This window comes from Pteronotus mesoamericanus, unplaced genomic scaffold, assembly GCF_021234165.1.
Source record: "Pteronotus mesoamericanus isolate MK-2021 breed Mesoamerican mustached bat unplaced genomic scaffold, CSHL_Meso_final contig_173, whole genome shotgun sequence".
NCBI lineage: Eukaryota > Metazoa > Chordata > Mammalia > Chiroptera > Mormoopidae > Pteronotus > Pteronotus mesoamericanus.
In genome coordinates this window covers 7156629-7228717 of record NW_026555072.1, presented here as the reverse complement: position 1 = coordinate 7228717, position 72089 = coordinate 7156629, and the positions used below count along the sequence as shown (strand labels likewise).

At 36.4% G+C, this 72089-nt stretch overlaps 1 pseudogene; it reads left to right on the top strand.

Annotated features, from left to right (window-relative positions):
• Window positions 1-34844: 34844 nt before the first annotated feature.
• LOC129065053 (arylsulfatase K-like) lies at window positions 34845-42849 on the top strand (annotated as a pseudogene).
• Window positions 42850-72089: the final 29240 nt, after the last annotated feature.

Below are 72089 nucleotides of genomic sequence, written 5' to 3'. Positions count from 1 at the left end.
ATCTAAGGCCCAATGTGAATAAGTTTCAGCTCACAAAATCCTAGCATTACTGGCCTTGCTGATCTTTTATTATAAATTTATTTCAAATATTGGGCTTTTGAATTTGTTATTCCTTCTACAAAGAACTCTTAGCTCCATGTTTCTCAAATGGTTGTCCCTTTCTTATTATTCAGGCCTGAAAGTAAAAGCCACTTTCTCAACACACCTTTTTCTTAACACATAATAAATTAGTCAATCCTCATTTCTAGCTTGCTTTAGTCACTGTCACATCACCTTTTTATATTTTTTATCCTTATTAGAATTTATATTTTATTTTCTTGTTTATTGCCTGTTTCTCTCTTCTAGAATGGAATTTCTATGAGTGCAGGAGCTTAATGACGTGCTCAAAATATGCTCAGGGCTTAGAAAGATGCTTTGTACATAGTACTTGTTCACCAATATTCATTGCACAAATGTAAAGGGTTTCTACTCTTAAATGATTACACACCTAATTGATTGGATATCTTCAACCCTACAAGAATACCAGTAAAAAATTTTAATATGTCATTATTTAATGTGCAACTCTTTATTTTTTTAATTTTATTTTTAAATCATGTTTATTTCATTACAGTTGTCTCAGTTTTCTCCCCTTTGCCCTCCTCCACCCATCCCACCCTGCCCCCCTCTCCCACAGTCAATTCCCACTCTGATGTCCATAGTTCACTTGTACATGCGCTTTGTCTAGTCCCTTCTCCTTTCCACCATCGTCCTCCTTCCCCAACTCCTCTGGTCATTTTCAGTCTGCTCCATGGTTCCTTGTCTGTGGCTTATTTTGTTAATTAGTTTATTTTGTGGAATAGAGTCCATTTACAGGTGAGATCATATGGTATTTCTCTTTCACTGAATGGCTTATTTCACTTAGTATAATATTCTCCAATTCCATCCATGTTGTCGCAAAAGGTAGGAGTTTCTTCTTTCTTTCTTTCTTATTTTTAAATGCAGGTTGATTTTATTTATTTAATTTTAAATGTGAAGATCCATTATAAAATATTAAAAAACTTAAATATATTATAGTCTCAGCAATTAAAACAACATGACACCTCCACAGAAATAATCAAGTAGATCAATGAAATAAACTGAGCATTATAGAAACAAATGTATATATCTGTTTAACAATGTAATATATAATTAAATTGGTATTACAAATCAGTGGGGAAGATAAAGCTTATTCAACAAATAAGAAGCATGGACAACTATTACTTGAAATAAAACATAGAGCCCTATTTCACACATTACAGAAAAAATATTCAGGTGAGTTAAAAATCAATATATAGACTCTAAGTAGTTTTAGGAGAAAATACAAAATTTCTTATCCAGAAGTAACATAGTCAAACCCAGAAGCTATAAAGTAAAATATTTACAATATGACTATATTAAATGTTTAAGACTATACAGTTATATATATATATGGTTAAAGGACAAGCAATACAATAGGAAAGTATTTGCAACACATCTACAAAAGGGTTAATGGTTATGTTTTGGTATTTTTTTTTTATGGAAAAAATTCTACAGTTAGTCAAAAAATGGATAAAGAATACCAAAAAGTCATTTAAATTTTTTTTAAATTATAGATATAGGCAAGAAATATACAAAACCAGGTTTAGTTTCAACAAATAATAAAACAACAATTAAAATAGCACATCAATGCTACAACCACGTTAATAAGTGTTAAAACTATTGGTAATATCAAGTATTGGCGATTGTGAAAGGAACTGGGTATTCATAGACTCTTTTCCTTAATCTTCTTAAAGCAGTCCCTTTAGAATATTTTGCCATGCTGGTTTGGTGGAGGTGTATTCCTTTAGCCTTCTTTTGTCTGGGAAACTTCTTATTTTGCCTTCCATTCTAATTGAGAGCCTTGCTGGGTAGAGCAGTCTTGGTTGCAGGTCCTTGTTTTTCATGACTTGGAATATTTCTTGCCATTCCCTTCTGGCTTGCAGTGCTTCTGTTGAGAAGTCAGCTGCTAGCCATATTGGGGCTCCCTTGTATGTTACTCCCTGTTTCTCCCCTGCTGCCTTTAGGATTTTCTGTTTGTCTTTGATATTTGCCATTGTAATTATGGTGTGTCTTGGAGTGGGCATCATTGGGTTCCTCTTCAAGGGGCCCTTCTGCTTCCTTTACTTGTGTGTCTTGTTCTCTCCTCCCATTAGGGAAATTTTCCATCATTACTTTTTCAAACAGGTTCTCTACCCCGTCCTCCTCCTCTTCTCCTTCTGGAATCCCTATTATATGGATATTACTACTTTTCAGGTTGTCCTGCATTTCCCTCAACACCTCTTAATTCTTTTTGAGACTTTATTTTCATTTTCTTGCTCTTTCTCTGAGCTTTTCTCTACCTTATCTTCCAGCTTGCTGATTCAATCCTCTGCTTTATCCTGCCTGCTTATGAATACTTCTACTGTGTTCTTCAATGCAGAAATTGTATTCTTCATTTCCTCTTGTCTCTTATTGATAGTTTCTATGTCCTTTTTCATGTTGATATAGTTTGTAGTAAGTTCCTCATAGTTTCCCTGTAGTTGTTTTTTTTGTTGTTGTTGTTGTTTGTTTGTTTGTTTTTGTAATTCTCTCTGAGCTCACTGAGCTCATTGAGTTTCCTTAGAACCATTGTTTGGAACTATATATCTGATCATTCACTGACCACTATTTTATTTATTTCTCTTTCTGGGGGTTCCCCTTTTCCCTTCGATGGGGCAGGGTGTTCCTCTGTCTTCCCATTATTTGTGAGACTCTTCTTTTTTGCTTCAGGTTCTTAAATTTATCTGTCTTGATTTTCTGACTTTATGGTGTGAACTTACATTATAGGAGACCACTGTTTTTACTTTATGGAACTGCCTCTGATTATGTCAGATGTTGTCCCTGTCTGACCTCAGGTAGTCTTTTTCAAGACTGTCAGTAATCTACTGTCTGTGACTGTCTCCTTTAGCTGTTAATCTAGTCACTCTAACTTGGCAGGCCAGCTTAGAGACACCACAGGGTGGGACAGAGTCCCTCCTGGGGGTGGGGTATTTGGGTCCTCTCATGCTGTTGCAGCTTAGGGGAGTGGTCTGCCTGAGCCAGATAGAGGAGTCAGCCCCAGGATCCCACTGGCTACTCTCTCTGTTCTCTTCCCAAAGCCTCCTTCCCCATTCTCTCCTCTGGCGTCTCTAGCCTACTCTGCCCCCACCTTTGTTGAAGCCCAGGGTGAGTGGCTGCAAATAAAAATGTATGTGTTGGCCCTTTAATTGGCTCTTTGGGTCGCCATCACCTGTCTCTGTCAGAGAGCAACCCTGCCATTTTTTGCAACTGATTGTTATTTGTGTACTTTTTGTGCTCTGGTGCTGTAGGCTTGAGATCTCCACTTTTGGTTTAGATCCTGCTCTTCTCAGGGGGATCCAACTGGCCATTTCAATATCACTCTGGTGCTGCTGCTGCCCGTGGGTGTCCCGCCCACCTTCTTGAGTCTCTACTGCACTCTTTACTAGTTAGGTTGTGCTAAAGCTGATTCTTCTGTCTGTCTGTGGTTAAAAGGCTCCTCTCTCATTATTGTTCAGTTGTTTGTTCCAATTGATTTCTCCACAATTTAGTTGTAATTCCAGGTTGGTCCTGGGAGGTCAGTGTGAACTTCCACTCACTCCTCTGCCTTCTTGATTTTCTTAATGTGCGGTATTTAAATTGTCCCTTAAACTCTTCTTTAGTTTACATTTTAATTTTGGTCTTTTCTAGAATAACATTACTCTATTAATTTTGAGGGATCTGCAAATGATTATACTATCGCAGTAACTTCTAAGGTCTGTTCTATAAAGCAACATTCTTTTTCTTAGTGTTTAAAATCATTTGGATAAAATCATATTTTAGGTGTAAATAACTCTTTTTACAGCTATCATATTTTAGATTTACTTAGCTCTCTTTAGAGAAAAACAAGAACTATTTCTTTGGTTCTTCAACTCTATCTACACACACAGACACTCTGCTAAACTAGCTGTTATTGAAAGTCAGCGTACATTACAAAAAAATTTGTTTCATAGTAATAGCCATTTTTTAGAAAAATGTTTGTTTCTAAAGAATTAACCTTTTTTCTTGCAGGAAAATATGTCAATAACCCTGGAGCATAGAGAAAACTTTAAAATCTTGATTTTTTTCACTGTACTATTTGATGTCATTTGCTGGGGAGACTGCGGTAATGGTTGTTGGAGGTTCACATTTCTAAAAATATTCTACTGAGGCTATCTGGAAAGATTTATAATGGCTAAGAATTGTAAGCTCCTCAGTTAATTGATTTTTTTTTCTATCTGGAAGATAGCCATCCCTTTATTTTCACTGTAGTTGGTATATAATAGACTGATCTCAAGGTGCACAATTGAATTCTCTAGAGTTGTGAGAACATGTGCTTTTAAAAGAAAAGCTTGGATCAATTTAATAAAGGAAATTATATGGGCTGACATTAACCCTTCCCATATTTTCCTGATTGTATGTCATCATCATTCTCATAGCTCAAAGCTGACCCAGAAGACAAATAACAAAGGACAGTAAATAAGTATATTTATAGTGAGCACTACATGACTCTTTTCTCATTATACATAGATGTTTTGTTCTTCATACAATTGGAAAGAAAAGCTCTTTTTGATCATATTTCTAAGGAGTATAGATAATATTTTTCTTTAATACTAATCATAATCATATTTGTCATATACTTTTTATTTCTGTATCTATGAATCTTCATAAAATTTAATATTTAGAGCTCCACTATGAAGCAAGATAAGTTGGTCCCACAAACCAGATATTCTATTTCCTTGTTTCTGGGACAACATACACATTTCCAAAGTTTGAGTTTAAAAAGTTCTTCTACCTTATCTATTGGGTAGTTACTTGGCACTCTGGGGAGATATCATGAAAATTAATAAACATAAACCTCATTTAAAATGGAATCAGGAGGCTAGAGGAGAGAATTCTCACATACATGTCACTCAACATACATTACTGACCCTAAGAAGAGATGTAACTTGCATCTCTGAAAGGAAGTGATACTACTTTATTACCTCAGCAGGAAGAAAAGAATCCTTCTTGCCTAATAACATCTTAGCCAATGGGAGACTGCCATAACTCAGGCAATGAAAAGTCACTATACTTCAAACTTTTAGTTTCCCCCAGTGGACTCTTTTGTTTACAAAAGCCCCTCCCAAGTCCATAGCTAGTACTCCTCCCCTTTGATTTTCTGGACTTGCCTGTGATTTGCAATTAGACCACATGTCCCAAATTTTAGCTCTTTGTTGTTCCCAAATAAACCCATTTTGCTGAAGAAATATCTGGCTGCCTCTTCATTAAGGTCAATATCTTATTTAGTTCTCAGGTATTTCAATTCTACTAGCAGTTTTAAACTAAGATTCCATTGCTACGAGGGTAACATATTAGTTATAATTAATACATTAGTTGTAAATAAAGTAAGTTTGAATGAGCTCTTTCACTTCTGGGACTCTTAGTTCAATTGGATTTCCCAGATCAGATATAACTCGAATGAGAATGTAGAATTTCCAAGTCTCCTGAATCTGAGTATGTTCAGAAGATTAGCATTAATGTTTAGAAGTATATTCATAAAATACAGCAATAATTCTTTCTTGTATCCCTTCAAAATAGTTGTGTAGTTGTTGAAGGAGAAAGAGATCATATGTTCTTCACAAAATGCAAATTGTGAAGGTCATCATTTGAGGTCCTTCAGACTTAAACATGTACAAGTAAATCTCTTCACTGAAATCTTATATTCAATGTGTAACTTTCCTATTTCATTTGTTTGTTTTTTTTTTTTTTGTGGGGTGTGCTGAGAATTTCCTGATCAATGTACTTGAGTGTCATTTATATTTCTTACTACAAATGGGTAAATGGGCACTCAGCTCCACTCAGCTCTTTCTTTCCAATTTTTTCTCTTCTCTCCTTCCCATTATAAAATTAGCTTCTTTCTCCCTCTGGACCCTGATATTGGAAGTATGTGTTCAAAGTATCTGTCCAGCACACTTTCCTTGTCTCTTGACACCATAGATTATCTCCCTTTCCTCTGGGGGCAAGGACTAGGTCACCATCATCTTTACCCTAGAATGAGCCACAACTGTTCCAAGGCTCAGACCTGATCATCTGTACCCACGGAGACTGCCTTCTGCAGAGGGGTCAGGTAGAATGTTAATGTCCCATGGGGTGAAATCTGACCAATGAGACAAGATACAGAAAGAAACGTGCAGATACATTGCTTGCCCTTTCTCTCTTCCAAATATAGCCAGATGGTTAGAGACAACAGAGGTTCCACACATTCTTTCTGAAGATATTCTACATGATCAATCAATGAGCCAGTTTTCCTATACAGCTATGAACACCTTGGTAACATGTCACCTTGTACTAGCTTTTGCTCCTTCCCTGACTGCAATCCCCTTTTCCTTCATTGTTTGTTCACTACAATTGTGCCCTACCTCAAAAGCAAGCATGAAATTGTGCATCATGCCCTCATCATGCTTTTTTTTTTCTTGAAACTCAGGGTAAAACAAAACATAAAAAAACTGTAACTTTTTATGCAATTGTTAATTTCTACTAAGTAAATATGACATTAAGGGACTTGTTTCTTTTGATTTTTCACCAACAAATCAGTAATGGTACTATTTGTTAATGACCCTGATTGGCTGGGGCATGCAATAGTTCATTTTCATTTTGTTGAGGTATAACTCTCAATCTCCCATACTTTGAGACAGATGAGTGGAGTCACCTAGCTAAATAATGAGCAGAATGCCTGCAGCAAAGCCATACTAAGATGGAGACTGTGTACCTGAGAAAGAAGTTGCCTAAGAAGGGTTCTCAGTGGTTAACTGGGCTCAAATTTAAGGAAAAAAAAAATAGAGCTTAGCAGCCATTTCTATACAGGGATCTCTAGACAAATTGCACTTCAGGGAGAAGCCTGCACTCAACTGCCTGCCTGTACTATATGTTCTGTCATCAGAACCAATTAAAGAGTTTCTGGAATCATATTTTAACCAAGAAGACTGAGGCTTTCCCCATCCAATCAGAGCTGTGCAGCTATATTCCCATGAGCATCTTCACAGACAATTCAGAGCAGCTCCATTCTGCCCAATCAGGACAGTGCCTTTTGGACCAAACAAACTGTGCGGATTTGGAGTCCTCATTTGCATGAGGATGAACTAATCAGGGATCAGCGGTGGGGATTTCTGTCTATTTAAGTCATCTCCCTTCTGGTTCTAAAAGTACACTTTCACTTTCTACTGAAGACTAAAGATTGTGTTTCCCCATAAAGATGAAACACTGAAAATGTCTTGCCAGAGCAGAGGAGAGTGGAACAGAGGAGCAGACCAGCACAGGACAGAGCATACCAGACCAGACTGGCACAGAGCAGAGCAAGAGCAGAGCAGTCCAGTGAAGAGTAGAGCAGATCCGTCTAGCTGGAGTAATGAGTGGCGTAGTCCCAGGGCTCCTAACACAGTTGAACCCTTCCACATACACCCTAGCTACTTTCACAGTTGTGCTATATTACAATTGAGATATTTGCACTGAATAAAGTTTCCACATCTGAAACCCGGGATTCCCAGTGGTGTTGAACTGACGCCAATGACCTTTGGTTGATAAGGTCATGAGTAGTGTAGGGAAATTATACTCTGTGTGGAAATCTTTTAGACCTATAAGTCAAAATAAAAAAAAAAATTTTTGCTCATCTACAGTGATGACAAGAACTCTTTTCTGTTTTATTATAATGGACCATAATGATGTATAGATATAAACATGCTTATGCTATTATGTAATTATAAAATCAAAATTAAAAGTTACATTTATCACATTATACCACCAATAAAATTTAAATAAATAACATTAACGTTATACAGCAGGTTTTTCAGTTTAAGCCAAACTACTGCTCATTGTTGATACTATATATACAAATATAATGTGTCATATGAGTCTGTTTTCTTTGTTTAAATGATTTTGAGGCCTTTAGTTTCTTAGACTATCATTTAGTATTTTCATCATGTGAATGGGCTATTCACATATTAATTCTGCCTCTGTATTTTTCTTTTTTTATGTATATTTTATTGATTATGCTATTACAGTTGTCCCACTTATTCTTAACCTCCCCCTGTCTATTTTGTGCCTACCAATTATGTTTCTTTTTTAATTTTTAATTTTTTAAAATTTTTATCTATTTTTAATTTTTTTTATTGTTCAAATACAATTGTCTCCACCTTCTCTCCACCACTTTCCCCTGCCCACCTCCCCCACCTCCCTCCCTCAATCCATTCCCACTTTGGCATTGTCCATGGGTCCTTTATACATATTCCTTGACTTGACCCTTCCCTTCCTTTTCCCTGCTCCTTCCTTCCCTCTCAGTTCTGTTGGTTACTTTTTTCTTTCAAGGTTGCTGGTTATATTTTCCTTGCATCTTTGTATTGTTGGTTAGGTTCCACTTATAGGTGAGATCATATGGTATTCATCTTTCACCCCCTGGCTCATTTCACTTAGCATAATGCTCTCTAGTTCCATCTATGCTGTCATGAAGGGTTGTAGCTCTTTCTTTCTTTCTGCTGCGTAGTATTCCATTGTGTAAATGTACCATAGTTTTTTATCTACTTATTTACTGATGGGCACTTAGGTTGCTTCCAGAATAATTAGCTTTAGTCAAAATAATACTTTCATAGACTAATGTTTTTTTAAAGCAAGAGTCTAGCTCTTTTCCCCCTATAATTGTTTAAGGAAATCAATATTTGCACAATGGTAGGTGTTAGAAAGTTTTTATTTGTGACATTATAAAAGGTGAGCAAGAGCAAAGAATGTGCTTACTAGCATATTAAAACTTCAATGCTGTCAGTTCATGATCCTTTTGTGTAAATTGCTCATCTAAGCACAAGTACAAACATCTGCATTGAAAAAAAAATAATGTTCATTATAAGTTAATCAAGCACATTAATATAGAATATGCTATTATTAATTTCAGATATAATTTTATTTTTTCTTTTTTTTAATTGTGCATTTTATTTTTTTATTTATTTATTTTTTTAAATTAATTTATTTACTTTTTAAATACATTTGTCTCTGCCTTCCCCCCACCTCTTTCCCTTGCCCCCTCCCACTTTCCCTCCCTCAGCTCTTCCCCTTTGGTTTTGTCCATGAGTCATTGCTATATGTTCCTTGACTTTCCCCTTCCCTTCCTTTCCCCCGCCCTCACTTCCTCCTTCCCTCTTGTCTCTGTTGGTTTCTTTTCCTTTCAGTGTTGCTGGTCTTATTTTCCTTGCATCTTTGTATTGTTGGTTACGTTCCACTTATAGGTGAGATCATATGGTATTTGTCTTTCGCCCCCTGGCTTATTTTGCTTAGCATAATGCTCTCCAGTTCCATCCATGCTGTCGCGAAGTTTAGTAGTTCTTTTTTTCTTTCTGCTGTGTAGTATTCCATTGTGTATATGTACCATGACTTTTTGATCCAATCATCTACTGATGGGCATTTAGGTTGCTTCCAACACTTGGCTATTGTCAATTGTGCTGCTATGAACGTTGGGGTGCATAGGTTCTTTTGTATTGGCATTTTGGTGTTCTTAGGGTATAGTCCCAGCAGGGGAACCACTGGATCAAAAGGCAGTTCCATTTTCAGCTTTTTGAGGAAATTCCACACTGCTTTCCACAATGGCTGCACCAGTCTGCATTCCCACCAACAGTGTACTAGGGTTCCCTTTTCTCCACAGCCTCGCCAGCACCTCAGATATAATTTGAACAGAAACTCACACATTTAAAAATCTTGTAATAAACTCATGAACACACAATACACTTTTCATGGATTACTAGAAAGATAAAATCCTTCATTGGAGAGAAATGCTGTGATTTTTAATTTGTTTATTATCTCTTTGTTAATCAAGTAAAAAGCTATTTTTTCATTCATTCTAGAAAAAATTTACACATGTGCACAAGCAATAATTATAGTTTTAGTAAGTTTCTGAATGCTTTGATGCCAATTCAAGGACTAGTATAATTATACTAGTTTATTGAATCCTTCTAATTATATTTGTAAGTAGTAACCTATAGTGAAATCACAGAGTAGCATAATTATTCTCCCTTTTGTAGATTCTTTTTCCCCAAGATTCCCTTAGGATACTTCTTTCTAAATCGTCAAATATCAGTAACTTCAGCAGTAACTTTTCCTAGGAAACAGTCAACCTAATTTAATCATCAGGGTCAAAAATTTTACTTCAAAAACTCTTCTCTTAAATTTTTGATACCCTTTTCCTCATCTTATTTGTTCCCCTTCTCTTTAATTTCTATTTCATGTCCAACATCTTTTTAAAATAATTTTATCTATTTTTTGTAGTTTCATGTTCCGTAATATTTTTTGAAGCCTGACTTCCATGTCACTCACTGTGGTTTCAAGTATTGTGTACTCTAGTTATGGTTGCATCTGATGTGACATTTACTTCTAGAAACATTTTCATTTATTTTTAATATTTGTTTCTCATATTTTTGACAGCTTATTTTCTATCTCCTATTTTAAGGTTTTTAAAAATATATTTTATTTATTATGCTATTATAGTTGTTCTAATTTTTCCCCCTTTACCCCTCCACTGAGAATTCCCATTCCCTCCAGCGAACCCCCCTTAGTTCATGTCAATGGGTCATGCATATAAGTTCTTTAGCTTCTCCATTTCTTATACTATTCTTAACATCTCTCTGTCTATTTTGTACCTACTATTTATGCTTCTTAACCTCTGTACCCTTTCCCCCATTCTCCCCTTCCCCCTGCTAGGGAATAATCCTTCACGTGATCTCCATTTCTGTGTTGTTGTTGTTGTTTTTCTGTTCTGGTTGTTTGCTTAGTTTATTTTTTGGATCCAGTTGATAGTTGTGAATTTGTTGCCATATTAATGTTAATAGTTTTGATCTCCTTTTTCTTAAGTAAGTCTCTTTAACATTTCATGTAATAATGTCTTAGTGATGATGAACTCCTTTAGCTTTACCTTGTCTAGGAAGCACTTTATCTGCCCTTCAATTCTAAATGATAACTTTGCTGGATAAAATAATCTAGGTTGTAGGTCTTTGCTTTTCATCCCTTTGAATACTTCTTGCCAGTCACTTCTTGCCTACAAAATTTCTTTTGAGAAATCAGCTGACAGTCATATGGGAACTGCACTGTAGTAAACTAGCAGCTTTTCTCTTGCTGCTTGTAACATTCTCTATCATTAACCTTTGACATTTTAATTATGATGTGTCTTGACGTGGCCGTCTTTGGGTCCAACTTCTTTGGTACTCTCTGTGCTTCCTGGACTTGTATGTCTCATTCCTTCACCAAAGTAGGGAAGTTTTCTTTCATTATTTTTTAAAATAAGTTTTTAATTTCTTGCTCTTCCACTTTTACTTCTAGCATCCCTATAATTTGGATGTTAGGGTATTTGGCAATGTCCCAGATGTTCCTTAGCCTACCCTCATTTAATTTTTTTTTTCTTCTTGGTGCTCTGATTGAATACTTACTTCTTTCTTATGTTCTAAATCATTGATTTGAACCTTGGCTTCATCCCCTCCACTGTTGGTTCCCTGTAGATTTTTCTTTATTTCCCTTAATGTAACCTTCACTTCTGCCTGTTTTTTTTTTCTTTTTTAATGCTATTGCTATACTCAATGAGTTCTTTGAACATCCTAATAACCAGTGTTTTGAACTCTACATCTGAAAGGTTGGTTATCTCTGTTTCATTTAGTTCTTTTTGAGGGGGTTTGTTCTGTTCTTTCATTTGGGCCATATTTCTTTCTCTCTCCAATTTGGCAGCCTCCCTGTGTTTGTTTCTGTGTATTAGGTAGAGCTGCTTTGACTTTGTCTCAGTAGCATGGCCCATTGTAGAAAAGGCACCTGTAAATTGTATGGGGTGGAGCCTTAGGTAATCACCAGAGAGGGACAACCTACTCCATTTCTTTATAGCTCTATGTGGGGGGAGGACTTGGAGAAGAGAGAATGCCACTGTCTGGCATCTGGAGGTTTTCCCAACACTCACCCAGTTTCCAGTCACTTCACATACTCCCCATATGCTAGTGGTGCCCTTCCAGCTGTTGTCCTGGTGCTGAATCCGAGAAAGGTTGGGTTTGTGTAAATTCTAAGTCTGTGTGGGCCCTTTAAGAGGAGTCTTCTGAAAATCATGCAGTTTCTTCTGGCACCCCAACCCCCACTGATTTTTATAGCCAGAGGTTATGGGAATTTATCTTCCTGGCACTGGAACCCTGGGCTGTGTAGTTTGGCCTAGGGCTAGGATCCCTCATTCCTGAGATACCCCTCCTGATTTTTATCTACTGCACATAAATGTGGAACTGCCAGTTCCACCGCCTCTCTGTAGCACACTGAGTCTTCGAACCTCTCTGCCCATCTCCATGTCTCTGCCCCTCTGACCCCTCTGGATCAATGTGGCTTCTTTAAATCCTTGGTTGTCAGATTTCCATACAGCTCAATTTTCTGACAGTTTTAGTTGATATTTGTTTTGAGGTCTAGCAGAAAATTTTTCTATAGTTATGCAAGGAGGCAAAGTGTGTTTACTTAAGCCTCCATCTTCACCAGAATTTCACCTTAAGGCTTTTTAAAACAAGTATATTGTTTGAAATTGCAGACAAATTTGACTTAAACTCAGTCTTTAAGTCATGCTGTTGTAATACATGTTATTAATTTGCTTTTTGATTGTATAATTCCTATCTTTGTTTTGTGATTTCTACTTATGGGTCATGTTGTGTGACCAGTTATTCATGAGATTAAAGAGCCCACTTACTAGTCCTGGCCTCCATACCTTCAGACATTTTTATGTGAGAGAATAAAACTTTCAGCAGCCTAAACTACTATTTAAATGGGTGTCTCTGATACTCATAATAAAACATAACTTCTAAAGAATACATGCTCAGTGTATAATGGAGATGTAACATCTATGAATATTTAAAACCAAATATTACTTTGTTAAAACACAAACTACAAGAAATGTAAGAAAAACTTAAGAAAATTATATTAGTATTAAATTTGATTTACTTTTCCTAGATAAACTATATAAAATTATAAATGATATGGAAAAACACACTTCATTATGTTAAACACAAATTAATTAAGAAAAAATAGAGGAGAATCAAGATGGTGGAAGAGTGAGTGGAAGTCACACTGACCTCCTCCCAACACCAACCTGAAATTACAACTAAATTACGGAGAAATCACCAGAAACAAACAACTGAACAATAGCGAGAGAGAAGCCTTTTAACCATGGAGACAGAAGAGTCAGCTTTAGCACAACCTAACTGGTAAGGAGTGCGGTATGAACTCAAAAAGGCAGGCGGGGCTCCCACAGATGGCAGTATCAGAAGGATATTGAAACAGCCAATTGGATGCCCCTGAGATGAGCGAGGTCTAAGCCATAAGTAGGAGATCTACAGCCTACAGCACCACAGCTCAAAAAGTACACAGAAAACAGCCATCTGTGAAAAATGATAGGTTGCTCTCTTCCAGAGATGGGCACCTGGAGATGAAAAGAGCCGTTTAAAGGGCCAATGCATTTTTTTTTTGTTTGCAGCCACTTACCATGGTGTTCAGCAGAGGTGGTGGCAGAGTGGGCTGGAGACACCTGAGGAGAGACTGGTGAGGGAGTCTTTGGGGATAAAACTGAGAGAGTAGCTGTCTGGAACCTGGTGCTGACTCATTCCCCATGCAGCAGCAGCCATCTTGCTCAGACAGATAATTCCCCTCAGTGGCAACAGCCTGAGAGGACACAATAGCCCCACCCCAAGGAAGGAGTTGGCCCTGTCCCCGTAGTGCTAAAATCTGATGGCTGAGTACAGACTGGAAGCCACATATAGTAGATCATTGGCTAAAGGGGGTGAAGAGTTGTCTGGAAACACTAGAGGAGAGACTGGAGATGGAGGCTTTGGGGAGAGAACAGAGAGAGTAACTGGCAGGATCCCAGTGCTGACTCATTCCCCATATGGCAGCAGCCATCTTGCTCAGGGAGACCACTTTGTGGGAGCAGCAGCGTGAGAGGACCCAATAGCCCCACTCCCAGGAGGGCTTTAGCCCCACCCTGTGGTGTCTCTAAGCTAGCCTGCTGAGGGCAGAGTGACTAAATTAATAGCTGAAGGAGACAGCCACAGACAGTAGATTCCTGGACGTCTCAAACAGACTGCCTAAGGTCAGACAGGGACGACATCTGACATCATCAGAGGCAGATCCAGAAAGAAAAAACACCAGTCTCCTACCATGGAAGTTCACATCACAAAGACAGGAAATCAAGACAGATCAATTTAAGAGGCAGAAGCAAAAAAGAAGAATCTCACAAATAATGAGAAGACAAAGGAACACCCCACAGTCAAAGGGAAAGGAGGAATCCCCAGAAAGAGAACTAAATGTAACAGAGGCAATTAAACTCTCAGATATTGAGTTCCAAACAACCATTCTAAGGAAGCTCAATGAGCTCAGAGAGCTCAGAGAGAATTACCAAAAACTAAAGGGAAACTAAAAGAAACTTAGTGAAAACTAAATCAGCATGAAAAAGGACATAGAAACTATCAATAAGAGACAAGAGGAAATAAAGAATACAATTTTTGCATTGAAGAACACAGTAGAAGGAATCCAAAGAAAGCTAGGCAAAGCAGAGGATCGAATCAGTGAGCTGGATGATAAGGTAGAATAAAGCTCCCAAAAAGAGCCAGAAAATGACAAAAAGACTCAAAAAGAATAAACAGAATTGAGGGTAATGCAGAACAACCTGAAACATAATAAAATCCATATAATAGGGATACCAGCTGGAGAAGAGGAACAAGGGATAGAGAACCTGTTTGAAAAAATAATGATGGAAAACTTCCCTAATTGGAGGAGATAAAAAGTCACACAAGTCCAGGAAGCCCAAAGGGTCCTAGTCAAGAGGAACCCAATGAGGCCCACTCCAAGACACATGATAATCAAAATGGCAAATATCAAAGACAAACAGAGAATCCTAAAGGCAGCAAGGGAGAAAGAGGGAGTAACATATAAGGAAGTCCCAGTACTGCTAGCACCTGACTTCTGAACAGAAACACTGCAAGCCAGAACGGAATGACAAGAAATATTCCAAGTCATGAAAAGCAAGGGCCTGCATCCAAGACTGTTCTACCCAGCAAGGCAAGGCAATTAAAATGGAAGGCAAAATAAGGAGTTTCCCCAACAAAAGCAGGCTAAAAGAATACACCTCCACCAAATCAGCACTGAAAAAAATGCTAAAAGGACTGCTTTAAGAAGATGAAGGAAAAGGGTCTATGAATACCCAGTTCCTTCCACAATCACCAATACTATATTATCAATATTTTGAATACTTATTAACCTGGCTGTGGCAATGATGTGTTATTTTAATTGTTCATATATTATATTTTGAAACGAAACCTTTTTTTGGTATATTTCTTGACTATTTTTATTATTAAAAAATACTTTAAATGACCTTTTTGTATTCTTTATCTACTTTTTGATTAAATATTTGTAGAATTTTTTCCTCACAAAAACAAAACAACAACCAAAAAATCTATTAATAGATTTTATAGATGTGTTGCAAATATTTTCCTATTCTTCTACTTGTCCTTTAACTTTTTTATATGTGTATTACTGTGTAGTCTTAAATGTTTAAAATAGTCATATTGTCAATATTTTACTTTATAGTTTCTGTGTGTATATATCTTACTTCAGTGTAAGAAAATTATTATTTTGTATTTTTTCCTAAAACTCCTTAGATTTTACACTTTGATTTTTAACTCACCTGAATGTTTCTTGTATACTGTGTGAAATAGGGCTCTATATTTGTTTTATTTCAAATAATAGAGGTCCATGCACCTTATTTGTTAAATAACCCTTATTTTCCCCATTGATTTGAAATATCAATTTATTCATATATTACATTATTAGACAGATATATACATTTGTTTCTAGAATGTTCATTTTATTTCATTTATGTACTTTATTATTTCTGTGCAGCTCTCATGATTGCTAAGACTTAATAGTAGATTTAATTTTTTTAATATTTTATAATGGATCTTGACATTCAAAATAAATAAATAAATAAAATTGCATTAAAAAAAGGAAAGAAAGAAAGAAAGAAAGAAAGACATACTTTCTTTCTTTTTACTTTTTGAGACAACATGGATGGAGCTGGAGAATATTAAGCTAAGTGAAATAAGCCAGTCAGTGAAAGACAAATATCATATGATCTCACCTATAAGTGGAATCAATTCAACAAAATAAACTAACAAACAAAATAAGCCATAGGCATAAAAACATGGAGCAGACTCAAAGTGACCAGAGGGGATGTGGAAAGAGGACAATGGTGGGAAGGAGAAGGGACTAGACAAAGAGTATGTATGAATGACCCATGGACATGGACAACAGAGTGGGAATTGACTGTGGGAGCAGAGGGCAGGGTGGGATGGGTGGAGAAGGGATAAGGGGGAAAAATTGGGACAAGTGTAATAGAATAAATATGATTTTTAAAAAAGTAGAAAATATGCTGACAAGTCTATACAAGAGCCAAATAATGTGATTCACAAATTTGGCTTTTTAGTAACTGAGAAAGGTGAATTAAAATTAATGTAATTCTTTGGAATTTGGCTATGGCTTCATCTTGTTCAGTTACTTTGTTTTATTTATTTGGGCAGTATGTTACTAGACATGTACAAATATAGAACTGTCATATCTTTTTGGTCAATTAACCCTTACATCATAATGAAATGTTTCTTTTATTATAAATGTGTTTTACCTAAAAATTTGCTTTGTCTGATATTAGTCCTGCTACACCAGATTTCTTGTGGTAAGTGGTTGTATTCTTTTTCTAAATTTTACTTTCAAAATTCTTGTATTCTTATATTTAAGGTGTGTATCCTATAAATAGAATGTACTTGTTCTTTTTTATCCAGTTTGATAATTTCTGAAATATATATATAATTTACATTTAATCTAATTACTGATATAGGTACATCTCAGAGACATTGTGAGTTTGTTTCCAAACCACTGTGATAAATCAAATATCACAATAATGCAAGTCACATAATTTTTTTCCTTTTCAAGTGCATATAAAATGCATGTTTATGTTGTACTGTAGTCTAACTGCACAATAGTATTATGTCTATAAAACAATGTGCATACCTTAATTAAAAATACCTTATTGCTAAAAAATGCTATCACCTGAGCCTTCAGTGAGTCATAGTTTTGCTACTGTAAAAAAAAGCAATAACGTGAAGTGCAACAAAATGAGATATGCCTCTATACTTGTATTTAAATCTATCATCATGCTTGTTTTTCTCCATCTTCCATCTATTTTATGTTTTTACTCTCTTTATCTGCTTCCCTTTCATTGGTAAAATATTATCTTTTTATTCAATTCCTCCTCCATTAGCTTATTACCTACACATTCTTTTACTTTTTTTCTAAGCTTACTTTAGAGATTACAAAACGAATCCATTATTCATGTGGTTTTAATATAAATTAGATATTCTCCCGCATTCCAGAAAACATAAAAATTTTAAAATACATTAACTTAATTTATATTTTGTGGCAGATTTTTTTTCAGATTCAGAAATATATTTTCACCTCTGTATTTTTTGTAAAAGATTACATAATCCTGCTCAATATCACATGATTCAAAATGTCTCCATGTGGTAAATTTTCTTGATTCATTGACACACGGTTTGGGTATATTATTTACACTGACCAAAGGAATGTAAGTAGAGGTGATTGTAAGTGATATTCAGGCAGGTACTTTAGAGCCATTGGACAATTCGGCCACTTCTGTTTTTGTTCTGTCATGAGAACAATATGTCCCAAATAGTCGTTACTTCTACTAGCTGGATACTTAAATGAAGACAATATATAGAAAGAAACCAAAGCCAACCTGAGCTATTACAGCTAACATATAATGCGAGAAAAAAAAATCTTGGGTTAATCCACTGAGATTTTGAAGATTGTTACTGCTGCATAACAGATGTATGCTGACCAAAACTTCCCTTACCCTCTTTTCCAGTATTGTTTAAATGTATTTTAATTTTAATGTGTATTTTAACAGCCTTTAACATTATCATTACAATTTTGTGAAGTTTATGTCATTTAAAATTACATGTTCACTTTTTTAAAAGTGAGAATTAAAGTTTTAATAAAAATTAGGTCGAGCAAAGAGGAAGAGGGAAGAAGGAACGATGGCAAAAGGACTGGCCTGTGTTAAAGCCTGAAATCCTGAGAGAGCTGGCAGATTGGCTGAAAATCAGGCAGGAAGTCAGATGAAAGGTGCTGGGATTATTCATATTGGAAAAGGAAAGGCTAAAAGTTGAGTGAAAGTGTTCAGTTATAGTACGTTATTTATAGAGGCAATGACCTCCTGAGGAGGTTCATGAGGAAGGAGGCTGCAAGGGCTCTGTCGGAGGCCAGGCAGCGTGCAAGAGCCCAGGGTCATGACAGTACTGTCACCAGGGAGGGGCAGCTGTGGCCACCCGCACGGGTCTCCCGTGTGGGGATGGGTAGGATGTGGCCCTTGGCGGTCAGGTCACCCTAAGAACTGTGCTTCCTGAGAAGCAAGTGGTTGTTACACTGCCTCTAAGAAGGGTGAGTCACTTACCTGCAGGGCTCTTGTTTGGCCAAGTGGGGTGTGCCTCAGTGCCAGCTGGGACCAGACTTGCTGAGTTTGGGATCACAGGGGAAAGACTGGGCAGCTGCTTTCTCTCTCCAGGTTCCCTCGCCCCTCCCCTAGGGCTCCTAGCCCATTGCTAATATTCCAATATGGCAAGGACAGCACTTTGAGGAGCTCTAAATCGTTAGCGTTCCCAGAGAACTCAGAAGTCTCCATTTGGCTCTGTTCATAAGAAAGGAAAAGGACCTTGACAATTCCTTCTCCATCTCTTTACTTTTCCCTGCCTTCTGACACAGCTCCGATGACTGAATTAAAGCAGAGACAATTAACCATTCACAAAGCCCTCCTGGGCGGGAGGACTGGCGCCCCAGCTGAGAGGGTGGTTCCTGTCCAAACAAGGGCTGGGTTTTTCTTGCGCGATGCTTAGCAGCTGGGGCTCCTGTTCCGCCCCCGCCCCCACTCCTGCTTGATGCCCGAGGGATTGTAGAGGGGGGTGGGGCTGATCAGGCCACTCAAAGAAGAGCTGTAAGGGCCAATGAATGTATGGAAGAGTTCAATCTCTCGGCACTGAAAGGAATAGAGTAATGTAACATTTTAAAGCCTGTCAACCAGTAAAATTGTATATGTACAGATTAAAATGAGGTCAAGTTTTAGTCTCTGATGGTATAAAGCCTTAGTGACAAAAGAAGGGAGGCTAATGGCCAAATGCTCACTTCTTTCTGCCATCCCTGTCCCAAGACAGTATTTCTTCTCATTTGGGATGAATAAACTAGATACTGGGTTTGCAGAGGGGTCGTCACTGGGATGACTGAGTCGAAAATCCAGCAGAAGCCCCACAGCAGCTCAGTCCCCCTGCAGCACCAGCGGGGGTCCTGACTTCAGGAGAACACCACCCACCCCCCCCCGCCCCACCCCAGGATTGTATGAAAGACATTTTTCCTTCTAACCAGGTCTCATTAACCAAGACAGAGCTCTAACTATGCAACATTTTATACCAAAACATACTCTCTGAACCTAAACATAGTCATTATTTGCTCTCCTTTTCAAGGAGAGGCCCTTACAAAGGGTCTCTCTTTTAAAAAAATATAAATAAGGTTTTAATAAAAATTATTTCCATCTGAGCTGTATAAGCAATATCAAGTTATCCAATGTTATCAATTAGAGTTTTTATCTTTTGTTATTTTTCAATTACAGTTGACATTCAATATTATGCAATAGCCAAGCTATGGAAGCAACCTAAGTGGCCATCAATTGACAACTGAATAAAAAAGGAGTGGTACATATATACAAAGGATTATTGCTTACTTTTTTTTATAACTCTATTCCTTCTAATTTCTCTGTTTCTACATGGGATAATTTTCCTTCTGCATGAAGAATTTCCTTTAGTAATTTCCTTATTTGGTTATGCTAGTGATTAATTTTCTTAGTTTTGGTTTTTCTGAAACGTCTTTATTTTTGTTCTCCCTTTGAAGAATATTTTGGTGGGTATAGAATCATTCAGGTTGGAACTAATTTTATTTCAGTGATTTAAAGATTCCATTGCTTTCTGGCTTCCATTATTTCAGGTGCGAAGTCTTTTTTAAAGAAGACTTTATTTATTTTTTGGAGAGAGGGGGAGGAAGGGAGAAGGAGAGGGAAATAAACATCAATATGTGGTTGCCTTTCACGTGATCCTCACTGGGGGCCCAGCCCACAACCCAGGCATGTGACCTGACTAGGAATCAAACTCAGTCAGGCTCACAGGCCAGCATTCAATTCACTGAGCCACACCAGCCAGGACAGGTGAAAAGTTTTTTTGAATTTATAGTATTGCTCCTTTGAAAGTAAATGTATTTTCCCTCTGGTTGTTATCAAGATTTTCTCTTTGTCTTTGATTTTCATTAGTTTTACTGATATGTTTAGACGTTGGTATTTTATATGTATTCTCCTTGTTCCTAGTAGTTCTCAAGTCTGTAATTTGATATGTTTTAACAGTTTTGGAAAATGCTCAGCCCCTATCTCTTTAAATTTGCTTTTGTATCCTCCCCTTTGGAACTCAAATTTCATATGTGTTAGATGTTCACTACATATATATCTTATACTGTGTTTTGTATTTCTATCATTTGCTCTCTTCACAATTCACTTTGGTGTCTTCTATTCTAAACTATATTGCATGTTTTATAATTTTTTCATTAGCTGTAACTAATCTCTTAAATGTATCAATGATGTTCTTAAGTTGTAATTGTATTATTTTCCTGTTATAAAAATTTTATTGAATTATTTTTACTTATAGTTCCTAGTTCTCAATTGGAATCTCTGAATATAGTGACATTTCTTTTAAAGTAGTGTTTGATCATTCCAATATCTGAATCTCCTGAAGGTCTTTTTCCAATGTTTAATTTTCCTCCTTGTCTATTTGTCTGCTTGACTATTTTTTGTTTCATATTGTTCACTGTGTATAAAATAGTTTCGAGGCAATTAGAAGCTCTGGATAATGTTTTCTTTCTCCAGTGAGGGTATGACTTTGTTTCTGTAAAGCTGTTAGAGTAGAGGCATGCCACTCTTACCAAAAAGGTATTGAGTTGAGTTGTCTCAAAACTGGATTTCAGTTATTCAGAGGATTGATCTATTTGTTATTCACCACTACTGTTAAATTGGAGGTCTTTGGGGATTCAAGCATAAAGGCTATAGTGTTTATCAGGATCCCTCCTTCATCACAGGCTCTACACTTTAATTCCTCCCCAAGCCTATGAAACTTCCAGAAGCTCTCCTTAGTCTTTCAGCTTCTCAATAATCACCGCTTGCTTAGCCTTTTTTCTTTTCTGGCACAATATTTTGTTCAGCTTCTCAGTATCTCAGAAAATAGTTTTGAATTTTCAAATGCCTATAACTATGTACTAATTTGCTATGGCTTAAAATAACACACATTTATTACCTCAGAGTTTTATGGTCAGAGTCTGGACCTAGCTTGGGGTTCTCTGCTCAGGGTCTCACAATAATGTAATCAAAATAATTAGCAGGCTACATTTTCACCTGGAGAATCTGCTTCCAGTATTATTTATGTCATTGGTAGAATTAATTTCACTCAGGATATATGATTAAAGGATCCAACTTTTCACTGGCTGAAGGTTGCCCTTAGCTTCTACAGAAAACTGCAGTTTCCTGCCATGTGACTCTCTCAGTAGACAGTTCACAACATGTCAGGTTACTTCTTCAAGGTCAGCATGAAAGTATCTTACTCCAAACAGCTAAGACAGAATTAATGTAACATAATCTAATGATTGGAAGGATATCTCATCACTTTTGCCATATAAAATAACCAAATCAAGTGAGTAAAATCCCATCTTATTTTATTACATATTCTATTTACTAGAAACAAGCTACAGGTCCTTCCCTCACTTACAGCCTTGATGGTGGCACAAATCTCTAAAATGCTTCCAAGAATGTGGTATTGATTCTGGTTTCCTCTTTTTATAGTTAGAGGCAGTTTTAGCGGCTTCTACTTGACCTTTCTTACCATAATAGTTCTCTCTCTATGTGTCAGAGAACCATCGTCGTAATTCTACAAGTTGCTGAATATATCTATTTAAATTACACAATACATTCTGAAAATTGAGAAATAACTCCATGATTGGTTTATGGATACTCACTGGGACATTGTGAGATGGACTTGAGCCAAAACACCATTGATCACCTGACCTTTGACCTGTCTCTACCTGACTTTATAGACAATAGTGACATTTCAGGTCCCCAGAAATTAGTATCATTTCAGAGCCAGTGTTCAGTAATTCTGCCCAAATCTGATCACTTACTATTTCTGAATGCACAGTCACCCTGATAAATGGTAAATGGTTGCAGGATTCTTTAGAGAAGGCTAGGAAGAAGTTTAACAGTATAGATTTTTTAACAGTATAGTATTTAATTTTCTTAAAGGGACCCAGTATCCCCTTCAAAGGATTCTCTGTCTGTGAGCTGGCTTAAATCTGGGAACTGATTGATAGACTATAGGTTTGGGGGATTCAAGTTAGACTTCTGTACTAGGCCTAGATCTAGTCTACTAATTCAGATTAACTGAGAACTTAGTAAATTGTGTATCTATTTCTTTTCTATGGACACCGTGATCAACTAGTCAACACTAACGATCATTGTAAGTCAGAATGTTCTGATTACTGCTTTGATTCTGCTGTCCATTACAGTAACCATCTCATCTTGTCTTTGGTGATCATACTAGTTTCCCAGGGCTAAAGCAACAAAATACCACAAACTGAATGGCTTAAAACAACAACATTTATTCTCTCATAGACTGGAGATTTGAAATATGAAATCAAGGTATTAGAAAGGTTGGATCTTTATGGAGCCTCTGAAGGAGAATCTATTCCATACATCTCTCCTAGTGTCTAATGGTTGCTGACAATTCTTGGCACTTGTTGACTTGCAACTGCATCACTCTAATTTTTGCCTTCATCATGACATGGTATTCCTCCTGTGTCAAAATTTCCCTTTGTATGGATAAGTACCCATCCTAACTAGGAATAACCTTATCTTAACTTGATTACATCTACATAGGCCCTATCTCCAAATAAAGTCATATTCACACACACTAGGAGTTAAGATCGCAATATAGACAAGGTCTGTCCAGAACATATCCAGCAACATAACATGAAAAATAGAGACATTTATTAAAGAATATAAAAGAAACATTGTACATAGGACAATAATGCCTCAGTCCCCTTCAAAATAGGCACATTGGGACCTCACACAGTTTTCCCAGTGCCTCTTCCACTGTTCAAAACACTCCGCAAAATCCTTTGTTGGAATTGTCATCTGCTGCCCCACTGTATCTTCCTGAATTTCATCGATGGTCTGAAATCTCTTCCTTTTCAAAGGTGATTTTAGTTTTGGAAAAAGCCAGAAGTTGCAGGGTGCCAAATCTGGGCTGTAGCAGGGCTGAGTTTTCAGGGTGATTTGATATTTCACCATAAAATTCTGCACAAAATATGATGCATGAGCAGGTGCACTGTCGTGATGAAGCTGCCAATCACCAGTTGCCCAAAGCTGCAGCTGTTTTTGTCACATTGAACCTCAACCAATAAAGAACATTGAGGTAGTACTCCTTATTAATTGTTTGGCCTGGAGGTGCATACTTGTAATGGACAACACCTTCCCAATCAAAAAACACAGTTAACATGATTTTGATCTTGCTACAACTTTGTCACACCTTCTTCAGGTGTGAAGAACCAGGCAACTTCTATTGGGATGACTGGTCCTTCATTTCCAATCATAGCTACAAATCCATGATTCATCTCTGGTTATGACTTCTTGAGGAAATCTGGTTCATTGGTAACAGTTTGAATCAAGTCATTAGCAACTGGAGCATGATGTTGCTTTTGCTCTGGTAGCAGAAGCCATGGAATGAATTTTGCCATGGCACATTTCATGCCAAGTTCCTTTGTCAAAATTTTGGACACAGTAGTTTTTGGAATCTCCAGATCAACTTCTAGTTCTCACACTGTCGTTCATTGGTCTTTGTTGATTGCAGCCCATACACATTCAACATTCTCAGGTGCTCTGCTTGTTGCAGACCTTCTAGAATGTAGGTCACTTTCAACAGATTCTTGACCATCTTTGAAGCATTTGGGCCACTTTTATTTGTGCTGCACTCATTGCATCATCCCCAAAAGCTTTCTGAATCATCTGAATAGTTTCCATTTAGGGATGTTCAAGCTTAATGAAAAATTTCATGGAGTTTTTTCTCTACTTGCTCATTTTGAATGCAATAGTCACACAGTAGACACGTTCACTCTAAAGAGTCTACCACCCTCACTGACTAGTACAGTGAAGTCATCATTATTTATGTATGTGCATTCCAGTCCATTCTCCGTGGCTGCCAGGTAACATTAATGTCATACAAACCATTCTCATTACATTAACAATGGCTGAACTTTGTCCAGACAGACTCATATATATAATATTTTAGGGGACATAATTCAATCCATGATAGTAATTAAATATTGATACTTGTCCCCTGTCATCCCAGGATTTCACCATTCTCATTGCATTTGGGAATTCCAGTTCTATGTAGCAGTGCCCACTGTAATTTATGATCTATACTAAATAGCCAGCACAAAGCTTATCAATAATGCTGGAAATCCCCTTACAGATTTATTTCTCATAACCAGGGTAGAAGGCATGTTCTCAGAACCACCTCAGGATGAGTGAGCAGACATTAGATGATAAAGCCATTTTGACATTTTAATATTCCTAAGTGTTTGGATACCTTTCTCTATAGTACACCAAAGCTGTCATTTCAATTTCATTTATTTTGGGTTCATGTTTCAGACAACCAACCAAGAAAACTGTTTGAACCACTTCAAACCTCTCAAGCTAAAACATAAATACAGAATATTTGCTAAGTGGACCCTGTTGTGGATTGAATTGTGCCCCCTTAAATATACATGTTGAAGCCATAACACCAAATACGACTATATTTGGAGATAGGGCCTTTAAGAAAATGAATAAAGTTAAATGATGTCATAAGGATCAGGTCTTAATCTGATAGTATGGACATCTTTATAAGGAAAAGAAGAGACACTGGAGAGTTCTCCCTCTCTTTTTGCATGTGCATAGACAAAAAAACAACATGAGGACACAGAAAGAAGTTGGATATCTGCAAAACAGGAAGAGATGTCTCACTAGAAATCAGACATGCTGGCACCTGATCTTGGACTTCAGGCTTCTAGAACTGTGAGAAAATAAATTTCTGTGGTTTTGGGCAAATATAATATTTTTGCAGCTGAAAATGACTAATATAAAACAGTATCAATAAATTTGACTCAATTCAACTTTATATTCCTTTCACCTTGACCCCCAATACATATTTAAGATTGATTCACACACATATTTCTAAGGTTTCTGACTATATAAATTGACAAAAAGTCATGTAATTATTTTAGTGTACATAGAAAGTCCTCATGGGGCACACTTTGTACTTCACATTTGGGGCCTGCTTGGACTTGAGTCTAGTTTTAACTCTAGAAGCAAAGAGGAGTGGTGGGTCTAAGTCCTGAAGAGGATCATTTGTGCCTTACAAGGCAACTGCTTCAGCAAATTTTTCAGACAAAAGAGAGCTAAACATCTTAGGTAGGAGTGGAAAGGCTGTTTCTACTGACAGAGAAGGCTTGGCAGAACTTCAAAGTCAAAGGTCCCCAGATTGCTATGTCCCCATTCCAGTTTTTCAGGATCTAATTTTTTTCCAAATCAACACCTTAACTTTATCAGTAGAGATGCCTCAAAGTTGAGAATTCCATTTGGATTATTAAACCACTGGCAGAGACAGATTTTGGGTTTTGTTTTCAGAAATATTGGCCCCATGACTCCAGAAGATAAGTAATTTTTTAGGCCAAATAAGCTAACAGGTCCTTTACATGGACATTGAGCTGAAAATTCAAATCCCTAAGCTCATCCTTTCCCTACTTTCTACAGCACAGTTAGGAGCAACTAGTCAATCCCATTACACTCCTTAGTTTGACTAAATTGCTCTAAGGCATCAAATTTATGGTCATCTAGAACCATGCCTTCTATAAGTATTTGATTTGGAGTATCTAATGATGATATTTTGTGTACACCTATTGTCACATCATGCCATGGACTACTAGTACCTTTTTTTTACCACTGGAAACAGAATTATTAGTGCCTTTAAATCTATTCAGATTATAAAACTATTTTCAGAAGGCTCAAAGGCAATGTGAAGACCTCGTTCTTAAAGATTCAGTTCTTTTGAAATCACTCTTTGTTGCAAAACCTGTATTAGTTAGACTTTAATTGGAGAAGTAGAACCACAGGGATCTATCTATATTTATATTTATATATTTATTTATATTTATATATTTATATTTATATCAGAATTTATCAGTAGTGACATTATTGACATTTTGTGCTGGATAATTCTTTGTTGGGGACTGGGGGGACTGTCCTGTACAATATAGCTTGTTCAGCACTCATGACCTCTACCCACTAGATGCCTGTAGCAAAACTTCCTCAACCCCACCCAGTTATAACCACCAAAAAGGTCTCCAGACATTACCAAATGTCCCTTATGGAGAAAATTGCCCCAAGTGAAGTACTACTGGTATCTCTACCTGTCAACTATTTCTTTATCTATATTTATGTCTATATCCATATCTATTTATCTAAGAGAGATTTGTTACATGGAATTGGCCCTCTGTGACTGTGGGAGCACGTTAAGCAGTCTGTTAGGCTGTTTTCTCCCTATATGATATTACGGCTTCAAGTACACAGGGAAGGCCATCAGAAATGGAAGATCCTAAGTACACTGGAATCAATAAGCTAGAGTTAGAACCCTATAAAGAAGGGCTAAAATTTGTGTCAGTACTTGTTACCACTGACATTGCTGATGAGGCTATCCAGTGGATGTGGGACTCTCACAGAGTTTAACACACACACTTGGCCTAGCAGGATCAGGGGAAGGTGGAGAACTTGCAGTCCCAGTTGCTTCTTTGTACCAATTAGGTAAGTCAGCAAATCTGCACCATGTGTGAGCTACAAAATGGTACTGCTTCCCTTCCAGCCTCCAACTCTCCTAAGAATCTCTTTTGCAGCTGACTTTAACTGGAATATAAAACAAAATAATGAATTCTTGAAAATGTAGCTAAGCATAGGCAAATTGACATATTACAAAACCATCACAAGATAGTTTCCTCAAAGTAAAATTTAAACTAAGCCCACACTCAAATGAAAATATTAACCAAGCTGAGAGAATTTGCAGTTACAAAGACTAGCTACAGAAGAAATTGTGAGCTTAAGTGTATCAAAATCATATTAAATGTCTAGGAAACTTCAAAACTCTATAAATTAATAGCATGTCATGTATGAACATAAATTGTTTATTAATGAGATTGAAAAGAAATTTTTCTGGCACAAATTTATAACTGCTTCTATATTCAAAATAATCAAAGTCAAAGCAAAATGTTTAACAAAAAGATAAATTTAATATTAACAAACACATTTTAAAATTGTCTCAGGAAGATTATAGGTAATTAGATGGAAATATTTTTTCAAATGATTTATGATTATCAGCATATTAATATGCTATAGAGATATTTATCTCAGAATAAAAAAAGCAGCATGAACTCTCATGTCAGAACAAAGTGTTCAGCCTCTGATTGCAGAAGATGCTGAGCATTTACCCCATTTGTCACATGAAAATATCAATTTTTTTCTAAGGTTTCCTAGAACCAACTTGAGGCCTCATGAAATTCATATAGTCATTCAATAAACATTTATGGAGACTCTGTTCTGTGCCAGTCACTTTTCTAGCTGCTCTCTATATGTCAGAGAATAAAACAGACCAAGAATAAGCTCTCCAGTAACACATCTTCCAGCGAGAATGTACACAATGAATCAACAAATATAGGGTCCTGCAGAAGTAACACCTGCTTGAGTGTGGTTGGTAAAGTAATAATATGGCTGTAATAATTTATATTTCTAATTTGAACATTTCACCTAAAATGCCATATAGTGTATGTGAGTGTGATATTGTTATGTTACAGAATTACATGCTTATGATTTTGTAACAAAAAAGGGGTGTTATTTGTGTTGGACCCAGTATATGTGTGTAATTGTGATAAGTACTATGAGGGAAAATATGGCAAGCTAAAAAGATGGAGTGTTATAAGGTAGGGTGCTAGTGCCTTTTAAGATCAGATATTCAGAGAAAATTCACTAAAAAGGTGACCTATAAGCAGAGATCTGGGTCAAGTGGGAGAGTAAATAAATGATTTCTAGAGGAGTGGAATTCTAGGGAGAGGACATCATAATTTTCAATGCTCAGAAGATTAGCGCTGTTGACACCTTGGAGGTCCAGCAGAGGCCAGAATGCCTGAAGTATAATGGGCTCTTTCCCTTGCCCATTATACTTCATTGGGAAGTATATATACATTGAGAGATGAAATCAAGAGACATCTAGGGGCCAGTCTATGAGAGATAAAAGAAGCCACTGGAAGGTTTTAAGCATTGTGACACAATCTGGTTATTGTATTGAAAAAGATTTTTCTTTATGCTTTGTGTGTATGTTTTTGGGGGCGGGGCAGTGGTGAGAACAAGGAGATTGATGAGGAGGCTATTGCAGTAATCCAGGAGAAATGGTGGTTGGTAGTTGTGGAAATAAGAAGTGGTTGGATACTGTGTCTATTTAAAAATAGAGATTATGATACTCTTGAAGAGATTATACAAAAAACAAAAACAAAAAAACAAAACAAAACCAAAACCCACAGACACAGACAACCACAAGGTGATTACAAGAGGGAAAGTAGGATGGGAGGAGAAGAAGGTAAAGAGGGTATGAATGGTGATGAAAATAGAATTGATTTTGGATAGTGAACACACAATACAATAGTAAGAATCAAGTTGATGCAATTATTAGGAAGAACATCATGGTTAATTTGTCTCTCTCTTCCTTTCCTTTAATAATATCATATTTTATTTCCCTCTGAACACTCAGCATCTTAATACTTGCTTTTAGCTGCTTAAAATACTAGGACCCTTAGCCCTACAAATGCAGTATCCAATCCAACTCTATCATTTCTACTCCTGTCTTTTTTCTTTAAAAACCACTTATACCCCATCCCTGCTTGTTTTCTATTCAATCCTCACCCCATTGCACCATTCAAAACCTCCATGCCCTGATACTGCTTCATTTAGGTATTAAGCAGAAAGTATCTGATTCAGGTAGAAATGACTAATAGTATAAATTATGATAATTTTCTTTTCAGTGAGGCTATTTTAAAGAGCTTTGAAATCACTCAAATGAGCCCCCTTTTTTGGTGAATACTTTTTTTAAAATTTATTTTAATTTATTTTTTCAAATGCATTTGTCTCTGCCTACCCCCTACCACTTTCCCTTGCCCCATCCCTCCTTCCCTCCCTCAGCTCTTCCCCTTTGGTTTTGTCCATGAGTCCTTGCTATATGTTTCTTGACTTTCCCCTTCCCTTCCTTTTCCCCTCCCTGACTCGCTCCTTCCCTCTTGTCTCTGTCGGTTTCTTTTCCTTTCAGTGTTGCTGGTCTTATTTTCCTTGCATCTTTGTATTGTTGGTTAGGTTCCACTTATAGGTGAGATCACATCGTATTTGTCTTTCGCCGCCTGGCTTATTTTGCTTAGCATAATGCTCTCCAGTTCCATCCATGCTGTTGCGAAGTTTAGTAGTTCTTTTTTTCTTTCTGCTGTGTAGTATTCCATTGTGTACATGTACCATAGTTTTTTCATCCACTCATCTACCGATGGGCATTTAGGTTGCTTCCAACACTTGGCTATTGTAAATTGTGCTGCTATGAACATTGGGGTGCATAGGTTCTTTTGTATTGGTGTTTGGTGTTCTTGGGGTACAGTCCCAGCAAGGGAATCACTGGATCAAAAGGCAGTTCCATTTTCAGCTTTTTGAGGAAATTCCACACTGCTTTCCACAGTGGCTGCACCAGTCTGCATTCCCACCAACAGTGTACTGGGGTTCCCTTTTCTCCACAGCCTCTCCAGCACCTGTTGTTTGTGGATCTGTTTATGATGGCCATTCTGAGCGGTGTGAGGTGGTACCTCATGGTGGTTTTAATCTGCATTTCTCTGATGGCTAGTGGTGCTGAGCATCCTTTCAAATGTGTCTGAGCCCTCTGTATCTCCTCCTTGGAAAAGCGTCTGCCCAGGTCCTTTGCCCATTTTTTGATTGGATCGTTTGTCTTCTTGAAGTGGAGTTGAGTGAATTTACAGCAAGGCTCTCAATTAAAACAAATGAATACTCTTAAGTAGTGATGGGCTCTGTGATCACCTGAAAATTACACTTAGCTGATGACTACCCTCCACCCACACAGGTCTTATGCTGATTTTGCTCAGAACTCAAGGTTTATGAAAAAAGAAAGCTACGAGGAAATGAATCATTGTTTTTAAAGAGCAACTCCATCACAGCTTGCTTATCATTGTTAATAAATGAAAAAGTTAAAAATATAAACAGAGTTTCTAAGAAAACAGATATCTGTTTCTACTTGGAACTAGTAATTTTTAAGTCCCCTCACAGCAGTCTGTCTTGGTATTGATGTCCAATGAAAGGCTGAGCAGTTAACCTTCTATATCATTTGATTCAGAATGATATTGGGGTCTATCTCCATTTTATCACCTTGAATCATTGATTAATGTGGTTTGCATTTAGTTTTTATTATTCTGTCTTTGCAGAGTAAGTTTATTTGGAGAGGGGGAGAAATTAGACTTTTGTGCCAGTGACTGTGCTATGTATATATATAGGTATATATTTTTTCCTAAGGCAAAAAAATCACAATAACAACTAAAGATCTCATTACTTGCTATCTTTAATTTGCAAAAATATGAACAAGTAGAATCTTAGAGATTTGGTAACTGGATTCAAGTATCCATTGAATAACTAGACATGGAAGGGCTAGAGGCAGTTTTATCCACTTTAATTCTTCCATAGCAATAAAAGCATATAATAGAGGATGGTGCATGGAAAATGAGCTAGCTGTACTGTGTCAGACTCCTGGCTGCTAATGAAATATCCACTCTGCCTTTCTCCCTTAGTTAAAAATACCCAATTTTATTTGGGGAGATAATAGACCGAGTAAAAATATTTATTTCCTATCTTGTTGTGCTGCTAGGTTTGGCCAGATGACTAAGACCTGCCAAGTGAGATACAGGTGAAGATGTTAGGAGGAAATTTTGGAAAAGCTCCTGCAAAGGGAAATAGACAGCAGATGAATGCTCCTTTTGAATTTTCTACCTCTTCTTTCTTTTTTAACCTTGAATTTGATGAAAGTACTAGAGGTGTAGCAGGCATCCTGTATTATAAGGCAACCTTGAGAATATAAGGCATTTGCTAAGTATATCAGTACAAAATAGAGGAGGGCACTATATTCCCAATGATTTTAAATCTTTCATGACAGTGCTTCACTGAATATTTTAGACTTTTTTATGAAAAAGAAAGATAAATCACTATTATTAAGTTACTATTATTTAAAGTCACTGTTTATTTTTTAAGTCACTATTATGAGTAGCCACATGCAATTCCTAGATGATACAAGGATTTAGATTATACTGACTTGTCTTTGGAAACCACTTTTAAGTCACTGTTTCTTTTAAGTCACTATTATTTAAAGTCACTGTTATGAGTAGCTACATGCAATTCCTAGATGATACAAGGATTTAGATTATACTAACTTGTCTTTGGAAGTCAAGAATATTCTGGCAAATCACTATTATTTAAAGTCACTGTTATGAATAGCAACATGAAATTCCTAGATGATACAAGGATTTAGATTGTATTGACTTGTCTTTGGAAGCCAAGAATATTCTGGCAAACAATATTAAGGTAACTACAATATACATTTTTTACTCTCATCCCCCAGCTACTCATGCCATTGCCCACTGCACTCATAAAAAATGTGGCCACAGTGGCAGGAATGGAAATTATGCATAGATTTAACAACATGGAATTCCACCCACCAAGACTGACCTGATCACAGCCACTGCTGAGTTCCCAACTTGTAAGAAGCAGAAACCACCGACTCCCCAATATGACATTATTCCCCGGGGTGATCATCCAGCTATCTGGTAACAGGTTGATTATATGTACCACTTCCACTAGGTAAGAAAATTATTTTCCAATCTGCTTATTACAGTTTAGGGATATGGGTGGCTGGACCTTCTCCCAGCATCTCAGGACACAAGGTGGAAACCCACTCTAGAGAAGATGCCCTTCCATCTCAGGGCATCCTCATGCACACCTACAGTCTCTCAGACAGAGAAAGTTTAGACACATCAGTTCACCTCACCTGTACATCTTTGGGATGTGGGAAGAAACCAGAGTACCCAGAGAAAACCCAGACAGACATGGGAAAAAAGTGCAAACTCCACACAGACAATGGTCCTGGCCATAAATCAATTTTCTTTTCATCAACAGTATAACAAAATGACACTGAATTAGACAATGTTATTTGAGGACCTGCTGTAAATGATGTTGTTTCTCCTTTAGCCAATATTCATGAATCCAAGAATCAACGGGTGGAAATGGAAGTGATTCCTTTCACTATTACCCCTAGTAATGTACTAGCAAAATGTTTGCTCTCCATCTTTGCAACCTAAGGCTCTGTTGGTCTTGAGGACTTAGTTCTAAAGAGAGAAATACTTCTGCCAGGGGACCCAACAATGACTCCTCAAAATTGGAAGCTGAAACTGTTGCCTGTCTGCTCTGTATGTCTCATGCCATTGAATGAACAGGAAGAGAAGGGGGTTATTCTGGCTAGGGAGGTCAATTCTGATCACCAAAGGGAAATTGGCTTGCTACTGCAATACAATGGGGACAAGGATGAGAATGTCTGGAATATAGGAAATCCCCTGCAGGGTTGTACAACCCATGGCCTGCAGGCCTCATGCGGCCCAGGATAGTTATGAATGCAGCCTAACACAAAATCATAAATTTACTTAAAACTTTTTTCTTGCTCATCAGTTTCCATTAGTGTTTGTGTATCTAATGTATGGCCCAGGACAACTCTTCTTCCAGTGTGGCCCAGAGATGCCAAAAGGTTGGACACCCCTGCTAAAGTATGTGTTGGTACTCCCTTATCCTATCATTAAAGTAGGTGAAATACTACAACTTAATGTAGGCAGGGCCCCTAAAAGCCCATCCCCTTCAAAAACTAAGTTTTGGGTCACTCCACCAGGTAAAAAACTAAAAGAAGCAAGATGGTTGCTGAGGACAAAAGGAATAGGTATAAATACCTGCCACATAACCACTCAGAGATAAGGGCTACAATAATTATAGGTATTCCTTATTTTAGTACTTTTATTAATAATTTATTTTATATGTAATTTAATAAATTAATATTTAAATTTATTTCCCTCTGTCATTAGTAATTTTTTAACTTTATGTAATGTTTAACTTGCATGGCATAAAATGGAGAGTGTGAATCAACAATGAGAAGAATGAATATCACCCAAAGGCACAAAAAGAACTTTCTATACTCTCCTAAGAAAAGGAGTAGTATGTTTTCAGTTTTATGTAGGATTGTCTTTATTCAAAGATTAAGTATACTTGAGTTTGAATTCAACAAGAACGGACTGCAGTAGCTTTTTAATGTGACAATTTGGCTAAGTTAAGTACATTTCCCAGAATTTATTCTTTTTTAATGGTCAGGTTGGGCCACCAATGTATTCTACATCAATTAATGCCTTGTGGTTTGCAGAAAAATGTACCTCTAATTCCACATTCTAATCCCTGGAATCTGTAATATGTTGTATTACATGACAAAGGAAAATTAAGATTGCAGATATAATTATGGTGCTAACCAACTGACCTGTAAATTGATAGATTATCCTGGATAATCCAGGTGGGACTAATGTTATCACAAGGGTCCTTAAAAGTGACAGTGAGGGAGCAGAAGAAAAGTTAGAGCTAGCGTGATTTCATGTGAGAAAGACTTGAACAACCATTGCTGGTTTTCAAGATGCAAGTGGCCAGGGTCAAAAAATATGGGTAGCCTGTAGGAACTGGAAGAGGCCACAAAATGGATTGTCCCCTAGAACCTTGAAGAGAAAGCCCAGTCCTGCTATAAAGAGAGAGATATATATCTATAACTGGAAATTCACCTTACAAAATAAAATTTACTTTTAAAAGCAAAAATTTGTGCCCTGTTTTTAGTGCTTTTTTAGTGTCTGCTGGTTCTAACCGAGCTTTAGTTTAAAATAATCCATATGCCAAAGAAGCTTATTTTAAAATGGCACATTCTTTTACCCTTCACTATAAACATCTATAAAGAGAAGAGAAAATTTGTGGTTGGAGAAAGTTGTGCGATATAGGACAAGAAAGAAAAGAGAATGTAGAGAGCAAAACAGAACATGAAAATAATAGTTAAGGAATATGTAACAGAACTTGATAATTTACTTTGCTTTTTTAACCATGTACTTATTCCTACTAGAAATGCTTCACTCAACCACTGCTACCATTCCATAGATATTAGAGTGATCTCTCATTTAGAATCTCATCTGAACCTTCAGTCAGAGTATGTCAAGGAAGATTGTTTACTCTTGTTGAAATAATAGCTGTGTGGGGATATAGATTGTTTCACCCCATCTGATCTAAGTCCCAACACTTGCATTTAGGGAACAAAATCAAGCTAAAATTAAGAACTAAAAGGCATTTGTTTTAAAATGCCATAAAACAGATTGAGAATATGGCGGAGGAGTGAGTGGAAGTCACACTGACCTCCTCCCAGGAATAAACTGGAGTTGCAACTAAATTGTGGAGAAATCACCTGGAAAACAATGGAACAATAGAGTGAGAAGAGCCTTGGAGCCTCGGACAGACAGTGGAATCAACTTTCACACATCCCAACAGGTGAGAAGTGCAGTGGAGGCTCGAGAGGGTGGGTTGGGCACCCACGGGAACCAGCATCAGAGGGACATTGAAATGGCCAGTTGGATTCCCCTGACAAGAACAGGGTCTGAATCATAAGCAGGGACCCCTAGACTACACATCTGAACCCCAAAAAGCACACAGACAAAAGACAACTGCAAAAAGCATAGTGCTGCTTTCTGCCAGAGACAGGCAGCTGGAGGCGCAAAGAGACATTTAAAGGGCCAATGCAAAAATTTGCAGTGGCAGCCATCTTCTTTGGTCTCTGAGCAGAGGAAGGAGCACAGTTGGTTTGACCCTGAGGAAAGATTGGTAAGGAAAGCTTTGTGGAGAGAACTGAGATGAGCGAGTGGGTCCCAGGTGATGACTCACTTCCCACTCCACAGCTTCCATCTCACTAAGGCATAAAGGAAACAATAACCCTGCTCTCAGGGCACTCCACCCAGGAGTTGCTTGCAGGCCTGGGTGCTGAGTGCAGTGTGGCCAGCAGAAATAGTAGATCCCTGGCCAAAGGGGACACAGAGCTGCCTACAGATCCCTGAGGAGAGACTGGAGATGGAGGGGTTGGGGAAAAACTGGGAGTAACCAGGGGGTTGCCAGTACCGACTCCTTCCCCATTCTGTGGTCTCCATCTTGGTAAAGCAAGCCATGGCCCAAAGAGACAGCAGCATGAAAGGAAATAATAACCCTGCCCTCAGCACAGTCTGGCCCAGACAGGAATTGCGTGCTGGTCTTGGTGTTGAGTGCAGAAATGTCTGCAGAGATAGTAGACCCCTGGCCAAAGGAGACACAGAACTGCCTAGAGAATCTTGAGGAGAGGCTGGAGTTAGAGACACTGGGGAGAAAACTAAGGGAGCAGCGAGGAGGATTCTGATGCTGACTCCCTCCCCATTTCATGGTCTTCATCTGGCTCAGGATGACCACTCCCCTGAGTGGAAGCAGCCAGTAAGGATATGACAGCCCTGCCTGCAGGAGGAACAGCCCCGGCCTGTGGAGCCTAAGAATGACAGATGAAGGCAGAGGGACCAGACTGACTATCAAAGGAGATAGACACAACACTAGATTCTGGGAAGGCTCAAACAAACAACCCAAGGTCAAATAGGGTCAACAACTGATATCATCAGAGACAGACCCAGAAAGAAAATTAAAGAAAAATAAATAAATAAAAAGACCCGACTACTATCATAGAAATTTAATCCACAAAGTCAGGAAATCTAGACGGATCAATTGAAAGAGAAGTAAAATATATATATATATATATATATAATAGACTATCACAAAAATGGGAAGAAAAAGAAGTTAACCACAAATGAGTGGAAAAGGGGAATCCCCACAGAGAGATCTAAATGAAATAGAGGCAAGGAAACAATAAGATATTGAATTCAAAAAATGGCTCTAAGGAAGCTCAATGAGCTCAGCCAGCTCAAAGATAACTATGACAAACTGCAGAGAAACTATCAGGATCTTACAGCAAACTATATCAACCTGGAAAAGGACATAGAAACTATCAAGAAGACACAAGAGGATATGAAGAATACCATTTCTGAATTGAAGAACACAGGAGAAGGAATCCAAAGCAGGCTGGATGAAGCCGAGGATTAAATCAGTGCGATGGCAGATAAGGTAGGGAAAAGCTCCCAGAAAGAACAGGAAATAGAAAAGATACTCAAAAAGAATGAAGAGGCATTTAGAGAAATGCATGACACCCTGAAATGCAATAATATCCGCATAATAGGGATACCGGAAGGAGAACAAGAGAAGTAAGGGATAGAACCTCTTTGAAAAAGTAATGATGGAAAATTTCCCCAATTTGAGGAGAGAAAAGTTTTCACAGGTCCAGGAAGCACAGAGGGCCCCATTCAAGAGGAACTCAAAGAGGATCACTCTAAGACACATCATCATTAAAATGGCAACTATCAAAGACGAAGAGAGAATCCTAAAGACAACAAGGGAGAAAAAGGGAGTAACATACAAGGGAGCCCCGAAACAGCTAGCAGTTGACTTCTCAACAGAAACACTACAAGCCAGAAGGGAATGGCAACAGATATTCCAAGTCATGAAAAGCAAGGGCCTACAACCAAGGCGGCTCTACCCAGCAAGGCTCTCAATTAAAATAGAAGGGGAATATGGAGTTTCCCAGACAAAAGAAGGCTAAAATACTACACCTCCACCAAACCATCACTACAAGATATGCTAAAGGGACTGGTTTAAGAAGATGAAGAAAAAGAAGGAGACAGAGAAAAACACACGTACAAAGAGAAAAAACGAGTAAGTTTCTATCAATAATAACTCTGAAGGTAAATGGACTAAATGCCCCAATCAAAAGACATAGCACAGCTGAATGGATAAGAAAACATGACCCAGACATATGCTGCCTACAAGAGACCCACCTCAGAGCAAAAGACCTACACAGACTGAAAGTAAAGGGATGGAAAAATATATTCCAGTCATATGGGCAAATGGAGAAAACAGGGGTAGCAAAACTTATATCAGAAAAAAATAGATTTCAAAACAAAGGCCATAAAAAGAGAACCAGAGAGACACTTTAAAATACTTAAAGGAAGAATCCATCAAGAAGACATAAACATTGTAAACTTATATGCACCCAACATAGGAGGACCCAAATATATAAGGAAAATCTTGGACTTCAAAAAAGAAATAGATAGCAACACACTGATAGTAGGGGATTTTAACACCTCGCTGTCAAAAATGGACAGATATTCAAAACAAAACATTAACAAGGATACTGTGGAGCTGAATGACGCACTGAATCAAAGAGACTTAACTGACATATATAGAACCTTACATCCCAAAGAAGAAAAATACACATAATTTTCAAATGTGCATGGAACTTCAAAGACAGACTGCATGATAGGACACAATGCAAGCCTCAGCAAACTCAGGAAAATTGAAATAATACCATGCTTTTTCTTGGACCACAAGGACTTAAAACTGGAAATCTACCTCAAAGGGAAAATTCAAAAACTTGCAAACTCATGGAGGCTAAATAGTAGACTATTAAACAATGAATGGGTCAATATTGAGATAAGAGAAGAAATCAAAAAATTTCTGGAAACAAATGAAAATAAACATAACACTGTCCAAAACCTATGGGACACAGCAAAGGCAGACCTCAGAGGGAAGTTCATAGCAATACAGGCCTACCTAAAAAAGATAAAAAACATTTCAAATAAAAGACCTAACACTACAACTTCAAGTTGTACTGTAGAAACAAAAACAAATAAATCCCAGAGCAAGTAAAAGGAAGGAAATAGTCAAGATTAGAGCAGAACTGAATGACATAGAGACACAAACAATTCAAAGGATCAAACAATCCAGGAGCTGGTTTTTTGAAAAGATAAGTAAAATTGACAAGCCTTTAAGCAGACTCATCAAGAAAACAAGGGAGAGGACCAAAATAAATAATATCAGAAATGAAAGGGGAGAAATAACAACTGATACCACAGAAATACAAAGGATTGTAAGAAATTACTATGAACAAGTATATGCCAAGAAATTTGAAAACTTCAATGAAATAGACAAATTTGTAGAAAAGAATAATCTTCCAACACTGAAGGAGGAAGAAACAGAAAGCTTGAACATACCAATAACAGCTGGGGAAATTGAAGCAGTAATCAAGAAACTCCCAGAACACAAAAGCCCAGGGCCGGACGGTTTCACACGAGAATTTTACAAAACATTTAAGGAAGAGCTAACCCCTGTCCTTCTGAGACTATTCCAAAAAATCCAAGAGGAGGGAAGACTCCCAGACACTTTTTATGATGCCAAAATCACCCTAATCCCAAAACCAAATAAAAAACCTACAAAGAAAGAAAATTACAGGCCAGTATTGCCAATGAACATAAATGCTAAAATCCTCAACAAAATATTGGCAAACCCCATCCAGCAATACATTCAAAATATTATGCACCACGATTAAGAGGGATTCATCCCAGGGATGCAGGGATCGTTAAATATACGCAAATCAATAAACGTAATATATCACATAAACAAAAGGAAAGACAAAAACCACATGATCATCTCAATAGACGCATAAAAAGCATTCCATAAGATACTACACCCATTTATGATCAAAACACTCAACAAAATGGGGATAAATGGGGCATTCATCAATTAACAGAGGCCATATATTAAAAACCTACAGACAACATCATATTCAATGGGCAAAAACTAAAAGCTTTCCCGCTAAGATCAGGCACACGACAAGGATATCCTCTTTCACCACTTCTTTTCAACATGGTATTAGAACTTCTAGCCTCAGTGGCCAGACAAGTAAAAGAAATAAAAGGCGTCCAAATAGGAAAGGAGGAAGTAAAACTATCATTGTTTGCAGATGACATGATAGTGTACATAGAAAAACCTGTAGACTCTACCAAAAAACTTCTCAACCTAATAAGTGAATGTGGCAAAACAGCAGGATACAAAGTCAATATTCAGAAATCAAAGGCATTTTTGTACACCAGAAATGAAATAGAAGAAGAAGAAATCAGAAAAAAAAATACCATTCGATATAGCAACAAGAAAAATAAAGTACCTAGGAATAAATTTAACCAAGGAGGTAAAAGACCTGTATGCAGAAAACTATACAATATTGATGAAAGAAATTAAGGAAGACACACATAAATGGAAGCATTTATTGTGCTCATGGATTGGAAGAATTAATATCATCAAAATGCCCATACTACCTAAAGCAATTTATAGATTCAACACAATCCCCATTAAGATACCAATGATGTATTTCACAGAAATAGAACAGATATTTGAAAAAAATATATGGAACCATAAATGACCCCGAATAGCTGCAGCAATTTTCAGAAAGAAAAACAAAGTAGGATGGATCACAATACCGGACATCAAACTATACTACAAACCCACTATACACAAAACAATCTGGTACTGGCACAAAAACGGATCCATAGACCAGTGGAACAGAATAGAAAGCCCAGAAATAAGCCCAGGTCTAGATGGGCAACTAATATTTGACTAAGGGGGCAGAAGCATAAAGTGGAATAATAATAGCCTCTTCAACAAATGGTATTGGGAGAACTAGATGGCTACATGCAAAAAATTGAAATTTGATCATTAGTTAACACCATACACAAAAAGAAACTTAAGATTGATAAAAGACATAAATGTAAGTTACAACACCATAAAAGTCCTAGAGGAGAATATTGGCAGGAAACTCTCAGATATCCTACGCAGCAATTTTTTCACTGATATGTCTCCTAAAGCAAGGGACATAAAGGAAAGAATAAACAAGTCGGACCTGATCAAAATCAGAAACTTCTGCACGGCAAAAGAAAACATCAGCAAAATGAAAAGTGGGCTAACCGTATGGGAAAATATATTTGCTAATGATACATCAGATAGAGCTTTGATCTCCAAGATATATAAAGAACTCACTCAACTCCACTCCAAGAAGACAAATGATCCAATCAAAAAATGGGCAAAGGACCTGGGCTGATGCTTTTTCAAGGAAGAGATAGAGAGGGCCCAGAGACATTTGAAAGGATGCTCTGCATCACTAGCCATCAGAGAAATGCAGATCAAGATCGCCAGGAGATACCACCTCACACTGGTCAGAATGGCCATCATCAACAGATCAACAAACAACAGGTGCTGGCGAGACTGTGAAGAAAAGGGAACACTAGTACACTGTTGGGAATGCATACTGGTGTAGCCACTGTGGAAAGCAGTGTGGAATTTCCTCCAAAAGCTGAAAATGGAACTGCCTTTTGGTCCAGTGATTCCCCTGCTGGGAGTATACCCTAAGAACCCAAAACGTCAATTGAAAAGAACTTATGCACCCCAATGTTCATAACAACACAATTTACAATAGTCAAGTGTTGGAAGCAACCTAAATGCCCATCCGTAGATGATTGGATCAAAAAGTCATGGTACATATACACAATGAACTAGTACACAGCAGAAAGAAAAAAAGAATGACTACCCTTCGTGACAGCATGGATGGAACTAGGGAGCATTATGCTAAGAAAATAAGTCAGGAGTAAAAGACAAATACCATATGATATCACCTATTAGCGAAACCTAACCAACAAAACAAAGATGCAAGGAAAATAAGACCAGCAACACTGAAAGAAAAAGAAACTGACAGAGACAAGAGGGAAGGAAGGAGGCATGGGCGGGGGAAAAGGAAGGGAAGAGGAAAGTCAAGGAACATATAGCAAGGATTCATGGACAAAGTCAAAGTGGGGAAGGATTGAAGGAGTGAGAAGGGGGAGCGGGTCAGGAGAAAGTGATGGGGGAAGGAGGAGACAAATTTATTTGTAAAAATAAATTAATTAATTTAAAGAAAAAGAAAGAAAAAATGAGCTCTTATTCTTCGTGACAGCATGGATTGAACTGAAGAGCATTATGCTACGTGGATAAGCCAGGATGCAGAAGATAAATATCATATGATATCTCATATAAGTGGAAACCTAATCAACAAAACAAGCAAGCAAAACATAAGCAGAGACATCGAAATAAAGAAGAAACTTACAGTACCCAGAGGGGAGGGGCGAGAGGGGTAATAGGGGAAAGAAGGGGAAGGGCCATCAAGAAAGATGTATAAAGGAGCCAGGGCGTAAGGCAACAGAGTAAAATTGGAAGGTGGGTGTGTGTGCGTCAGAGGAGAATAATGGGGGGGGGGAATGAGGACAACTGCAACTGAACAACAATAAAAATGTTTGAAATTAAAAAAAAGTTTGAACAATTAAAAAAATAAAATTGGGTAATTTGAAAAAAAAAAAAAGAAAAGCAGTGAGTAATCACACTCAACCATTTTTTCTGTATTTGGGATTAAATTTACCATACTCTTATATTTCACCATCTTCAGAAGAAAATTTTGGATCTTCAATATGTCACACATCTAGTTATTGGCTTAAGAAAGTGTCTTATGATGCCATCAAAATCCCAAAGTGCTTGCATCTCTCAGAAATTCACCCTTCAGACTATTACTCTTCTTATACAAAAAACTGCACTGGGAAGTTTACAGAAAAAGAAATTAAGAATATTAGAGCATTTTATTATGCTTTGTGTGGTGAGACAGATACCATGCTTGGTGAAATTATTTTGGCTCTTCACCAGTTAGACCTTCTTGAGAATACTATCGTCATTTATACCTCAGGCCACATAGAGCTGGCCATGGAACACCGTCAGTTTTATAAAATGAGCATGTATGAAAATAGCGCCCATGTTCCACTGTTGATAATGGGACCAGGAATTCAGGCCAACGTACAAGTATCAAATATGGTTTCTCTTGTGGATATTTTTCCTACAATGTTTGTTATTGTTAGAGTTCCTCTGTCTCAGAACCTGAGTGGATATTCTTTGTTGCCATTATCATCATAAATATTTAAGAATGAGAATAAATCAAAAAACCTACATCCTCCCTGGATTCTGAGTGAATTTCATTGATGCAATGTGAATGCTTCCACCTACATGCTGTGAACTAACCAGTGGAAGTATATAGCTTACTCTGATGGTGCTTCAGTACTGCCTCAACTCTTTGATGTTTCCTCAGATACAGATGAACTAACAAATATTGCTACAAAATTTCCAGAAATTGCGTATTCTTTTTATCAGAAGGCTCTTCAATTATAAACTACCCTAAAGTTTCTGCTTCTGTCCACCAATACAATAAAGAGCAGTTTATCAAGTGGAAACAAAGTGTAGGGCAAAGCTATTCAAATATTATAGCAAATCTTAGGTGGCACCAAGACTGGCTGAAAGAACCTAGGAAGTATGAAAGTGCAATTGATCAGTGGCTTAAAACCGATACTAATCCAAAAAAAAAATGAACAAAAATAAGAAAATGTTCCAGAACTACATAGAAACATGTTAAAAGATCATGATTAATTATGTGTTTTAAGTATTAATTTTAATAATTACTGATTTTTACTTTTAAAGAATGTACACTATTTTAAAATAGAAAACAACCATTATAGAATTATATGTTTTCAAAAATGATTAGTATCAACATCTCATTCTTACTAACTTCTAACAACTTAATGGAAGTATTAAAAAGATGGAAGCAAATAGTAGCATATAAAATTATGTTCCTCTGAATAACATGAAATGTAGAATAGCTATTATTGATTGTTACTTATGAACCATAAATAGTAATTTGTGAGTATTTGATGGTTTCTGATGCATTATTTGTATCTGATGGGGCATGGGCCACTTGTATTTTTTTTTTTTTTGATGAGTGTATCTGATTGGACATAGATACCTGGATAAGGCTGACTTTATTACTGGTTTTCTTAATAAGTAATATATGTACAAGATACACGCTCTGAAAGGTACAAAAGAGTTAACAGTGAGAATGAAGTTTCCCTGCTTTCTCAGTCCCCCAGCCACCCAGTTCCCATTCCTGGAGGCCACTACGATAGCCTGTGTCCTTTTAGAGACACACCATGCATATACAAACTTTATATTCTTTTCTCCCAACACACACAAATGGTAGCATACTATATAAAATGTTCTGCATCTTGCTCTCTTTTTTTCCCCACTTAACAGTAGATACATAGAAATGAAATTGCTGGGGCAAGACCAATATCTAACAAAATACTACCAACTTATCCCCTAAAGAAATTATACCAACTTAAATTCTCACCAGCAATGTATGCCCTCACACCCTTTGCTAACCTAATAGATTAAAAATATATCATTACTGCCCTGGCCGGGTAACTCAGCTGGTTAGAGCATTGTCCCAATATGCCAAGGTTTCAGGTATCCCAGTCAGAGGGCATACAAGAAGCAAGCAAAGAATTCATAAATAAGTGGAACAACATGCCAATGTTTCTTTCTTCCTCTAAATTCAATAAATAAGAGTTTTTAAAAAAATTAAATGCCATAAAACATGTTCTGGCTATAGTCTTCCCAGAAACCTGAATTGTGATTTCTTACTTCTTTATGATTCTTTATCATTTTAATAAAATCATAAAAATAAATAGAAGACAGTATGTGTGTATGTACTATTGGTACAGTATCTAACTGCAGAATCAACAAAAAATATCAAGAGAATAATAGTTCTGATTAAATAAAAACTGAAAATAATTGCATTACAAAAATTAAATAAATCAAAAATAAAAGCAAATAAAAAATGGATAAAATATTTATAACATGTGGCAGACATTGGTTTGATATTTTTAGTATAGAAGACATTCTTCTAAAATAATGAGAAATGGCAAATTGCTATAGGAGAAAAAAGGCAAAATATATAAACTGTCATTTCACATAATAAGAGATATTATGCTAACAGACATAAAATTTTCAAATTAACTGATATTAAAGAATGCAAACCGATACTTTCACTTCTGGCCAAGATGCAGTAAAAGGAACTGGATTTATCCTTACACCTGAAACAACTAAATAAAACAAATACATATACGAAAATGACAGTTTTCAAGACATTGGATATCAAGCAATGAAGGACAATGTTTCTTATGAGATTAAAAACAAATTATATGAATCCTGTGATTACCCAGAGTTTCCAGGCTGAGGCACATGGAGGGGTGGCCCAGGTGGAACATAGCAAACTCCCTGAGTTGAGGAGACAGAGCCAACAGTTCAGGGAGTCCATAGCATCTAGAGGTCAAAGGACAGGATACTAGAGAGAAGAGAGACTTTCAGAGAGAGAACTACAGAGATCTGTAAGGGCCCTTGAGTGTTCAGCAGAGTACTAATCAGACCACAAGTGACACAAAACTATGAAAAGCCAGGAAAAGAACCATTTGGAAGGATTAAAGTATTGAACTTATACCAATCTGGTAATAGTGCCTATTCCCACTAGCCAGATTTGAAAACTTCTGATTCATGGGACATTGGGTAAAAAAGTTAGAAAGATTTCACCTCAGTATAAGGGAATAGTGAGCCCTGATGGTGTTTAGGATATGTTAACCCAAAATATGGCAACTTGGCATATTGATTATTTTAGGCTGAAGGAATTTGAGAAAAAGGCAGGTGCAGGAATGGCTTTCTGATCTTCTTCCAAAGCAAGTCCTAAGATGTTCATGTGAAAGGTGCCCTCCATTTAATTTGAGGAAAGAAGTTTCCTTATCTCCAAATACAAAGGATTTTCAGAGAAATCTTAAGGAAAAGGCCTTGAAATAAGGACTGTCCCAGACAAAAGAAGGTAAAAAGAATACACCTCCACCAAACCAGCACTGCAAGACATGCTAAAGGGACTGATTTAAGAAGGTGAAGAAAAAGAGTGTGAAAGAGAGGAACACAGGGAAAAAAATGAATAAGTACCTATCAATAATAACTTTAAATGTAAATGGATTAAACACTCCAATCAAAAGACATAGGATAGCTGAATGGATAAAAAAAAAAAAAAATGAGCCACACATATGCTGCCTACAAGAGACCCACCTCGGAACGTAGGACTTACACAGACTGAAAGTAAAGGGTTTGGAAAAAATATTCTAAGCAAATGGAGAAGAAAAAAAAAATCTGGGGTAGCAATACTTATATCAGACAAAAAAGACTTCAAAACAAACGCCATAGAAAAAGACATGGAAGGACTCTTCACAATACACAAGAGGGCAATCCAGCAAGAAGATATAAATGTTATAAATATATATGCACACAACATGGGAGGACCCAAATATGTGAGGAAAATCTAGGAGGACTTCAAGGAAGATATAGACAGCAACACACTGATAGTAGGAGATTTTAATACACCATGGTCAAAAATGAATAGATCTTCCAAACAAAATGTCAACAAGGATATTGTGGCATTGAAAAATGCCCTAGATGAAATGGTCTTAACTCATGTATAGAACCTTTCATCCCAAAGAAGCAAAATACACATTCTTTTCAAATGCACATGAAACGTGCAAATTTAGACCACAAGACAGGACAAAAAATTAGCCTCAACAAATTCAAGAAAATCAAAATCACATCAAGATTTTTCTCAGATCACAAAGGTGTAAACTATAAACCAACCTCAAGGAAAAAACTCAAAAACATTCAAATTCATGGAGACTGAGTAACATGCTATAAAACAATCAATGGGTTAACAATGAGATCAAAAAAGAAATCAAAAAGTTTCTAGAAACAAATGAAAATGAACACACAACAGTCCAAAACCTATGGGACACAGCAAAGGAAGTCCTGAGGGGGAAGCAATAGAGGCTTACCTTCAAATGATAGAAACATTTCAAATAAACGACCTAACCCAACATCTACAAGAACTGGAGAAACAACAACAACAAAGCCAAGAGTGAGCAGAAAAAAAGAAATAGGATCAGAGGAGAATTCAATGACATAGAGGCTAAAAGACAATTCAAATGATCAATGAATCCAGGAGCTGTTTCTTTGAAAAGATAAACAAAATTGACAAGCCTTTAACCAAACTCATCAAGAAAAAACGGGAGAGGAACCAAATAAATAATATCAGAAATGAAAGAAGAGAAATTACAACTGATACCACAAAAATAGAAATGATTGTAAGAAATTACTATGAAAAAGAATATGCCAAGAAATTTGAAAACCCGAGGGAAACTGACAAATTTCTAGAAAAATATAACCTTCCAACACAGAATGAAGAAGAACCAGAAAGACTGAACAGACCAATAACAGCTGGTGAATTTGAAGCAGTAATCAAAACACTCCCGGCACACAAAGCCCTGGACTGGATGGTTTCACAGGAGAATTTCACAAAACATTTCAGGAAGAGCTAACCTCCATCCTTCTCAGATTATTCCAAAAAATCCAAGAAGAAGGAAGACTCCCAAACTCTTTTTATGAGGCCAGCATTATTCTAATCCCAAAACCAGATAAAGACACAAGAAAGAATAAAAAACTGCAAACCAATATCACCGATGAACATAGACACTAAAATCCTCAATAAAATGTTGGCAAACCACATCCAGAAATACATTAAAAAGATCATTAACCATGATTAAGTGGGATTCATTCCAGGGATGCAAGGATGGATCAATATTTGCAAATTAATAAACATAATACATCACATAAAGAAAAGGAAAGACAAAAAACACATGATCATATCATTAGATGCAGAAAAAGCATTTGATAAGGTAGAGCATCCATTTATGATAAAAACATTCAGCGAAGTCACAGTAAGGGGAGCATAACTCAACCGCATAAAGAGCATGTATGAAAAACCTACAGCCAACATCATACTCAATGGGCAAAAACTAAAAGCTTTCCCACTAAGATCAGGAACAACACAAGGCTGTCCTCTTTTGCTACTTCTGTTCAACATAGTACTGGAAGTTCTAGCCACAGCAATCAGACAAGAAAAAGAAATAAAAGGCATCCACATTGGAAGGGAAGAAGTAAAACTGTTATTGTTTGCAGATGACATGATAGTGTACATATAAAACACTATAGACTCCATCAAAAACTACTTGACCTAATAATTGGGCAAAAGAGCAGTGTACAAAGTCAACATTCAGAAATCGAAGGTGTTTTTGTACACCAACAATGAAATATCAGAAACAGAAATCAGGGGAAAAAAATCCCATTCGCTATAGCAACAAGAAAAAAAAAAGTACCTAGGAATAAATCTAATCAAGGAGGTATAAGACCTGTACTCAGAAAGCTACACAACACTTAATAAAGAAATTAAGGAAGACACAAATAAATGGAAGGATATACCATTTTCATGGATTGGAAGAATTAACATCATTAAAATGTCCATACTACCTAAAGCAATTTATAGATTCAGTGCAATCCCTATAAAATTACCAATGACATATTTCACAGTAATATAGAGCAAACATTTCAAAAATTTATATGGAACCATAAATGTCCCCGAATAGCCACAATTTTGAGAAAGAAGAACAAAATAGGAAGGATCAGAATACCTGACATCAAACTATATTACAAGGCCATTGTAATCAAAACAGTCCAGTACTAGCATAAAAACAGATATATAGATCAATGGAACAGAATAGAAAACCCAGAAATAAACCCATGTCTCTGTGGCCAATGAATATTAGATAAAGGAGGCAGAAGCATAAAATGGAGTAAAAAACAGCCTCTTCAACAAATGGTGTTGGGAGACCTGGACAACCACGTGCAAAAAAATGAAACTAGACCACAAACTTACACCATACATAAAAATAAATTCAAGGTAGATAAAAGACTTACTTATAAGTCGCAACACCATAAAAGTCCTAGAAGAGAACATAGACAGGAAAAATAAAACAAGGGTTCGCTCTCCAAAGTATATAAAGAACTCAGATGACTCCACTCAGGAAGACATACAATCCAATTAAAAAATGGACGGAGGACTTTTATGGGCACTTCTCCAAGGAGGACCTACAGAGGGCCCAGAGACATATGAAAGGATGCTCAGCATCCCTAGCCATCAGAAAGATGCAAATTCAAACCACAATGAGGTATCACTTCACACCTGTCAGGGTCATCATCATAAAGAAATCAACAAACAAGTGCTGGTGAGGTTGTGGAGAAAAGGGAACCCTAGTACAGTATTGGTGGGAATGCAGACTGGTGCAGCCACTGTGGAAAACAGTTTGGAATTTCCTCAAAAAGCTAAAAATGGAACTTCCTTTTGACCTGGCAATTCCCTTGCTGGGATTATACCCTAAGAATCCCAAAACACCAATTCAAAAGAACCTATGCACCCCCATGTTCATAGCAGCACAATTTACAATAGCCAAGTGTTGGAAGCAACCTAAGTGCCCACCAATAAGTGAGTGGATCAAAAAACTGGTACCTTTACACAATAGAGTACTATGCAGCAGAAGGAAAGAAAGAAGCTACTACCTTTCACAAATTCATAGATGGAACTGGAGAGCATTATGCTAAGTGAAATAAGCCAGAGGGTAAAAGACAAATACCATATGATGTCACCTATAAGTGGCATCAACACAGCCAAAAAGCAAGCAAAATATCACCAGAGACATGGAAATAAAGAAAAGACTGAGAGTAACCAGAGGCGAGGGGAAGGGGAATAACGGAGGAAGACAGGGGAATCGTCCTCAAGGAAAATGTATAAAGGCCCATGGACAAAGCCAAGGGAAGGTTAGGATTAAAGATCGGAGTTGGGGGTAGGTGGGCCCGGGGAGGGTGGTGGGGGGAAAATGGAGACAATTCTACTTGAACAACAATAAAAAATAAAAAAGAAGAAAAAGAAACAGGACTTGCTGTTTTCCCCAGGTTACCAAACTTAAGCTTATACCTTCTTTTGTCCTATAGCAGCAATTTTCAACCATTTTTATTTCATGGTGCACATAAGCTGATTACTAAAATTCTGCAGCACATCAAAAAATATACTTTTTGCCTATCTGGCAAAAATATGTATAATTTTGATTCATTCACACTGGACAGCTATTGTTGTATTGACTGCTGTCATTTTTTTATTTGACAGTCTAAGGGAAAAGAGGTCATTGCTCCTGAATAAATAGTCAGGTATTGCATGTTTCAAAAATTTTTATGGCATACCAATTGAAAATAACTGTGCAATAACAATTTTCTCTCTTCATCAAATGTAACATAAACAATGTTTGGACATAACTGCTCCTTTGGGTCTTCATTTTCTAATGAATGCTCTCATTTTACATAAAACTTATATTAAATAAATTTATATGCTCCTCTTGTTAATCTGCCTTTTGTTACTTAGAGGGGTAGAGGGAAAATTATTTTTCCTCCCCTACAGCTCTATATGGTGCACTGCCTCAGACCTAAAAAATAATAAAATCAAGGCAAGAGGGATAAAGTGTTTCCAAGTAGGAAAATAGCAGCCATTCTGGAAAACGGTTTGATATTTTCTTTCTTTTTTTTATTATAATTCTTTTTATTTTAAACTTTAAGAAAATAATGTATATTACTTCAACTTTCAGTTCAAATAGTAATGAGATTGATAATATTTTTTTCAAATAGATTTGTCTCTGCCTACCCCCCACCACTTTCCCTTGCCCCCTCCCTCCCTCCCTCCCTCAGCTCTTCCCCTTTGGTTTTGTCCATGAGTCCTTGCTATATGTTCCTTGACTTTCCCCTTCCCTTCCTTTTCCCCACCCCCACTCCCTCTTTCCCTCTTGAACATGTATTTATTATATGACTTAGCAATACCACTACTACATAGTTACCTTAGAGAAATAAAAGCTCAGAATCACATAAAAACCTATTCATGAATATTCACAGCAGTTCTAGTCATAATTTTTAAAAATTGGAAATAACGCAAATGTCTGTCAGCAGTTTAAAAGATAAACTATGACATATCCATACAATAGAACACCACTCAGTTATAAAAAGGAACAAATTATTGGTACATGCCATTATATGGATGAATCTCAAAGGTATTATATTGTGTAAAAAAGTCAATTTCAAAAGATTATATATTGTACAATTCCATGAATATGACATTTGCAAAAAAACAAAATTATAGGGATAGAAAACATATGAGTGGATGCCAGCGATTAAGAGGAAAAGGATGTTGTAACTATGAGGGAGATTTTTGAGTGAAGAAACAGTTCTGTATCCTGATTATGGTAGTTGTAACACCAATCTATACATGTGCTTAAATTTATAGAATTGAATATATACAGGTTACCAAACTTAAGCTTATACATATACACAACACAATCAAATACCATCAAGATGGGTAAAATGCAAAAGTGACAACACCAGGTACTGGCAATGATGTGCAGCAACTGTATTACTCATATACTGCTGGTGGGGTTTTTGTGAAATCACTTTGGGTAACTCTGTAGAACCATTTACTATATTTGAACTTATACATATCCTTAAAACTAGCATTTCCACTTCTTCAGATATATAGAACATAAATGCGTACATATATTCATACATATATAAAAATGTTCATAATTCAAAAATGGATACTCCTCAAATGCCCATAAATAAAAAAATGGATAATAATCTGTGGTATGTTACTAAAGTGAAATAAAGTATAGCAAAGAAAACAAACTACTGCTACATCTCAAAACATAGCTGTATTGAGAAAAAATAAACACATATAAATGATTACTAATGATTTCTTTTGTAGGATGCACAAAAAAGAGACAAATATACTATAGATCAGGATAGTGATTATCTTTGGGGAGGAAGCAAGGTTTTTACAGTCTAGTATGTGATGGCATAATGACACAGGATCATTCCTCTTGCATTGGTAATACTCCATTTTTTTTCCATCTGAAGGTGACTTAAAATAGTTATATAGTAAGTAGATTGTCAAATCTAATTGTTCTAATGTTTATTTCCCTATGTATTGGCCATTTGTTTTTATATTAAAATCAATAAAGTGCAACTAGTAATGGTAAAGATAAAATTAAAACATAAATACTGCCTAGGAATATCAATAATAAATATAAAACATGAAAATGGCTTTCTACAGAGTAGCGGGACTTCCAAGTTTAGGAAACCTTCACCTACTGCTGAGCTTCTGGCTTATTGGACATGTAACTGATTATGTAAGAGCCATCTAGGAATAACTTTCATAAGAATTTTGAGCTTAAGTTATTGGCATGAATGATTTGAAAGCAGAGAATAAGGAAGTGGGTTAAAGCTTTTTTCATTATTTATCTATTTGTGGATTGATGCCAAGGAAAAAAGAATGTGAGTAGCAGCTAAAGATATACCGTAAGTAGACCCCCCTTATCCACGGTTTTGCTTTCCATAGTTTCAGTTACCCACCATCAACTGTGGTCCAAAAATATTAAATGAAATATTCCAGAAATAAACAATTGATTAATTTTAAATTGCACACTGTTCTGCATAGCATGATGGAATCTTGCACTGTCCTGCTACATCCAACTTGAGATGTGAATTATCTCTTTGTCAAGTATTTCTAAACTGTATACACTACCTGCCTGTTAGTCACTTAGTTGTCATTATCAGTGATCAGATTGACTGTCATGGTATCATAGTGCTTGTGTTCAAGTAACTTTTATTTTATTTAACAGTGGTCCCTAAGTATAAGAGTAGTGATGTTGGCAATTTGGAGATGCCAAATAGAAGCCATAAAGTGAAGCTTTTTAAGTGAAAATGTGAGTACTATACAATAAGATATTTTAAGGGAGAGAAAATTCACATATCTTTTATTACAATATACTGTTAAAATTGTTCCATTGTATTATTAGTTATTGTTATTAATATATTATTGTGCCTAATGTATAAATTAAGCTTTGTCATAGGTATGTATGTACAGGAAATAACCTAGTGTACATAGGGGTCAGTATTGTATTTCAAGCCTTTCAGTGCGTATATCTGTTTCTTTGTTCTCAATGCCTGTCAGTGTACATAGCATATAGTAAAAATCTAATCAATCAAAATTTATTTCATGAAATAAGGAAAGTAAGATGGATAGAAGGAAGAAAGAAAGAAAGAAAGAAAGAAAGAAAGAAAGAAAGAAAGAAAGAAAGAAAGAAAGAAAGAAAAAGAAAGAAGAGAGAGAGATGTTTCATAGGAGTCTTAGAAGAATGCATGTATGGCGGTGACTCAGCCTTTGAAATGATAATTATTAAGTTTCCAATATTGAAGAAAGACATGGATTTTCATGTCAAAGCTTTCGAAGTACCAAACAAGATGAATAAAAATAAACTTCCTAGAAATATCTTAGTGAAACTACAGAAACCGAGGGTAATGATGAAAACCTTAAAAGCTATGAGAGAAAAAGACAAAGGGTGAGACAGAGTAAGAAGAAAAGAAGGATCCTTTTTTTCTGTAAAAATAGAATACACTTTGGTCAAGATGACATTGTAAGAACATGCATTGAGCTTTAAGCACATTGAAGTGATAGATAAAATAATCAGAAGGGAAGGTAAAAAGATATCACTGGACTTACAGGCAAGATAAGAATTTAATTTTTTTTTGTAAAAAATAAACCAAGAACCAAAATAGTGAGCAGAGCTGAAGCCACAAGCTAGGGCTGAAACCAGAGATGACCAGTTTTAGCAAATAGTAGCAACAAGGAATTAAAATCTCCATTAAATTAGGTGGCCAGAATCAAAGCCCCTCCCTGAAAACATCTCTCCAGAAAGGAGGTTGAAAATCGCCTCTGCCAGTTCTTACCTAGGGTTTTGGCTCATGAAACATAGCAGGCCTGGGGCACTGGGAGACAAAGATATTGCTGCCAGCTGTGTCTGTAACTGAATCAGCCATCTCTCCAGTATCACCACAAAATAAGCACTGCCAACTGTTGAATCTTACCTAGTTACAGATAGGGAGACTAAGTAGCTTGAGTGGAAGGATAAAGGGAGAGAAACAGTAAGAGAGAAAAACACAAATAAACAGCCAAAATAGGCCTATGTTGCTTGGGTGGGCTCTGGCCATCATCCCCATTGCTGTCAATGAGCCAAACTACGTAACCATTTCTCCTAACATAAGTCCTGGGCTAAAGAGGTTAGCCACCACTGAACTTGTTAGTAATGCTGGTGCTCTTCCCAACAGTGCACATCTGATGGCTTTGGTGAATACTATGCCAATTTGGCCTTCCCATGAAATATAGGTAAACATCTGGTGGATCTTCTGGCTTCACATGACATATTCATTCCAGCATGCCCATTTTCCTGACTCTTCATTCCATCCTCCACTCTTCCATTGCAGCTTAAGCATTTCCACTTTGTTTATCTATCTCTTATGACTCTCACTTGAGCTCCTAAAAGCCATATGAGTAGCAACTTTGCCCCATCCTCTGGGGTTTTTACCTGGGTATCATTTATTTTGTCCTGAGAGAGTGGTCAAAAATCAATGAACCCTTGCTTATCTGGTATTATATTCTGGCATGCTTGATTAAGCAGCCTCAAAATCCAATCCCATGAGTAGTCTCCTGGCTTGGGCCAGTAACTGTTAGCCAATTCTTGCAACTGGTTTTGGGTGCAATCTTTTTATTCCCTTTTTAGGTATAGCATGATTCCTACCAGTATGTGTTGGAATTCAACCTTAGTTTTCAGTCTGGCACTCAGGAGAGGAAGTAGAGGACGCTTCTGAGGGTAATACATTTTGCTCTACATGGGAGAGGCTTCTGTGGTGTCTTCCCACACTGGAGAATTGCCACCTTCTTAATAAGATGGACTTAGCTACCACTTTGAGACTCCTGAAGGCTTAAGGAAGTCAACCTAGCTATAATCCTGGGGAATAGCCACTCAGAAGTCTACATACCACTTGTTAGGATTTCAGATTTTCCCAACTAGGGCCTTGACTTTACTGTAACAGACTTACCTTAACTGAGCCTGATCTTGTCTTTGATAATCCTCAACCTTCACAGTCAAACCCTGATATATTTCCTCAGCTGGTACAAAAGAGGACCTCTGGTTCTCATATTTAGTGTTTATTCTGAAAATGGCTTTATTTTCTCATTGTCACCTTATAGGTTTTCAATACAATTTAGTGATAATTATCTAAGTTCATTGTCCTTCCATTCATTGTCATCCCAGATCCTTCCAATGCCTGTAACATCACATTGCTCTTAGCTATTGTTTAATATCCTTGACCTTATTGGACTCTGACACTACATTTTTTTAATGAGCCATCACCTCAACTTCTTTTGTCAGTTATCTATATAAAAATAATAACCAAATATAATGAAAACTGTACAATATTATTTAAAATTAAGTTCCAAGTGGAATTAAAACCTGAATGTGAAAAACAAACTACAACTTCAAAATTATCTGCAGGAGCACATAAAGGTAAGCTTGGAATTGAGATTTTAAGAGCTGGGGACAAAAAACTTTCAGAACAAAAAGCTTTATAAGACAAAACATTGATACATTTTGACTAAATAAACATTTAAAAAAGTTAGACAACCAGACATCATTAGAAGAATGAAAAGATTAGAGACAAGGTACAGACTGAGATAAGAGATTTGCAATGCATGCAAATAGGAAAGTATTACCTTCCAGAATGTATAATGATGCCTAAAAATCATTAAATAACACAACTCAATAGCTAAATGGGCACCAAATATAAACATGCAATTAAAAGATGAGGAAATTCAAATAGTCAATACATTTTTAAAAATCCTCCCTCTTGCTATAAATTAGGAAAATAAATATTTAGACAACAATGAGACATCATGTCACATCTATATGGTTGGCAAAAAGGATAACTGCTAATATTATTTCTTGATAAGAATGTAGAGAAACAGTAAATTGAATATATTCCCAGTGGAAGTTTAAATTAATAACATTAATTTGGGAGGTAATTTTGCAATGGTTAGAAAAGTTGAAGACCCATAACCTACAATCCAGGAGTTTCATTTTTAATTGTTTACCAGCAAACAGTAGTGTCAGAGAATGAATAGTTTTGTATATCCAAGCCATGTGACATCCTGAAAAAATACAATGAACATTCTAGAAAATGCCTCTTTTATCAATGGAACAAAATAAAAATCCCAGAAATAAACCCATGTCCCTATGGTCAATTAATACTTGACAAAGGGGTCAGAAACATAAAATGGAGTAAAAATAACCTCATCAACAAATGGTGTAGGGTGAGTTAGACAGCTACATGCAAAAAATTGAAATTCGACCACCAACTGACACCATATACAAAAAATAAACTCAAGATGGATAAGAGACTTAAATATAAGTCGAAACACCATAAAAGTCCTAGAGGAGAACATAGGCAGGAAACTCTCAGATATCCCACGCAGCAACATTTTCACCAATATGTCCCCTAAAGCATGGGACATAAAGGAAAGAATAAACAAGTGGGACCTCATCAAAATAAGAAGCTTCTGCATGGCTAAAGAAAACATCAGCAAAATGAAAAGGGAATCAACCGTATGGGAAAATATATTTGCCAATGATACATCAGATAGAGGTTTGATCTCCAAAATATATAAAAAACTCACTCGACTCCACTCCAAGAAGAAAAACAATCCAGTTAAAAATGGGCAAAGGACCTGAAAAGACACTTCTCCAAGGAGGACATACACAGGGCCCAGAGACACATGAAAGGATGCTCATCTCCACTAGCCATCAGAGAAATGCAAATTAAAACCACAATGAGATACCACGTCACACTGGTACCAGTCAGAATGGCCATCATAAATAGATCAACAAACAATGGGTGCTGGTGAGGCTGTGGAGAAAAGGGAACCCTAGTACACTATTGGTAGGAATGCGGACTGGTGCAGCCACTGTGGAAAACAGTTTGAAATTTCCTCAAAGAGCTAAAAATGGAACTGCCTCTTAACCCAGTGATTCCACTGCTGGGATTATACCCTAAGAATCCCAAAACACCAATTCAAAAGAACCTATGCACCCCAATGTTCATAGCAGCACAATGTACAATAGCCAAGTGCTGGAAGCAACCTAAGTGCCCATCAGTAAATGAGTGGATCCAAAAGCTATGGTACATTTATACAATGGAATACTATACAGCAGAAAGAGCAAGCTACTACCTTTAATGACAGCATGGATGGAACTGGAGAGCATTATGCTACGTGAAATAAGCCAAGGGGCAAAAGACAAATACCATATGATCTCACCTTTAAGCAGAACCTAATGAACACAGCAAACAAGCAAGGAAAATATAACCAGCAACATTGAAAGAAAAAAGAAACCAACAGAATCTAGAGGGAAGGAGGAAGACGGGGTGAGGGGGGGAAAGGGAAGGGTCAAGTGAAGGAACATGTATAAAGGTTCCATGGACAAAGCCAAAGTGGTGAAGGATTGAGGAAGTGAGTGGGTGAGGGGGAGGGCAGGCAGGGGAAAGTGGTGGCGGGAAAATGGAGACAAATGTATTTGAACAATAAAAAAATAAAGAAAGAAAATGTCTCTTATACCCCAGGCCAATTGGCTCCTCACGTTCTTAAATTATTAGACTCGGAGCCATGTGTTTCCATTCAAGGTGGGAGAAAACTTATCTCTCTTTGATCCATTAAGACATATCAGGCTGAGGGTGAAAAATCTTCTGTGAAAGCTTTCAGATTTTCTTTCTTTGCTGACAGTAAGCATGGATGGCATGTTTCCATAAGACAGAATCCCAGCCTGAACTGCTGAATTACAACAAGGAAAAAACACTAGCCTTGGAGGGATTTCTAATCTACATTGGACTTTGTGAGCATGATAAATAAAATTTATGTGATAAGCCACTAGGATTTAGGGGTTGCTTATAACCAAAGTCTAAGTTTAGTTTATCCTAATACAATACGTTATTCCTTTTATTGACTTTTTCAGAGAGTAAACTCTTTGATTTATGTGTTAAAATATTGCAGTTTTGTTTTCTATATCAACAATTTATGGTTTTGCTTCATTTCCTTTCTGCTCCCATTAGATTTAATTTTGGGTTCTTTTCCTAACTTTCTGAGTGTGATTAATGTATATTTATTTTTTATTAATTTACATATTTAGGGCTAAGATTTTTTTCTCTGAGCAATGCTTTAATTTTTATTTGCTAAGTAGCATTTATATAATTGTAATTTTGACATAATTTTCCCTTTTATATCAGTTGTTTAGGTGTTAATTTACTTTAAAGGTGGTAATATTTGTAATTTACTTTAAAGGTGGTAATATTTTCTTTCTTTTTTTTGTTGCTAATTTAAACTTTTGTGTTATTTTGATCAGGGAATAGTTTTTGTTTTTCTATACATGCCAAATAGGTCAAGTTTGTATATGTACAAATCTACTAGAGTTTTACTGTCTTTTCTTTCCTGTTTGTTTTAATTTGACATATAGAGAAGATTGACCCCAACAATTGTAGGTTGTGTATTACTTATAAGAACACACAAAATGGATAACAAAATTTACCATATGTTGGGTCATAGAATAAATTTCAAAGGAACAAAAACATTCGGTATATGTGAAAGTAAAAAGATAACTATAAAATGCCCTTGTGTTTGGAAATTTAGCAACATAAGTTTAAATAGACAATGGGTCAAAAAAGCAATTACAATAGAAATGATAAAATATTCCAAACTAAATAATAAATAAAATACAAGCCATCTTGTGAAATACATCTAAAGTTGTATATGAGGGAATTTATAAAAGTAAACGTATATATTCTGTTTATTCCCACAGATATGTGAAAAGGTGATCAATCTTATTAGTTACCAAAAAATTCAAATTAAAACCACAATGAGATAAAACTATACACTTAGAAAATGGCTTAAATGAAGAATGAAAATACCAAGTACTGTGAGGATGTAGAGCAACTACAACCTTCATATATTGCTGGTACTACTGTATTTTATACAGCCATTTTTGAAAACTGGAAGCTATAACTATCACATATCCTATACTCTAGATATATACCCAAACTAATATATGCATATGTACATCAAAAATCATGTAGAAGAATGTCCATAGCAAGAACATTCATAGAAGCATTATTTGTAATGGCCAAATCCAGGAAACAGCTCAGAAATCCATCAGTAGAATAGATAGATAAATTAATTATATTTATACAAAACAGAGAAAAAATAATGAACTACTACTATGTGCAATGAGACTGATGAATCACTTACATAAATATAATACTGGACAAAAATCCAGACATAACTGCATAATGCATAATTCAATTTGTATAAAATTCAAACACCAAATAAATAAATCTACAGAATTGGGAATTAAAATAGTGGTTACCTCAAGGAAGGAGAGTGGGGTTAGCACCTGGGAGTAGGCACAAAGATCCCTTGTGGAGTGCTGATAATGTTCTAGTTTTTTTTTTTTTAATCTAGATGGTAGTTTATACTGTGATTGTTTCTTGAGCTGAAAATCTCTAATTTGTATTCTTTATTTTATGTATTTTATATTTCTTAAAAATGTTAAACAACTGAATTGAAAATTACTATTTTGTCATATGTCAGATTTGAACAGGTAAATACTGATCTGAACCAAATTTGAGTTGCAGAGACAGTTACCAGAGAATACTTAGACTGAAAAAAAAAGGAACAGTTCAAATTTGCAAGCTTCCACTGAATTAGCTCTCATTAGAAACCTGAACTTACCTTTTAAAAAAAGGAATTATCAATCCCATACTTTAAGGCTCTGAAGAGTTTTTACTCAAAACACTTCTGACACTTAATGAGAGAATTTGTTTTTCCTCTTCACACTAAATATTGTGATATCTTTTCCAACACCACTTCTCCAATTCTCTGACACCAACTTGGTGTCCAACAGTCAATCCAGTTTGGGCACTAACTATGGAGAGTTAGTACAGATCCCATAAGACTGCCCCTACTTCAGACACTAGTTGTGTTAATCACCAAATTACCCACACTACGTATGACTTGGTTGCAAATTGGGAGTTTCCCTGATTCCTCCACCTCAGGTTTAATAACTTGGTAGAACAACTCACAGAAATCAGAAAAGCACTTTTAATAAAGATCACAACTCAGGAACACTCAAATGGATGAGATACATAAAACAAGGTGTAAGACAAGGGGTGAGGAGCTTCCATGCCCTCTTTTGACACAACATGCTCTTAGTACCTCAATGTGTTCACTGACCTGGAAATTCTCCCAACACCATTGTTTTAGGTTTTTTTATGAACATTTAATTATGTAGGTGTAATTTACTAAATAAGTAGCCATTGATGATTAACACAATCTTCAGAGGATGAGGTTGGGGGAAGGAGCTGGAAGTGGGGGAGGTAAAAATTTCAACCCCTTAATCATGACTTGATCTTTCTGGTGTCTAGCTCCCATCATGGAGATATCTAAGGGCCCTAGCCACCAATCATCCCATTTAGCATACAAAAGATACTCTTATCACTCAGGAGACTCTGAGTTTTAGGAAATGTATGCTGGAAACCAGGAATGAAGACTAAATACATATTTATTATTATCTCACAGGGAGGTAAATAATAAGTGCTACCTGATTCTTATCCCAAATAATTCATTTTGATTTGCAATAAAAGTCTGATTTTTTAATTTAGCCCCTTCTTTATTTTACTTTTAGTGGTCCTGCTAATTTTTATAAGCATCTATCTTTTTTGGCTTTTTTCTTTATCTTGCGTCCCACAACATCTTTGTTCTAGCATCAAAATATTGAGAATCAAACACTTTTCATGCTTTGATCAGTCTGCTTTGTCAAATCCACCTCATTTTATCCCTAAAAAATAAAATGTATTTCTAACTAGTTTCTCTGCTTCTATCTCTGCCCTCTAGTTTGATTTCTACAAAGAAACCGGAGGGATCCCATTAAAGGTAAATTAGATAAAGTCACTCCCCTATTCAAAATATTCTAATGGCTTCCTATTTGCTGAAAGTCAAATTTGAAACCTTTACTTTAAACTATAAGACCCTGTAAGATATGACTTCATCTCTTACCCATATCTCCTCACTAACTATTCCAGTCACACTGTTCTTTCTACTTTTCTCACATGATTAGCATGGTTCTCCTTCAGGCTTTTAAACTTGATATCCCTCCATCTTGAAATTCTCTTTCTACAGATGACAGCTTCTAGATCTGGGGCAGGAAAGTAAAAAGTTAGCCTATGGACATCTTAGTGTACTAGAAAACTAGAAAATGCTCAAAGACTAATGGGATCATGTAAAAAAAAATAAGTAAAAGCTGGCTTGGCCTTGGCTGGTATGGCTCAGTGGATTGAGTGCTGGTCTGTGAACCAAAAGGTTGCCAGTTTAATTCCCAGTCAGGGCACATGCCTGGGTTGCAGGCCAGGTCCCCAGTAGGGGGCACTTGAAAGGCACCCACACATTGATGTTTCTCTCTCTTTTTCCCTCCCTTCCCCTCTCTAAAAGTAAATAAATAAAATCTTTTAAAAAAGATCTAGAAGTTGGCTTGGAAGGACCTCCATTGGCCAAAATTGGGACAATTTGAGAATCAAAAAATTTAAATTTCAGTACTTATTTTAACAAAAAGAATAAGTAAAAATCCATGAGTCCATAATAATATGGAGAGAGACCAAGAGATTCTCCTATGAAATGTATGCCAGCTACTAAGTTTAAAAGGAATGATAAATTAGAAAACCACCACCTTGCAATCCTTAATGTAATATATAATTCAGGAAGTATCATCAGTAGATACTAAGACTATGAGAAAAAAGCTACTAGGGAACACCATATGTACATGGTGTTAATCAGAGCATCAGCCCACAGATTTTTTTACAAATTACAAAAGAAAAAGAAGTGTACTTTCACATTGGAGAAACTGATAATCCCTTACCTGAACCAAGTGACTGACTTTACTATCCACTAACAGTGGGAAAAAAACTAGAATTATGAACTTCTTGATATCATACAACATGAAGTACACAGATTGACTTAATCCTCTAGGCCTGATTCTTTGTCTACATCACATACCTAAAAAAGACAAGTTAAATTACACCATGAAGAAGCAGTCAGCTCCTTCAAATAAGCATTAGGGACATTCTATAGACAGCTACTCTAGAATCTTTGATACAGGAAATTACCAAGAGGGTATGTCTGAAGATTGATCCATGAGCTGGACCATGGCAATCAGACACTCCTTAAACCACCCCTGTCCTTGGAATGTACATCAGGTCTACAGTTTTCATTCTAGGAGCTTTTTCAAGGATATAACCTCAATGTGTTATTGAGACTACTTGGACAGTATCCATCACTGAACCTAGTAAAGGCTTCTATATAATCTTGTAAGATTTTGGCAGGGGGGTGTAGAGATATATTTGTCTTATGGTCAAGACAAGCCTCTTAAGTTTCCTTACTTATTAAACTTCTCACCTACTAATCTGGAGTAGTCAGTCTCTTGTTTCAGTCTCTCATTGTCATCAGTGTATGGGGGCCGGTTTGTGAACCAGCAATCATCTACAACCAATATCATAAAAATGGGAGTGAGACATAACAACAAAATGCAATGAATAAATTATGATTGGACCTTGGTTTGAAAAATTGTCATAGAAGATATTGTTGGCATAGTTGGAAAAATATTAATATGAACCGGATATCAGATGATATTATAGAATTATTGTTAATATCTGTGGAAAATTGTTTATCAGTATTAGTAATCAAAGATCAAATTTTTAAAAATAGACACAATTTTCTCCCTATTTGATTGGTAATGATTAAAATAATTCTAAGAATTTTAAATTATAAAAATAATTTCAATTCTAAATGATTAAAAATGATATTGGTGCTGTGGCAAAATAGACTCTGCAATATAATGTGTCATAGTGCATGTGGATATCTGTCTTACTAAACAATCCAGAAATTAATCTTTGCAAAATAGTAATGGATATAAACATGAAAATAAAATTATGATAACAATTCTGTATTTAAAAAATCAAATTTAATGTTCAACAATAAGATATTGGTTAAATAAGGGGCAACTGTATAGCTATTAAAATGATAATAAAGGCATATAGTTATTGACAAAGATGAGATTTCATGATATATCAATGAAGTAAGCCAATGAGTTACAAAATATGTGCATAGAGTCTCAGCCCTTTTTATCATATATTTACTTACAAGTATATGTTCTATAATGTCATAACATACAATGCAAACAGTATGTATCTTTCAGTAGCAGCATTGCATTTGGCTTATTTTGACTCATCTGTATTTTCAAAATTTTGAAATTGATATATATTTTGATATAATGAAGTTGTTTAAGATAATTTCTTTTTAAATGCCATTGTGTAGAGTTTTGTGCACATTAAACCATTAATTATTAGAAGAGAAAGCTCTTAAAATAACCTAAATATGTGCCACTAGAGACAAGGAGTCATGTTTAGAGTTCTACTTGTCTTGTGGATTATTTATTACAGCATATAAATATTATTTCTTAGCAAATAATGTAACCCTCTGGTATTTATTCAGGAGATGCAGCAACAATCCTTAAATATAAGATATCGCGGAATAAGTTGATATTTGAAATTCCAGTTGCATGTGATGTTGACTAGTTTTACCTGCTTCAAAAATTTCAGAGGCACAGAACAAGAGAGGTGAACTAAACTCCCTGAGACCAGCTTGATCATTCGGGTAGAGGTTAGAGATAATAACATAGATTAGATTCAGATTCTGGGCTAATAAATACTTAATCTGATATCCTTTAGGTATTTAACATTTGATATTACAAGGCTATAGTAACGAAAGAAACATGGCATTGGCCTAAAAACAGATTCATAGATCGTTGGAATGAAGAGCCCAGAAATAAACCCACATCTGTATGACAATCTATGACAAAGGAGGCAAGAACATATAATACAATGGGGTAAAGGCAGTCTATTCAATAAGTACTGTTGGGAAAACTGGACAGATACATGCAAAAACAATAAAGGAAATTAGACCACCTTCCATACCATATGCAAGAATAAACTCAACATGAATTTAAGACTTAAATGTAAGAGTCAAAACCATAACACTACTAGAAGAAAACATAGACAGTAAAATCTCTGATATTACTCTTAGTAATATATTTGTGAAATATCTCCTAAAGTATAGAAAACAAAAGAAAACATAAACAAATGGTAATATAGCAAAATAAAATGTTTTGCACAACAAAGGAAACTACCAAAAAAATGAAAAGAAAAACTACTGAATGGAAAGATATATTTGCCCATGATACATCCGATAAAGGGTTAATATCTGAAATGTATAAAGAACTCATACAATTCAACACCAAAAACCAAATATTCACATTAAAAAAAAGGGGACCTGAGTAGACACTTATCAAAAGAGGTCATACAGATGGCCAAAGCGGACATACGAAAGTATTCTCAATATCAAATCATCAGAAGAATGCAAATTAAAAACACAATGAGATATCACATCACACCCATCAGTACGGCTATCATCAATAAATCAACAAGTGTTGGCAAAGGTATGGAGAAAAGGAAACCCTCATGCATTGTTGGTGGCAATGCAGATTGGTGCAGCCGCTATGGAAAAGAACATTGAGATTTCTCAAAAAATTAAAAATGGAAATGCTTAATGATACAGCGATTCCACTTCTATGTATGTATCTGAAGAAACCCAAAACACTATGTAGGGTATGTGGAGGCTGTCTGGCTCCCTCACCTAGATGTGTGGGTAACCAGAGGGAGCAGCTCCTCATAACCTTAAAGGAGTCTGATAAAGCAGTGTTACCACAGGCTTTTGTCTGGGTCTCATGGCTTTGAGCTCCGGGTGCGATAAACTGTCCTGTAGCCTTGAGTAGGACTGCATGTGCAGCAAATGAGAGTTGCTTCAACTTCTGGCTTGATTGTCCTGCTTTATTTAGGGCTAGTATAAAAGGGATGGGAGCTTTGGTTGGGGTGGGGAGTCAGGGCACCTCCTTGGATGCGAGCTTGTGGCCTGTGTGATTTCCCCAGATTGGGCTTGTGCCTGTGTGACTCTCCCGAAAAAAGGTATGTCAAGTGTCCCCGAGGCTCCACACATCTTCTTCTGTCTACCTGATCCCCGAGTGGACCTGTCCAGCCTAGAAAGTCTGCAACACACACTAATTTTAAAGAATATATGTACCCCTATGTTCATTGCAGTGTTATTTACAATAGCCTAGATATGGAAGTAATCCAAGTGCCCATAAATGGACATGTAGATAAAAACCGGTGCTTCATACATACAGTAAAAAAGAATCTAATCTTACCCATTGCAACAGCATGGATTGACATAAATGGTATTATGCTAAGTGAAATTAGTCAGTCAGAGTAGGACAAATACCATATGATTTCACTCATGAAAAAAGGATGAGGATCTGGTTGAAAAAGATGAAGAGATTGAGAAGTACAGATTGGTAGTTACAAAATAGCCATGGGGATGGAAAGTACAGCATAGGGAATATAATGAGAAATATTCTCTCTCTCTCCCCCCCCTTTTTTTTTTCTATTTTTTTTAATTGTTCAAATACGTTTGTCTCCATTTTCCCACCACCACTTTCCCCAGGCCGACCTACCCCCACCTCCCACCTTCAACCCTTCCCCACTTTGGCTTTATCCATGGGTCCTTTATATATGTTCCTTGATTTGACCCTTCCCCTTCTTCTCCCAGGTCAATGTGACTTCCACTCACTCCTCTGCCATCTTTAATGTAAAATATGCTCAATTTCTTCAGGGTATTAGCTTATGGTCAATATGTGGAACAATAATGATGGAAGAAAGGAATTTAATTAGAAACAGTATAGAAAAATATATTTATCACCTGTTGTGGGTAGATAAAATGAAAAAAAAAAAAAACCTTGAAAACATGTACCATGAAGCAAAAGACTGGTGAATTAGATTACCTCAAAATTTTGTGTTTCTGTTAAGTGAGGCACATCATAACTAAAATTATCAGATAGGTTACACATTGGATCAGACAGTGGCAATGTCTAAAATTGAGAAGTGCTACAGATTGTACAAGGAGCTGTCTTAACAACCAAAAAATGACATCTCGATTTCTAAAATGGTCAAGTGATATATGAGCAGACAATGTTATATAGAATAGGAAAGCTTAAACTCTCATAAGTAAATAAAGAGCGGTTCAAAATTGTAGGTAATCAGAGAAATGCAAGTGAAAACCAACATGAAATATTAACTATGACTATTGATTGGCATCATTTAGAAAGCTGGATGATATCAAATATTGACAGGGAGGTGAGAATATAGCAACCTTTATACATTGCTTATGTTAGTGTGTACTGTGTCACCACAATGAATAATGATGTGGCAATACTCAGTCACATTACACTTTTACTTAACCCTATAATCCAAAAAATCTGTTCCAGGGATTAAAGTAACAACTTTCTGGTGTACAGAACAATGTCCTAACCAACTAAACTACCTGGCCAGAGAAACATTCCTTTACTTTTGCAATATATTATTCATTAGAATCTAGTCATAAGTTTAGCCTACACTCAAGGAGAGTGTATTATGCAGGGGCTTGAAGATCAGAAGGAAGCAGAGATCTTTGGAAATATCTTAGACACCGCCTACTGGCTCTCAATGATTCATTTCCCTTCCACATGCAAAATATGGTCCTCAAAATTCATAAACCATTATAATTACAGCTCAAAGATCAGAATCTTGTCATCTAAATAAGGTCCACATACAGCTCCTTGGGTGTACTTCCTCTTGTTCTGTAGATGTGTAAAACTAGAAACAAGCTATTTTTCCCCAACATGCCCTGACATATAATTGCAGGACAAGGATAAGATAAACGCTATACATATTTCTATCCAAAATGGGGGATATGAGCCCTGGCTGGTGTGGCTCAGTGGATTGAGTGCCATCCCACAAACTAAAAGGTTGCCAGTTAGATTTCCAGTCAGGGCACATGCCTGGGTTGGGGTCCAAGTCCCCAACTGGGGGCATTCAAGAGGCAACCGATTGATGTATCTTTCACACATCGATGTTTCCCTCCCTCTATTTCTCCCTCCCTTCCTCTCTCTCTAAAAATAAATAAATAAAACGGGGGAAATGGGAAGCACAAAACAGTCACTGATACACAGAAAGTCTGAAATCCAGCCAGGCAAATGTGAGATGTTTCTTTATTAGGTTTGGTTGCTTGGCTGCATTTGCCTGGCTTCTGGATTTACCATCTGAGTCATTATTTGCAACTCAGTGGTTTTCTCCACTTTCTATTTAGTATTAGACTTTTGGAAATCCAAGAGCCTCTTTTTATTTTGTTTTCTGTTTCTGATGGTCCAAACTGGCTATACGTTTGCTGATACAGTTTTCTTATTAACTCTATGGAGCTTTTGTAAATTTCATAAGGATGCACTCCATTAGAGAACAGGCACACTTACGAATTTCTTAGAGAAAAATTTTTTCTACCTTGTGCTCCTGCTAAGTGGGCTAAAGGGCAGCATCCTTGAAGTTTTAATTTAAAGAACCTATGAGGTACACACTTAATCTCTTTAAAGGTCCTTGTGTGTGAATGAATATAACTCTAAGGATCTAAATAAAACCTTTGATATTTCCTAAGTATTAACAAAAAATGCTTATGGTCATAATTTTGACTTCATTTTCAAACAATGTTTTCCTGGAAATGCTCTGGATATGATCTTTGCTCAAAAGCCATTTTTTAAAATTTTAACATTGTTTGACACTTGGAAGAGCTGAGAATTTTTAAAATCGTAAGTCCTTGCTCTTTTTTTAAAACCATCTTTCCCCCAATTTATCTCTCTCTTCTCACATTTTACAGTTGTGTGCAGCTTAATGATGGGGATACATTCTGAGAAATGAGTTGTTATGTGGGCAGAAAAGGGACTCAGTAACAAATGCAACCAAAGTAAATATCACACACCTATAAAAGATCTATCTTCACCTTAAGCAAGCCCTGTCCATTGTTTTTGTGAATCTCGGTTAACATACCCTGGGAAGCATAACCACCCTCAAGAGAGCATATAATCTTGTTAATTATCCTGTAATCTCATCATACAAATTTCTGACTTTCTCACAAGTTCATGTAATCTTCCTTAGCTTCCTTCCTTAATTCCAAATGTGTAAAAGAAATTACAAATTGTCATTCTGGGAAGCTTTTTTTCTCAGGCTGTTGAGATTTTGCTTCTAGGCATGCCATGAGTTTGTCTCAAATAAATGCACAAAAATTCTTTACAGGCTTAGATATCTATTATGTGAACAGATGATTTCATCGTTGTGTGAACACCACAGAGTACACTACACAAACTTAGGTGGTATAGCCTACTATGTGCCTAGGCTATATAGTATAGCTTGTTATTCTGTAAAAGAGAAAAAAAATAAGAAACTTTCTGGGCTCTTGGCTGAGACATCTATGTAATAAAAGATTAACAGGAGAAAAAAAACCAAAATTTTAATAACATGTGTAGCTCCTGTATACATGGGAGAGACCCAGAAAAGTGAGTAACTCACTAAAATGGCTGGGGCCACCATCTTCAATACCACCTTCAGCTGAAGACTTAAAAAGATGTTCGGAGTGAGGAGAGTTGGTTACAGGAGGTTACCAGGAAAAGCAGTGTAAACAAAGATGAGGTTGTTATGCAGAATTAAGTTTTTGCCTTTGGCATTAATGTTTCTATAGATATTGTCATTACCCTCTTCCTGGTACAGCCAAAGAGACACCTTTATGAATTTCCCTTATCCACCTAAATGTCTTTCACAAAGGGTAACTTCTGCTTGGTTTTCCAGAGCTTCTTCCATATTAGCTCTTTCTTAAAATTAATGAGCATAAAATAATCATTATGCCAAATAAACATATTTTGGGGAGACAAATTACTGTATGTTTCCCTGCATCTCCTAGGCTACAAACCTGTATACTGTATCCTGTAAGCAACTGTAACACAATGGTATTTGTGAAATGTGTTGTGCTACAACTTTATGATGGCTATGACATCACTAAGTATTAGAAACTGTGCAGCTCCATTATAATCTTATGGGACCCTGTTCATATATGCAGTGTGTCATTGACCAAATACCATTATGCGATTATGACTGTATTATAAACAGTAAGAAGAAACCAGGAAGTACCTTCAATATTTTGCTTAGAAATAGCCTTAGATAGATCACTCAGTTCATTAGGCACATTTTCTACTTTCCACACAACTTCAGACAATAGCTCTATTCTGTCAGTATGTCACAAGAATCTTCTTTTTTCAAGTTTCTAATACATTTTTCTCACTTTCTCTTGCACTCTCACTAGCATCTTCTTCAAAACCCAAAATTTTACAGTGTGTTCAAGGGATTTTAAACATTAACACTCTTGCCCTGACTGGTTTGGCTCAGTTGGTTGGCAGTTGTCCTGTAAACCAAAAGGAAGCTGTTTTGATTCTCTGTCAGAGCATATGCCTGGATTGTGGGTTCATCTCCATTTCTGGGCTTGCAAGAGGTAACTGATTGATGTTTCTTTCTCACATTGATGTTTTTCTCCCTCTCTTTCTCCTTCCCTTCTCCTCTGTCTAAAAATAAATAGATAAAATCTTTTAAAAAAGAACCAACACTCTTCTCAAAGTTTGCTGCCCATTTTCAATGCCATGCCCTAATTTTAGTTATTTGTTATGGCAGTATAAGATTTCCAAATACAAAAATCTGTACCCACTGTCTATATCTATTGCTATATAGTGAATAAACTCTAAAATTTGTAAATTTATACCACAGACATTTTCTAATCCCACAATCTTTGTGAGACAGAAATCCTAGAATGGGGAAGCTGGATGCCTCTACCTCATGATTTGCCACAAGGCTCTAACCAAATTATGGATGGGTTTAACTCACTGCAGTAAGGTAGCTTCTGATGATATGAATATTTTTCTTTCTTTTTCTGTTTTTCATATTTACTACTTCCTCTCTTATCAATTTTACTTCTTTCTTTTTCTCCTTTTCATTATCTTGGTGGTTTTCCTGTCTTTCTTGCTGTCTTTATTATTACATTTCACTGGAATCTATTTTGGCTTGGATATCCTTTATTTCTAATATAATTTTGTCTATTTAACATACTTCTCTGAATAAATCAGGGCTCTTTTTATATCTCCCTGATTTTTTACTATTTCCTTTCTTAGCTTTTTTAAAATCTCTTACAAGGTGTTTTTTTATATCCTTAAATATATATTTGATTATACCTAATTTTTACAGTTTTCTTCTGCTTCATAGTTGTTTCTCTTTTGGAACTTTGTTTCATATGTGTGAAATTTTTTTTCATGTGTGAAATATCCTCATATGTGTGAAATTTAAGTTTCTGGTTTTTAGAATATTTCTATGTGGATTTGCTGGTTTTCCTTTTGTTCATTTCTATTTGTAGTCAGAAAAAAAAGTTTGACACCCCAAAATATACCTTTTAAAACATACTGATTTATTTTAAGCTAGTTATTTTTAAGAAATATAAGACTCAGGAAAAAACTTGTACATTTCCCCTAACTGCCTAAAAGAATTTAGGTAAGAGGACAGGTTCCAGGAAGGAAGTTATCACCATATACAACTATAGTTTAACATGAACTAGGTGTGATAAGACAGAAAGGATTTTAGTAAGGCCCATTTTATCAAAGTCTTCTCTGTGTCCCATTGTTAAAGATGACCCAGCAAACATTTTCTTTCCTTTGCTTTTTCATCTCCATATAAATTGCCTTCCTGTTCTTTCAAGTCCCAAACAACCAACACTGCTTCTCCATAGCTCAAGATGGCATACGAACCTTAACTGCCTGATCTGTCTTCCATCTCATATTCCTATGGAACCCTTGTGTGTGTGTATGTGTGTGTGTGTGTGTGTGTGTGTGTGTGTGTGTGTGTGTATCTATATGAGTATATATAAAATAAATTTAGTCATTTTGCCTGCTAATGTGTCTCATATAAATTTGATTCAAGCCAGAAGAACTTAGAAATGTAGCAGGGAAAATTATTTTTCCTCCCCCACGGTGATATTGCAGTTATTTCACAAGATTCTTAGTTTACTGATGTCCTTTCTCACAGCATAAGAAAGTTCAGACATTTTAAGCAGTTTACCGTTTGTTTTGATGGAGGTTATGGGGACTCTCTCTTCTCTGGTCTTATGATTCTCTTCTGTCCTGTACGATCTTACATTTCCCCATTTAGCTTTCCTTCCTTTTATATCACCTAATTGCCAAGTGGGGTTTTTCTTCTTTAAAAAAAAAAAAACTTTTTAGTGTTGTTTAATTACAGTTGTCCCCATTTTGCCCCCATTCTTTTTTTTTATCTTCTAGAAGGGATGTGTTCAAAGATTGCCCCCTTAAACCATATATCCTGATAATCCCTTCCTGTATTCTATGCTCTGATCTATTTAGAATACTCAGGCTTCACTGGGACTTAATCTATTAAAATTAGTAAGGCTAATTTTGGATCATTTGTATGCCTCTTCCCTAGCCTTGCCTTTCTATCTTCCCCAGTTTTTCTCCTTCTGCCTCTTGTCTGGACGGAGGAGGTTAAGATGGCAGCATGGGAGATTACACTCAGATTTGGTGACTTCAACTGGTTTTTAAATCTACTAAACTTTGCGACAGCATGGATGGAACTGGAGAGCATCATGCTAAGCGAAATAAGCCAGGGGGCGAAAGACAAATACCATATGATCTCACCTATAAGCGGAACCTAACCAACAATGCAAAGAAGCAAGGAAAATATGACCAGCAACACTGAAAGGAAAAGAAATCAACAGAGACAAGAGGGAAGGGGGGGGCAGGGAAAGGGAAGGGAAGGGGAAAGTCAAGGAACATATAGCAAGGACTCATGGACAAAACCGAAGGGGAAGAGCTGAGGGAGGGAAGGTGGGAGGGGGCAAGGGAAAGAGGTGGGGGGAAGGCAGAGACAAATGTATTTAAAAAGTAAATAAATTAATTAAAAAAATCTATCTTACTTTGAAGTTCTGGCATTCTATGTCTTCAAGTTATGCTGATGAGGGCTAATTGTGTGTGTGTGTGTGTGTGTGTGTGTGTGTGTGTGTGTGTAAGTTTACATTTCCCATCTTCTTATCCAGTATTGTTTTGGGAAGATTTCATAGCAGACGAGTAGCTGAGTTCTCCTTTTAATTTTTTTAAAACGTCTAATTTTTTTTAGATTTAATATTTATTTTTTATATATTTTTCAATTAGTTTATATTCAACACTTCTGTATTTGTTTCAGATGTACAGCAAAGTGGTTAGAAAATCATGTACATTATAGAGTGGTCCTTCTGCTGCTTCAAGTACCCCCTGGCCCAATACATATTTATCTCTATATTCTTGATTATATTCCCTATGCTGTACTCTATATCTTTGTGATTATTCTGTAACAATGGCAAAGATATTGAAGCAACCCAAGTGCCAGTCAGTAGATGAGTGGATAAAAAAGCTTTGGTATATTTACACAATGACACACCATAGAAAAGCATGATCTTACCATTTGCAACAGCGTGAATGAACATATAGGGTGTTATGTTAAGTGAAGTAAGTCAGATAGAGAAACACAAGTATGTACCATATGATTTCATTTATATGTGGAATCTAATGAACAAAATAAACAAAATAGTAACAGATTTATAGATACAGAGAACAGACTGACAGCTGTTTTACGGGAAGAGAGCTGGGTGGTTAGATGAAAATAGTGAAGGGATTAAGCAGTAAAAAGAGGTGGGGGGGAGGCAGAGACAAACGTATTTAAAAAGTAAATAAATTTAAAAAAATGTTTGTACAAAAAAAAATAAAAATTAGTTGTCTTTGTTAAATTGGAAGCTTCAAGAGGGAAGGAACCATCTCTATCTTGC